Source organism: Elaeis guineensis, chromosome 4 (genome assembly GCF_000442705.2).
Source record: "Elaeis guineensis isolate ETL-2024a chromosome 4, EG11, whole genome shotgun sequence".
In the NCBI taxonomy this organism is placed as follows: domain Eukaryota; kingdom Viridiplantae; phylum Streptophyta; class Magnoliopsida; order Arecales; family Arecaceae; genus Elaeis; species Elaeis guineensis.
The window spans coordinates 134,322,561-134,394,649 of NC_025996.2; the positions used below are offsets into that span (position 1 = coordinate 134,322,561).

The following is a 72,089-nucleotide window of genomic DNA, read 5'->3' on the forward strand; positions in this document are numbered from 1 at the left end:
GGGAAGGAAGATAAGGTGTACAGGCTTAAGAAGATGCTTTATGGCCTCAAGCAAGTACCACGGGCTTGGTATAGCCAGATCAATGCTCATTTTTTGCAAAACAGTTTTAGCCGAAGTGAAAGTGAACCCACGCTTTATGTGAAAACCCAAGGTACAAAAATTTTGATTGTATATCTTTATGTGGATGATTTAATATATGTTGGTAACTCTCAGAAGCTGATTAATGAGTTTAAAAGTCATATGGTGCAAGAGTTTGAAATGACTGACTTGGGCTTGATGAATTATTTTTTGGGGTTTGAAGTAACACAAGATGAAAAAGGAATTTTTGCATCGCAAAAAAAATACATATCTAATTTGCTTGACAGATTTGGACAGAAGGATTATAATCTAATGGCAAATCTTATGGGAATCAATGTGAAGTTTTCAGTTAAAGATGGTGAAGAAAAGTCGATACTAATGTGTATAGGAGTTTGATTGGGAGCTTACTATATGTGGTTCACATCAGACCAGACATTATGTTTGCAAACAAGCCTACTTTCACGATTTATGCAATATCCTAGCAAGATTCATATGGGTGCAGCAAACCGGATATTGAGATATTTGAACGGAACTAATGGCCATGGATTATAGCTCACTTACACTAACAATTTTCCTTAATTTAGTTTTTCTAGTAGCGATTGGGCAGGTTCCATTGACGACTGTAGAAGCACAAGCGGGTTCGTGTTCAAGTTCGGTTTGAGTACGGTTTGTTAGATCTCAAAGAAACAACACATAATGGCATTGTCATCTTCCGAGGTTGAGTATGTTGCAGTCATCGGGGCAACATGTCAAGCAGTTTGGTTGCGGTGGATTTTACGTGACTTGCATCAGAAGCAGACGGACCCGACAATTATCTATTGTGACAAACAGTTGATGATTGCTATGGCAAAAAATCCGGTGCATCACAGTCATACCAAGCACATTGCGATCCGTCACCACTTCATTCGAGACCAAGTCGCAAATGGTAATATTGAGTTGGTTCACATTTCTACTCAAAACTAGCTTGTAGATATTTTTACCAAGCCACTATCTCTGGAGAATTTCATTTAGTGTTGTAAAAGACTTGGCATCATAGAATTTGGTCTTACGGGCGTGTTAAAGATAAGACCAAATTAATTGTGAAGTATTCTAGAATTAGTTAAATTTATTTCTTTGCTATAGAAGATAGAGTTGAAATATGTTATTCAGTTTGGAGTTGGTTGTCTTCATAATTATCCACATATACGTGTCGTGCACTGTAAACGGCCGTGGCTATGAAGAGAAATTTGGTGTGAAAAACTTTGGTTAATTATTCTCTACCTTAGTTAATTTTCTTCTCTTTTCATTTATTTTACATTATGTTGTTGCTTTCTTGAATGTATAGTAATATTATTGTAAAATAATAGAAAATCCTATATTACAGTATTTGATATATAATTTAGATTATATAGAATATAAGCTAATTTTTTCAAAATATCCCCATCGATGTTTATTGATTATTATCTATTTTCTACTGGAACAACTTAATTTTTAGATCCCATCATTTTCAATGACATCATCAGTCGAAACCATCCATTATATTTTTTTTTTATTTTCGCCAACTGAAACTACCTATAATTTATTTAATATATATTTTAATTTATTTTAGTGGGAGTATTTTGGTCTTAAAGTTATCTTGTTGTAAGGTTGTAGGATTGCAAAATTACATGTAATCACATAGCCACCTCTCCTTAGATACAGTATTACGACGAAACAAACAGTATAATCTGATTATCTATTATAAAATTACATATAATCCTGTTAGGATTATATGCTACCAAATACCCCTAGTTTCTGGAAAATGACATGCGAAAGGATCCCAATTTATTTTGGTATCTGTTGGTAGTTTTTATTTTTGTACCCTTAGCATGTCTTATGAAGTATTACTGCAATATAGAAAATCTATGATTTTACTGAAATTAATTACTTCAGGGCATTGGAGGCTTGGGTTGCCTACTTTCTAATCCATTGGTTCATTTTTTGTTCAAATCAAGCCCCATTCTTCATGTCCTCGGACATCTTAGCATCTTCCGTCACCTTCACTCCTATTCTGTAATATGGAGAAAGACTAATTGGCAGGCTTGGATGAAAAGAAAAATTTGGAAGCACCATATATAAGAGATGCAATTAATTAATATCCAATAACAAATTGTGTCCTATGGCAATTTGGTCCACACCTGATCAAATCTAATGCATGTCAAGTTGGGAATGAGTCTTAACATCCTCAAATCAGACTCGCTGGACTCCAAACAGCAACCTGATGTCCAACAACCATTTGCTTGTGGGAGAGATATTTGGTATGGTGCAAATGCTATGATTAATGCACCTTGTCTCTTGGTCGCCAAAGTAGAGCGTGCAGCTACATATATCTATGAAACAAGAGCATTCATTTGGTGGTACTTTAGGAAATTAGGATTCTTTAATTTTGCATTAGAGATCTTGCATATTAGTTGCTTATGTATCTTATAGCGATTATTATTATTACACAATTGGTTGTATTCCTTGGTTAATATATATTTAGAAAGTTAATGTAAAATTGAATCTAGTCTAATATATAACCAGCTATTTTATTTTCTGAAAAGTTAATGTGATTGCAATCCACTACCTTCTATTCACATTCTATTCTGATTCTGATTCTTTTTCTTTTTTGGGAACTAAATATAGTGTTATTTTTTTCTTCTCCTGCTAATAACCTTGAATTATGACGACCACATGATTCCAGATTTTCATAACCATAGGATATCCAGTCTAATCAACATTCTATTGAAATATGTTATCACCTTCCTGAACTTTGACAACTGTGCACCCTTGATGCTAGAGGTAGCCTATTGAGCCTGTAACTTGTTTGGGCCACTTGATGAGATATGCTGCCTACTATATTTGCAGTAGTGATGTTTCTTTTCTTAAATAGCACAATGACTTGTGATGCTTTTAGACTACTCTTAATCCATAGTTGTTGATATATTTTTATTATAGTAAAGATTCTTTCAATAGTATAATGACTTATGATAGTAGCCGTATCAACATTGGTATACCTATACTTCTTTGGTTCATAATTTTCCTTTTTCCTATAGGCCTCCCAATAGTAAAATCTTGGATCCCCAATAGTAAAATCTTGGATCCACCTCTGTTTGTCATTTTGCCACTATACTTGTTGATTTTACTCACAAAATAGCACCCTACCTTTAAATAGAGTTAGAGGCCACCAAACATCATAAATCCAAAAAAAATAAGACATGTAATGGAGACATCTCTTCAACTTTTCATGATCTGTAATTACTCTCCAAAAGTTCTAACCTAGACTCTAAAACTTAGGTTTTTATTGCAATGTGGTCTAGCAGTCTAGCTCCATCAGGAGCATGAAGATACAATAGTCATATGAGATTACTCTAAATAGAAAATACTAACAATTCCCTTGTTGGCAAGAAATATAAAAATACCCTTGTTTTGGTGGGAATGGAAGGAGATCATGTGGTGATCATATGACCCTTCCATCCCACTTTCTTTCTTACTGAACAAAGGCTTCCTAATTCGGTTTCAATCCACTTAATAGAGAGAAAAGCAGAGAACAAAGGAAGACAAGACTGTTGAGAGAGCGATAGGAGAAGGGAGGAGGAGAGAATCGAGGGAAAAAAAAGAGGAACTTTTAATTTCCATGGCTTCAAATATGAACCCTCCCCAAAGCTCTTTCTAAAGCTTCAATCAAAGCTCTCATCTACTTCTTTCCATTTTCTACAACTATGGGTTGAGGCCTCCATTGAAGGCCTCATGGACCACAGCAAATTTCGGATGTTGGTTCTATGAATGCTCCATATATGATGCAAGAAAAAGATATTAATTTTAACTATTATTCTTTTTTCAAGCAAGATCTTTGCAAAACTCTTGAATATAGTTACAGAAGATTTATTGGCACTGAAATGAAGCACTAAGAAATAGGATAGAATGATTTATATGAAGAATTTCACCCCATAAGTAGTTGTAGATATAGCAGTCAAGGAAGAGGCCAAGTATAACTTTTTGAAATTTTAGGATGTATATGAAAATTGCAAATGTTGAAGGGATGTCTTTGTAATTTTTTGACAATCTTTTCCTATTTTAAGATAAGAAGGTAAATTAGTAATTTGACAATCACTATTAATGATGTTAGACCTTTGTTGGATAGCTGGATCATATTGCAACAACAACCTAAGTTTTGGGATCTAATTAAAAAATTAGAACTTGTAGGGTGTAAGTACAAATCATAAAAAATTGAAGGAGGTATCACTATAATTTATCCAAAAAATTATCATCACCATGGATATGTAAATATATGTGTATGTAAAATCTATGTTGCTTTTGAGAACATTTATTAGTTTGAAATGCTTCAAACAGGAAAAAACCAATGAAATACTTTCAAAATGATGATACTTACTGTTGATGATGATGTGATCCACAACTCTTTGCTTTCTAAAGTGGATTTATAATGATTTTAAAGAAATCAATAATTAGCATGTTTAAATGGCTAAAAGTAGTTGTTTAGATGCAAGCTAATCAAGTAGACCATAGCTCATTGGTCCCAATATGCATTTTAAGCAGGCAAAGCCAATGTATGTTTGGGACCCAAAAATTTCAAGCTTGGCTTAAATTTAGGACATGTTTGGTTCATGGAAAGAGTTTTATTTTACTAAAATATTTTTTCAGAAAAGTTGATATCTGAATGTATGATACTTGGAAAGTAATTTTTGCATATTTATTTAACCAGGAAAGTGGCATACGAAATACACTTTCTAGATGACTTATGTTTAATTGAGCATCTATTTTTTTAAAAAATTATATAAAATACTTATTATATCATTAATAACTATTTTATTTTTTTTAATCTAAAAATATTTAAAATATTTTTAAATATTTAAAAGTAACTATTAGATTTATTTATTAGGTTCAGTTTTTAGAGTTAAACTATCTTAATAGTTAGACAACTTCTTTATATTGTGATAATTTAAATATACTAATAACTACTAAAGATTGCCACAATCTTTTTTTATTGTAGTAATTTTTAATAGTATATATTTTAATAGTTTAAGACAAACTATCATTAAAACTAGCTACTAAAAAGATTATGAAATGTGGCTTAAAGATACCCATGGAAAAGTGGCTTTTTTATGTCTTATATGATTTTTTTTCCTATGAAACGTAGGAAAGTTGTGATAACCCAGCCCAATTGGGCCGGATTATCACATTCTACCCCCTTTAAAAAAAATTTCATCCTCAAAATTTAACATACCTTCATTTTTAAATAAGTGTGGATATCTTATCTTCATATCATCTTCAAGCTCCTATGTAGCCTCTCTCTCTTCATGATTACTCCAGTGAATCTTCACATACAGAATGATGCGCCGTCTTAGAACTTGCTCTTTTCGATCAAATAATTCAGAATGTGATAACCCGACCCAATTGGGCCTAAAACCAGTCCACAAAGCCCAAACGAAAAAAAAAAGGAGAACAGAGGAGAAGACTCCCAAAAGGAGTCTTCTTCCTCCTCTCACCGGCTCCCAATCGAAATCGAAAAGAACCCCCTCCGGCTCTATTTAAGGAGGAGAACCCTACTCTCTCCCTCTCACTAAAGACCCGAGACTCAGTCGGCGGCAATCGTCGGAAAATCACCGTGGAGATCCGACCTGTACCCATCCAATTTCTCGTCGGAAAGCCTCATCGGTGTCGAAGGTGAGTCTTCTCCTCCTTCCTCTCTTCTCCCATTTTCTTCCCATACCGGTGTGCACGTTCGCCGGCGATCGGAGTCGCCAGATTTTGTTGCGGAAGAAACCTCTATTTTTGCCTTTTTTTTCAATTTTCTGATGCCGATGGTCACCACCGACCATTGGTTTGGTCCCTCCGGGCCATGGGATCGTCGGCCCTTGTCGCCGGCCACCGCCATGATGGATGTGGCCTTTGGTCGGCCGAGCAAAGGAGGGGACCACATGGTCCCCTGTTTCAGCCCAAGACAACCGTGGGAAGAAGAAAAGAAAAAGAAAAAGAAGGAAAAAGAAAAAGAAAAGAAAAAGAAAAGAAGAAGGAAAAGAAAAGAAAAAAAGGAAAAGAAAAAGAAGAAGAAAAAAATAAAAATAAAAAAATAAAAAAATTATTATATAAAATAATAGAACTCTCTCTCTTCTCTCTATATTCTCTCTCTATTTTCTCTCTCTAGATTATCTCTTTATTTTCTCTCTCTAGACCTTTTTATCTCTTTTTATGGATTTTATCTCTCTAGGATCATTCTTTCTCTCTGATTGCATCACAGACCCTAGGATAAACTTGAGATAAAAATATGATGATCTGAGACTGCTCTGAAATTCGTGCAGTAGATTGGATCCCGATCCGATCCTTATTCGAAATTGATAACATCAATCATGGTTAATTCATATTAAATCATCCTGATATGACCTCTGATGATCTCAATCATGATTGTCACTTTTGAAGGATACGAAGATTCTCTCTCCACTTTCTCTCTCTACTTTCTCTCTCATGATTGACTTTCTCTCTTTAAGAAGGTCTATGAATCCTGTGTCGAGTCATGCCTTCATCTTTTAGGGGCTCATATTGACTCTAACAAGATGATCCAAAGTTGCTTTGATATCCGTGCTGTATGTCAACCTCATTTGATCATATCAAGGATCTTTCAAATTCATTATTAATGAACTCTATTGGTTGATCTTGATATAATTTGTGCTTCATAACTTCTTGATCAAGTCACTTAAATCTGACTCTCAGATCAGAGATTCTGAATTGTCCTGGTATCTGGATGGTCCGACACATCCGATCAACAGTCCTTTTTCCTTATGATTTAATCTTGTTATATTTATGGAATAGAATTTGATAATGATTTGATATTTTAAATAGGATTAGCTGATTCTAATGAAGTCTGAAGATCTAAGATGAACGAGGTAAGTAGATCTTATGCTCCTTATTTATTTTTAAATGATCATATTTTTATGCAAAGAATTGCTATTGATGAAATCATAATTTTTCATAAAATAAGGATCGGCATATTTGATATGAAAAAGCATGTTTTATTATAAGCATTGATTTCATGAATATGTCTTATGAAAATAGCATGATTATGAAGCATGAATTTTATTGTTTTTCATCTATGTATATGTATGCTTTAAGAAAAAAGATATAATGATTTCAAAGGCTCTCAGATGGCTATGAATGAATCCCTTCGGGAAGGTCGACATCCGGAGCTAGCATCCACACGAAACATGACCCTGCCAGTGGGTATAAAGTTGGCACATGAATTAAAAACTCTGTCGATTAAGAAACATGGCCCTGTCATGGGTATAATAGTGATCTTAGCACGAATATCTGTGAGCAATATTTTGAAACATGACGTGAATACATAATGAAAATGATTTACGATTCATGATTGTGAAATATACATGATTTATGTATGCATGATGAATTTATAACTTATTTTGTTATATGCTCTATGAAATACTTTATTTTGTATTACCTGTTATTTTCTAAATATTACATTATCATGAAAAAATTTATGTTTGATCCGATAAGGAAGCGCAAGTTCTACTTACTGGGCTAGTGTAGCTCATATTCTTTGTTTTCTTTTTATTTGAACAGAGAAATAAGATTAAGATCGGCAAAAAGAATCCAGGCTTGAAGATCTGCATAGCAAGCTTGAAAATTTGGTAGCAGAAGTTTAGTTATTTTATAATCACGGATTTATAGTTATTTATAAATATTAAGATTCGGATTGGTACTTGCTTTTGGATTTAGATACTCTGAACCAATATTGGTTCGATTATTTGATGAATAATGAAATTGAATCTTTTTATTTGATGGATTTTAGATGATTACGATGGATTGGCTTCGTGTTATCGTGGGCTTCATCTCTCGGTAGCCTGACCGTGTTATGTCCCAGATTTGAGACGTGACAAAAGTTGTTTCCCATGGATTTATATCTCCTTTGAAACCTCCAAACAAACATAAGGTATTTTTCTTTTTTTCTTTTTAGTGACCATATATACTCTCCACCATCTTTTTCATGCAAACCAAATATCCTTAAAATAAGCATGAGAAAGCAGCTTGTCACATGCATGACGACCCTAAGCTAACATAAATTATTTTATAACAGTGTGTGTGTGTGTCTGTGTGTGTGTGTGTGTGTGTGTATATATATATATATATATATATATATATATATATATATATATATATATATATATATGTTAAGCATCTACGTCACACAAATAATATGGATGTGTCATGCACTACGTAGATTCTCTTGCATAACCAGATTATAGTTAGCCATAATTTTGAAGTTTATCATGTTCTCTTTCTGAGAAGAAGATGGTCAAGCGCCATCAAAACTCACTGAGACCATTACTTGTGGCGAAGTAGGTTTCAGATCCAAGGGAGTCATACATGATCCCTAGTTACTTTACCAAATGAACCGATGGATGCTGTTGGAGTTTTAGGTTTAATCACCCCTTGAGTTTGGTTTCAGATAATATTCATGATGTGTATATTTTCTTGTATTGTCTAATTGAGGTTAAAAGGATCATCTCTTTGACAAGTAATGTTAGAGACACCCATTTCATGCACATCAAAAGTTTCTCCTCTCACATGGAACAAAAATGTTTGGTGTGACTCTACAAGAACTAAGTAGATGCATATGTGTTGAACACACAGTTGCTGAGTTGACATTAAATGAATACACCAACAAGTTTCTCAGACTCAGTATTTTTGTCTTTTTGACTACGAAGATTTTTATCACTCATCGATTGTCTAAGAACTCCACCATTTGACATCCATGACTAAATACATATTATCATGTCTCCTTGGACATAAACCATATATCTAGTATTTTCATAATGCTATTAAATGATGGTTTAGATCCTCCCTGCCAATCTAGCAGACAAAATGCGTTTCAGATAAAAAGAAATCTGAGAGAGCAATGCTATATGGTAACTTAAAAATCTCAATGCATGCAAAAAAAATACCCGCATGGGGTTTGATTTGGTGTCAGTTTGAAAAAGTTTTGAACCAAAAAAAAATTGGTTAGTTTTGGCTTTTCAGAAAATCAATTATAATTGATCCTCTTTTCTCTCTCTCTCTCTCTCTCTCTCTCTCTCTATATATATATATATATATATATATAAATTGATCCAAAACTTGATCCATATTTGTATGTGTTGCTGTGAGTCTTCGGACTAATGTCGGTCGCCCATCGGCATAGTATTCGGATTTGGCTTGAGGGCACCATCTTTTTTAAGAACCCGCAATGAAAATCCACACTTGCTGGTAATGATTCAATGGGGGACTCGTCAATACTTAAGTTAATCGGAGTGGACAGTGAAAGACTACAGGCACTGTTTTACTTTTGCTTATCTTATGATCTTTTTGTTATCTTCTTTTATAGAGATGAAACTGTATACTGTTACGTCTAAATCTAATAGGTCAAAATAGAGGAATGAATTACGGAGGCCGAGGACGATATAGTCCACGAGCATCGGAAGCCAGGGGTGACGCCAGATCCGAATGGAGCAAATCAAACCAACAAAGGAAGATGGTGTTACCAGTCCTGGCCAGCCAATCAGCAACACAGTTACCCTCCCTTAAAGTGTGCTAGATAGAGAAGCAAGAGAAAATGGTAATAATCCGAGCAATCTCACGAACAAGCGGGCAGTTAGATAAGGAGATGTGTCTGGGATCAAGCCATTGAATGACGATTAGAGAGACCCCTTCAAGGATGATATTCGGCATCACAAACCTGTTTTGAACCACCTTCAGTGCCTCCCAAGCAGCACGGAGTTCGATGAGAGGAACAGAGGGCGAATGGAAAGCTCGAGCTCCAGCATACAATAATCTCCTAAGGTGGTTCCGAATCATAAATCCACTACAGACAATATCCTTCCTCACAGAGCCATCAAAGTTAACCTTCAACCAACTATGGGGAGGAGGCATCCAACACACCAAAGTGGATAGCTAAGCAGGGGGCTACTAGAGCCTCGAATGTCTCAGGATATGTCGACATTAGTAAATTCACTGGCCAAACGAAGAGAAATAAAAATAATTTTTTTGATATCTAATATTTGCTGCTGATGAGCAACAGAATTGCGAGCAGATGTTAGGTCCTCGTCTATTAGACTTTTAGATCTTAATATGATAAGCTATCAGAATAGAAAATCTGTCCGCTAATCTATGGTATTTTGAGCTGATACGCAATCGATTCCTCCAGCATCCTTTGAGGGAAAGGCAGGTGCGCGCTAAAGCCGAGGGGTCGTCGTGTTTCTAGTCTTCCTCTCGGAATGTCCCGAGCGTGTGCTCAATCTCCTAGATCTTCCACTCGAGATCGTCCTCGCGTCAGGATCCTTTGGGGCGTGAGGGATACCCCAGCATCGATCCTCCTCCTAGATCCACTCTCCTGAGGCTTCGCTGAGGCGAGAGGGACCGGCGAATGGCTAACTCAGCGTGGTAAAAATGCCCCAGGATCTCTAAGCTTCTGGGATGGGGAACGGTGGCAATGCTACGACGAGCAGCCTGGTGAGCCTAACTCCCACCTATTTTACTTTTGTCGGTTGCCTATTGGAGCTGCTGGACGGCAGTAGTTAGCGCCTAGATCTCCTGGACCAGGACATTGAGCTGTCATGGATCCGCAGCTGTGGGTGGCAGGTAGAGTTGGACCTGGAGTTTTTTTCTTAAGTAATATTAAAAATATATATATATTTATATAAAATAATTTAAATTTTAATTTATTTATTAATTTGATACAAAAATGATAAAACGTCATTTTGAACAAAGACCACGTCACCCCCATTTTTCATGTAGACATCGTTCAAAAAAAAAAATTAGAAAACATCATTTTAAATAATATTTTTAAAAATATCATTTTAAATGGTACTTTTAAAAACATTATTTTAAATGACGTTTTCTATTTTTTTCTCAAAAAAAATGAAAAAAAATAAAATTTATAATTTCAAATTTATAAATAAAAATTTATAAATAAATAAAAATTTTAATTTTGAATAAATTTTAAAATACAAAAATTTAAATTTTTAATTCAAATGAAAAAGATAATTTTAAATTATTTTCTTCTTTTCAAATTAATTTTTTTAAAAAAATATTCAAACAAAAATCTTAAAAATTTAAAAAATTAAAAATATAATAGAAAAAACAATGAGAAAGAAATATGAAAAAAATAAAAATTATAATTTTGAATTTAAAATAAAATTTAATTTTAATTAAAATAAAAAACATCATTTCAAATTCTTCCCCATTTCAAATTAATTTTTAAAAAAGAAGATGTTCAAAAAAATAAAAAGTGCCATAAAAAAGTTAAAAATTTAAAAAAATTGAAAAAAAATTAAAATTAAAATTTAAAATTTAAAATAAATAAATTTTTTAATTTTAATTAAAATAAAAAATATCATTACAAATTACTTTCTCCATTTCAAATTAATTTATTTAAAAAATATTTCAAATAAATAAAAAATACCCTAAAAAATTTCATAAAAACAAAAAAATGAAAAAAATAGAAAAATTTTATAATTATAATTTTAAATTAAAAAAATAAATTTTTAATTTGAATTCAATTTTGATAAAAAAAATGCCATAAAAATGTGAAAAAAAAGGAAAAATGTGAAAAAAATTATAAATTAAAAATTTTAAAAAAAATTTAAATTTAATTTAAATAAAAAATATCATTTCAAATTACTTTCTCTATTTCAAATTATTTTTTAAAAAAATATCTAAAGAAAAGAAAAAAATTGGTGTAAAAAATTAAAAAACACCATAAAAAAAAGAAAAAAGGGAAAAGAATAGAATTGAAAAAAAATAAGAATTGTAATTCTAATTCAAAAACAAATTTTATAATTTTGAATTTTAAGAAATAAAAATTTTAATTATAATTCAAATAAAAAAACATCATTTCAATTAACTAAATTAATTTAAATTTAATTTTTTATAAAGTATTCTAAATAAAAGAAAAAAATACCTAAAAAATGCCAAAAAGATAAAAATGGGAGAAAATTATAATTATAATTTGAAAATATAAAAATTTTAATTTGAATTTCAAAAAAAATGCCATAAAAGAAGTGAATAAAAGAGAAAAAATGGTAAAAAATAAAAATTATAATTATAAATTTAAAAAATTAATTTTAATTCAAATAAAAAATTATCATTCAAATTACTATCCCTATTTTTAATTAATTTTATTTATTAAAAAATCACATAAAAATAACTAAAGAAATTAAAAAATATATAAAAATACTATTAAAAAAAGGAAAAGAGAAAAAAAAAAGGAGAAAATGCCAAAGGAAATGATATTTTCTCCCTCTTCTCTCTCTTTTCCCTTCTTCATCTTCTCCCTCTTCTCCGGCAATCTCCGACGTTTTCTCCTCTCCGGCGGTACTGCGGTGAGCTCCTGGCAGCGGCGAGCTGCCTCCTCTCTCTTTTCTCTTCCTCTCTCTCTCCCTCTTCCTCTCTCTCCCTCTTCTCTCCCTCTTCCTCTCTCTCTCTCTCTTTTTCGTTGGCCATCGACGTCAGAGGGCCGGCGGCGGGCCGCGCGCCCCGGTGGCGGGCCCCGACCCTCCCCTTCCCTTGGCCGGCCTCCTCTCCCTCTTCCTCTCTCTCTTTCTCTTCCTCTCTCTCTCCCTCTTTTTCCTTGGCCACCGGTGACAGACGGCCGACGGTGGCCCATGCGTCTCGGCATCGGCCCCCCGCTGCGGGCCCCGACGGTCCCCTTCCCTTGGCCGGCCCCTCCTCTCCCTCTTCCTCTCTCTCTCTCTTCCTCTCTCTCCCCCTCTTTTTCCTTGGCCACCGGCGTCAGAGGGCCGGCGGCGGGCCGTGCGCCTCGGCGGCCGGCCGCGGACCCCGACAGCGGGCCCCGACCCTCCCCTTCCCTTGGCCGACCCCCTCCTCTCCCTCTTCCTCTCTCTCTTCCTCTCTCTCTCCCTCTTTTTCCTTCATCGCCGGCGACAGACGGCCGGAGGCAGCCCACGCGCCCCAGCGGTAGCTCCGACGGTGGCCCCCCACGGCGGGCCCCGACGGTCCCCTTTCCTTGGCCAGCCCCTCCTCTCCCTCTTCCTCTCTCTCTCTTCCTCTCTCTCCCCCTCTTTTTCCTTGGCCGCCAGCGACAGACGGCCGATGGTGGCCCATGCGCCCCGACAGCGACGGCGGTGGGCCCCGGCGGCCCTCTAACGGTGGGCCCGTGCGGCCCTGTGGCGCCCTTCTCTTTCGATCTGCGGCGGCGGGCCCCGGCGGCCCTCCAACGGTGGGTCCGTGCGGCCCTGCGGCACCCTTCTCTTTCGATCCGCGGCAGCGGGCCCCGATGGCCCTCCGACGGCGGGTCCGTGCGGCCCTGCGGCACCCTTCTATTTCAGTCTTTTTAATTTTTATTTCTATCTCATTATTTTTTATTTTTTTATTTTTATCTCATTAGATTAAGATTTATTTTAAAATTCGATTCGATCATAATTTAAAAATTTTAAGCATTTCATGAAAACGTAGACCTATCAGTTGAGCAATGTAGGATATTCTACGATATCCGTATAAAATATATATTTGATTATATATTTTTGTACGGATATCGTAAAATATATACATTGGTCAATTGATTGTCCAGTTTGGACAGTTTGGGAATTGCATTTAATTCTATAGGTAATTACATTATTCGAATGATATGCGAAGGATTCGAGAGAAATTTTGGAAAGTATTTTTCTTTAGTTCTCCTCACACATTTTCAGTCGTGTGGGGAGAACTAAGAGAAAATGCTGCCAAAATTTTTTTTGGTCCCTTTTGCGTATCATTTGATTAATGTAGTTAATCTATAGAATTAATGTAATTCCTGAATGGGATAGAATCTATCTGTACCTATTTGTTGATGATATGATGTATTTATCATGTAAATCTTTTGAAATGATAAAATAATTAGTAATACTAAATATGTATTTTCTACTTCAAGATACTTCAACACACTTCAACTTCAAGCAGTGGAAGAAATTAAAGGCTCCAAAGATGTATTTTCGTCATTATTTTATGTATTTCTGTGAGATGAATTGAATTTTGTGTTTAAGTTGTATTGTGTGATAATATTGTATTTAAAATATATTTCTCATAAAATGAATGGCTATCATATTATATTTCTTATTTTTTAATACACTTGTGATAATATCATTATTTTAGATTCATTAGCGTATTATGGCTTACGATCTGCGATATCTCGATCCTCGAGACAGTAATATTCTTACATTGCAGGAGCACCATCGATCACAGACTATTTTAGATGGCGGCGTAAGCATTCAAATCCTATTTACTATTTAAATTTTTTTAAAAAAATCATATACATTATCTAATTATTATATTTTATTGCAGGAGTCCAGACACCTTCGTCTACGACGATCCGATGCTGACTTCTAGAGGACAGAGGACATCCCACATAGAGTGCTGGATTATTTACGATATCTTGAATTCTATGGAGTATATCGGATCGGTCGTATACAGATGGACGTTGGTCTTATTACTGCTTTGCTTGAGAGATGGCATCCAGAGACACATACATTTCATCTTTCATTTGGTGAGGCGACTATCACTTTACAGGATGTCAGCATCCTTACTGGACTATTGGTTGATAGCGATCCAATTACCGGAGTTGATCCCACGCTTACCATTCCGGAGTGGCAGGCTTTGTGCTTGCGATTGCTAGGGTTTGAGCATGACGCATATTTTTTCGGTCATTCACGACTCAAGATTGAGTGTTTGGATGATCGTTATCGACATTTTCATATTGTGGATGATGCACCAGAGGAGATGGTACAGCAGTATATTAGGGGTCAGGTGCTGTGGTTGTTAGGTGGTGTCCTGTTATCTGATACTTCATCGAATAAGATGAAGTTGATGTTTTTGTCATTATTAGAGGATTTAGACTTCACTCGTAGACTCAGTTGGGGCAGTGCAGTACTAGCTTGCCTATACAGAGCTATGTGTCGGGATTCTTATGCTGATCAGAGCGAGATTGGTGGTTATCTTGTATTATTACAGGTATGTGAATTATAAATTTTTATTTTTAATATTCATATTTCACATTGGGTATATCATGTATGATTTTTTTTGAAATTTACAGATTTGAGTATGGGAGCGTATGCCGACTATCAGTCCATTACGACGCCAGTTGCTCGAGATGCCATCAGAGCAGCATGATCCTGATGTTCCATTCAGACTAGACGGACTATTGGGATATAGGTATAAAAATATTATTTTTATTATTTGAAACTTATTGTTTTAAATTCGATAAAATTTATTTAACATGAGTAAATTGTGAAATAGATGGAACGTTGCATTCAACGTTCATCACGTATCGACGAGAGTGGCACGGGTTTATAGGTGCCAGTTGGATACATTAGTTGATACATATAGACGAGTAAATTTCAAATTTTTTACAAATATCATTTTACAGTTGTCATAATCTATTAAAATTTTAGGTTACTAATTTTTTTTATTTTAACTCTATCAATTTTTATAGGAGCCATATACAGATGAGATATTGGCTATATTACCGCAAATGTGTACAGTTGGACATGATATATGGACTGCTAGGGTGCCACTTATTTATTTTGATGTGGTAGAGTGGCATCTTTCCGATCGTGTCCTGCGGCAATTTGGTCAGATTCAGAGCATCCCAGAGCAGTTTGATACCATCCAAGAACTTCATCGTATTGATCGACGAGGTAGAGCTCGTATTGACTGACGTATCAGACATGCAGCATATATCGATATTTGGGATGCACGTCGAGATCACATTGTTCATGGTGATCCCATTTTGAGAGGCTGTTCATATACCGATAACTACATGGCTTGGTTTTTTAGTATTACAGTGCGAGTCATTGGACAGTCTCGGTATGCAGTTTTCGGATACGAGAGCGAGAGTTCTGCTGTGCGTCTTTTGGTAAGATTATAAAAATTAGTTTATGTCGTTTGTGTTCTATTTTTGTTTTATATTTTACAGTATATTGACTATTGTATTTTTATTTTGTAGACTGATTCTATGTTGGATCTTGTGTTGGATGCTCGTCGTGCTTTATCTACGACTGATGAGGACGAACGGATTCGGATACTACATGAGATAGAGAGAACAAGTTCTGAAATATTGGTGGCGATTGGTATTGATCCATATACTTGTGTACCTTGGTATAGAGCAGCCGATGCACCAGATATGAGATATATGCCGTCACCATATGTTCCACATATGCCATCACCGCATATTCCGCAGATGTCATCATTAGATGCTGCACAGATGCAACCGCCTTTTGATCCACAGATGGCAGCGCCTTCTTCTTCCTACATCCCCCAGATGATATCATCCGGTATCAGTTGGCCATATGAGTATGATACTTTCTTTTCAAGCCCATCCGTGTATCCAGATGAGAAGGTTGAGCGGGTCGTTCAATCCGTAGATGATCCGACAGCATCAGTTATTTCTGAGCAGCATGACCAGCAGACCTCCTCCACTGATATAAGGGAAGAGCCGTCACAGTAGGAGCAGCAGACGAGGACCTTCGTGAGAAGGTCCAAGCGACCACAGATACCACGACGTCCTTGTGGGACTTAATCTTTTTTAGATTTGTACTTAATATTTTTATAATATTTATTGTACTATTTTTGTACGTTTGATATTTTTATTCTATTTAATATGATTAAATATTAATTTTATTTTATATTATTTAATTTCAAGTGATCGGATATTATACTTTGTGGATATGGATACACATACTCGAATGTGTCTCAGAATATTAAGAGAGAAAAAGTTACGCTAAAAAGGCTATAGAAATTATAATGTAAAGTTACGCTAAAGTTATTTCAAGTGAGGAACATTTTCTTTTTTTTCTCATTTTTTACTTCTTTATTTGAAATATTTTTTAAAAAAAATAATTTGAAATAGAAAAAGTAATTTGAAAAGATATTTTTTATTTCAAATAAAATTAAAAATTTTATTTTTTTAAATTAAAATTTTTTATTTTTATTTTTTTCTATTTTTTAAAATATTTTATATTTTTATGCTATTTTTTTAATTTTTTATTTTTTTACATATTTTTTAAAAAAAATTAATTTGAAATGGGGAAATTAATTTGAAATGATGGTTTTTATTTGAATTAAAATTAAAATTTTTATTTCTTTATATTTAAAATTATAATTTTTATTTTTTTCATTTTTTTATTTTTTTATGGTATTCTTTATTTTTTAAATTTTTTAAGATTTTTTTAGATATTTTTTTAAAAAAATTAATTTTGAATGAAGAAAATAATTTAAAATTATTTTTTTATTTTAATTAAAATTTGAAATTTTATTTTTTAAAATACATTCAAAATTGATATTTTTATTTTTTATTTTTTTCTAATTTTTTTCTTTTTTTATGATATTTTTTAAAAAAATTAATTTGAAAAGAAGATTGTAGTTTGAAATGATGATTTTTATTTGAATTAAAATTAAAATTTTTATTTTCTTAAAATTTTGAATTATTATTTTTATTTCTTTTTAATTTTTTTATGATATTTTTAATTTTTTTACAATAATTTTTTTCATATATTTTTTAAAAAGATAATTTGAAATAAAAAATTAATTTTTATTTTTATTAAAATCATAATTTTTATTTTTTAAAAAATTTAAAATTAAAAATTTTTTTGACCATTTTTTTCTTTTTTTTTGGAAAAATTTAAAAGCGCCAAATAATATGGCATTTTTAAAAACGTCAATTGGAATGGCGTTTTTAAAAATACCATATCGAATGGCGTTTTTAAATTTTTTTTTTTCACGTGGTCTACGTGAAAAATGGGGGTGGGTGACGTGGATGATAAAACGCCATTCAAAATGATATTTTATCATTTTTGTATCAAATCGATAAATAAGTTAAAACTTACATTATTTATGTAAATAATTTTTTTTATATTATTTTGGAAAAGCACTCGTTGGACCTGCCACCAAAGGCTTCGAGTTCTATTGGGTCCGTCGGGATGACTGGTGGCGAGAGGCGGTGGAGATATCCTGCATCTGAGTTCTTCAAAAATTAAGCAACAGGTGCCCTTTCTCCAGGGCGAGGCGGGAGTAGAAGTGGTGGTACATGGAGCAGGTGGGGTGGCTGATGCAGAAGCCCCAGCCGTGGAAGTGGAGGAGAAGGGGCAGGCGACGGCCGTCGCCGGCGTTGGTGCCGGATGGGAGGTAGTGGTGGAGGGCGGGATCGGTGGGGAGGTCGAGGATGGAGACGCCGTCGTAGAAGGAGTCAGCATTATGTGGGAACTCACAACTTCCATAACTTCACGACAAGAATCAAGGCTGAAAACCCCTCTGCTCCGAGGTATATCATTTCTTCGGCCCGTTCTTTTGCAGGTAAAAAATTTGTCTGGGAATCCATACTTTTTTGGATAAATATTTTCTAAACAATATTTAGATAGGAAAATAAGTTACCTATATTCTTTTACACATAGAAAAGTGGTTTCGGAATTTGTTACCTATGTTTTTTTACATTGCTACTTTTCTAGATAAGTTGATAAAATTTATCCATATTTTTCATGATATCCTTTATGCTTTTTAAATTTGAGTAAGTTATAAGCATTGAATGATGAAGACATTAGATATGAGGATGGACATTTTAGGTACAGCATTAAATGCCTATTTTACTGACTGATGAAAAAATGATTTAGCCATTTTCTGGATGGATAAATTTTTTTTTTTATTTTATGAGTCAATATTGTTCATGGTAAAGTAACTTACCCATCTTGAAAAGTGTAAGAACATAGGTAAGTTGGTCAATGAAAAAATTGATCAACTTTTTCATGATATTTACCTACAAAAGAATAGGACCTCAGTGTTGACCGTGTTGTTAGTATTGAGGAGATTTTGTCAAGTGTGAGGTCATTGGCCAGAGCTTCATGCTCCATCAAATCTGCAAGATGATTGGTCTTGCTGTGGCGGTGATGAGGAACTGTGCTCCGGAGTCATTGATGGATATAGCATTGAGAAAGTATGAGTTTTCTCAACTGCATTGCTTATCATTGCTTTAGTATTCTGAATTTTGGGTGATTGAATGTGCCTTTTTCAGGGATGTAAACATTAATGTGCCAACTGCGCCTGAGGTTGGGTTGTACCTGGATGAATGCCTTTTCACATCTTATAACCAGAAGTGAAAGGATTCGCATGAGTTGTTATCCATGGCAGCTTATGCTGAAGAGTCTGAGGAATTCAAGATGAAGCACATATACTCTCACATTGCATGTATGGAGTGCAAAGAAGGAGCTGTGGCACTGTGGCTTCACTCCTTGAACCACAGTAATTACCCTGATTTCCGTTTTGTGGAGACAAAACAGGAGCATGTTTATGCAGGACAAACTGAAGTTAGTCAAGCGGATAACTTGGGTGAGTTGATTGGTTTTGGAGAAAAATAGCTATTATCTATCTTTTCTGCATCCATAAAGGAGGAAGTTTTATACTGTATTCAGCCATAAGCTTTGATCTTTCTGCATCCATCTTGATAATTTTATTTGACAAATAATTTGGATCTATTGAATGGATTGGTCTTACATGCGTATGAAATTAGTTTCACTCTTAGTTTCTGGTGGTCTTTTCTGTTTTATACTTGTAGCATGGTCAGAAATTGTGAAAAACATCACTGAAACTTCTGTTACTTGTTTTCAGGAACATTATATCCAACATAAAAGTTCATCAGTCATACATAGTTGTGTTTGTAGGCATGCTTTTCACTGTATCATTATGCTGCAAGCAGTTGTCATTCAGATAAATTCATAGTTGAGTATTTGGTTGTATATTTGTGTATTACTGAGATGCACTCTTAGTATGAAGCTACCCTTCTGAAAGAAGATTATGAATTGGAAATTTTGATGAAGTAGGTTAAGGAGGCTAGGGTTTAGAAATAGGAAAAAGGATGGGATTTACACGAGTCAATATTACCGGGACATATGACATGAGTTTTGAGGGTCCAGATGCCGAGAAGATTTTCGTTGCAACGGTGATACCATGTCAAACTTGTAATAATCCAATCAAAACTCAGGAATCGGTGGGATAGTGTGGGATATCATTACGGGAATCGATGAAATACATGGCAATCGATGAAATAAAAGTATTTTTATTGGGTTGTGATAAATTTGACGTAGTATCACCGTTGCAACAAAGTTTTTTCTCCGGATGGCTGGAAGAGCTGGCAGGTGATTTTTTTTTAAATTTTTTTTTGGGGGGGGGGAAGAGATATGGGGCCCACCCATTTTGTAACGATATGTTTACAAATATGTAACATATGTATGTATATTAATGAAAAGTGTTAGAGCAATTTCATTGTGATTGGATGAAATTTACAAAAGCTGGATATAATCATGATGTTCAAGTGTCCTGTCAAAACTAACACTAATTAAACAAGTTCTATTATGCACAGAAGTTTAGGGGAACATTCAAAGGTTTTCTTGGGTGTTATGTGGAACCCATATACTCGTAACTTTGTAACAGAAATTGAAGGCTGGCTTGCAATTATTTTCGGTAGCAGTTTTGTATGTAATAACCCTGAAGGATTTTGTTGTGGGGCAAGTTGATCACCTGTTATAGGATCCTTCGTATTTTCAGTGCAGTCGTATGGCCAACATAGAGGGAGATGGGGAAAACAAAAGAAAAGGTTTTAGGAGTAGAAGTTGTCTTGTGCAATGTTGTGGACCAAGTATACTCAACAGGATGACAAGATTTGGAAAATCATTCACCTAAGCTTGTGATCTTAGTAACTTTATCTAGAGTGCTCATAAATGTAATCGTTCATCTAAGCTTCTGATTGTTAGTAACTTTATCTATAGTTCTCATAAATATAATCTTAAGATATTTTGGGTTCTTATATTTGTCAGGCACCTCTTTGCCCCCTGCCCCCGCCTCTCTCTCTCGCTCTGGCTCGCTCTCTGTGTGTGTGCGTCTGTCTGTTTTGGAACTGGATATTTTGCTGTGAGCATGGATTCATAACGCCGTGCCCAGTAGCCATATCTACAGTTTAAGAATTCAGAAGTAACTAAGCTGATCAGCATGCCAAAGACCTGGAGATGAGACATTTGTGCTCTTTCTTTTGTGTGCATGGAGCAGAACAAGCAAATGGTGGTCAGCAGTTGCTCTCTCTCTAAACCACCTGCAGGAACTCTGACTTTCATGTATAGAAACGTTAAGAGGAGTGTACTTATGAGAAACACGAACATATTTAAGCATGTTTCAGAAAAATGGTCATGATTACCATTTTTCTTTTTCTTTTTCCTTCTTTTTTTTTTTTTGACCTGGAGCTTCAGTTGCAATTTTTGGAGAGTGATGTAGTACGTCTTTGTGCAGAACTTGTTAATGTGGACGCCATGGCAAGCTAATTACAACTGTGTCGCAGGCCAAACTGGTTATGTGCTGTTTCTGATCTTCATCAATGAGGCGGAGAGGTTTGTAGACAGTTGTTGGTGGCTTGATGCGGTGTTCTTGTACTAAAATTTGAGATGCAATCCTCTGAAGTTTTCGTATATGACAGACACAACCTATCTACATCAACTACCGATGGTTCTGGTGGTGTTGATATTAGGAAGATGGCGATACCTGTAATATATTTGTCAGTGGTATTGCTAGTATTCTTCTACAATGTTATTGTGGTTGATGATTTTAGGGAGGTTTTGACGTAGCTTTTGAAGGCACTTCTTAACCGCTTACTGTATCTTGCACTGACTTCTTGCTTGTAGCGTTAACTGAGAGATGCTAGACTACCAAGCAGCCCTGAAGAAAGTGCAATTTCTATCTACAGGGGCATCTGCCACTACGTATAACATCTGAATGCAATTAGTCATGTGTTAAGCTTGTTTCTTCAGGGTTATCTGTGAATTCTTTGTAAAATTGTGGGCTTCTTGGATTTGAAACCAAACTGGTTACCCTTCAGCTGCATAGAGATATGAGGATTTGTTGCTTTTGATGGTTGTCGAGGTTTGAAGTTATTCTCTATTTTCTCTACATTGGAATGGGAATCCTCTTTGATTATGCAGCATCACTAAATTGCGCATCATTTTAGATAACTAATAAAATGTTCATTACTTTTTAACTAAGATTGGGAAGCTTCCTTCATGCCTTTGATGCAGGGATGTTAATTTGAAGTCATTATTTTGGATGATGGAAGTCTAGATGAAACTAAAGATGTCATCGAACTATTGCAGCAATTATATGGGGATAATCTCATGCAAGTATTTAGTTGCAACTTTCCCACTTACAGCCTGTTTGGATATTCCTTCAGGAATCAGTCTTGCTTGCCTGCTCAGCTAGTATCTTCTAAGGGCCTCTCCAAGTTCCAGTCTAATAAATCGCAACCTGTAGACCTGTTGGTTTGTAGGAAGAGAAAAAGACCTGTGGAGATCTGGGCTGGGAGGTGTTGGGTTGATAATGAGGCATGTTTAAGTGGGCAGCCCAATCCACAAATCCAGCATCAAATTCAGCTCAATCCTGTTGGATTAACTAAACAGGCCCTTGATAAGATTTGATCCTAAGGTATGATTTAGTTTAAAATTTTGGCTGGTTTTAATTTGGCTTCCCGTGCTGACCCATATCATTTTTCCCAAATGCCGCAGAAATGCCAGCTTTTAAGAGCAAGATCAAAAAAGCTCGGTTTAGGTAACATGTTGATCTTCTGTTTTACCAAGAACTTCAGAATTTAATCCGTCATTTATTGTACTGCTCAGGAACCGCTTACTGTCATGGGCTGAAGCATGCATTTGGGAACTTTGTTATGGTCATGGATGCCCATCCTTCCCACCATGTATGAGTTCTTTTTCTGACTGGTTCAGATATTGAGAATAGCTGGTATACTGAGTGAGCTAGCAGCTTATCCTCTTAGTTTATTTTCTCCTAACTGTTCTGTTCCTTTTGTTTTGAGAGCCAAAATATTTAGCAAGCTTCATCAGGTAAATCTTCAACCAAGACACTTTATGATTAGCAGAGCATGCAACTGTCTTCACCCAAGCAGTTCTCCTTTGTAAAGATTAACGATCTTTAATATGACTTACTCCTCTGATGCTTGTTTTGTGACAAGTTGTCATGCCCTGATCCTGAGACCCAAGCTGGGTGCACGACAAATAGCCATATGTCGTTAGAGTTTGATCCTACAGGATATGCAAGATTTATCTAATCATTTAAAAATATCGTATCAATCCATACTCAGATAGTGGTAATAAAAATAAATTTTTAATTTATGAATTCAAATAAAAATATTCATTAATAACTAAAAAGATCACTTAACATAAATCCAAATCAATATTATTCAAAATAAAACTAAGCAAATGTCCTTTAAGGTGCTCTTCATTACTTGGCTCCAAGCTCCATATACTCTTCAAGATCTGAAGAGAAAATAAAAAAATAGAAATGAGCTTTACAGCTCAGTAAGTTATGAGAATCTCTAGTTTAATTAAATATTTTGTACAAAAAAATAAATTTTCAGATTGTATGATTTTTTCATGAAAAAATTATACTCTAATGAGTATAGAAATAAATCAAATTAATTAACATAGAATCAAAATATGCTTTTGATCGAAATAATTTTTCAAATAATTAAGGGTCGACCGTCCCCTCTTTTTGTCCTAGTTCTTCTAACTATGGCCACGATCGACCCATGACTAGTCTCGAAAGTGACTAGATCCTAACTGTAACATGTCATCCATTGGTCATGCACCAAAGATCGCGCCACTAGAAGCCTAGAAGGAAAACTAGTTTTAATATCATGCAGTGAAGCATGCTCTCAACAATATATAGCAGTGATCAACCCCATCTAGTTAAGTCCAAAAGAAAAACTAGCTCTTGACTACAATACACCATTAGTCGGTGTGCACTAGTGATCGCGCTATTAGAGGCTTGAAAGGAGATTATATCTTGAATTCTGTAATCTTAATCAAATTAGAGAGTAGCAGAACCGACACAAAATACATACAATACAATTCATATCCAAATACTTCAAGTAAATTTGATACGACAGTTTGCAAGCATTCTGATGCAGAGCATATGAGATAATTTAAAAAAAATTATCATAGCATTAGATAAATTTAGAAATCGAATCACATGCATGAAAACATATATCAGAGGTAGAGATAACTTACTATTTTCATCCTAGAACTTTATAAAACTTCATCAAACAGAAAATTAAAATTGACTAAATCTTGTATGAAAAACGATTCGATTACAATCACATCTTCTCACTATTCGAACCTCGGTTTCCATCCAATGAAATTTCAAACCCTGGATTAGGTCTAATTCACAAATTAAAGACAAATTAGGCTTTGATTTGGGTCAATCAATAGAGAAGAGAGAGAAAGAGAGAGGGAGAGAGATTTTATTGGGTTCATTCAAAGTTGAGGTTTGATCCATCAGTGATTACTATATCTGGTCTATGAGTCAACAAAGAAAGAATAACAAGAAATTATAAGAAATGATAAATAAAGTGACTAGGAAGAAAATTAGAAGAAGAAATTAAGAAGAAAAGAATGAAAGCAGGAAGAGGAAGAAAGGGAAGAGGAGAAAAGAGAGAGAAGGGGGAAACCTTGGTGGTCATCTTGCCATGGAGGCGGTATAGGTCACCGACTAGCCAAGGCAGCTAGTGGTGGCAATGGCCAACAAGAATGGCCGAACCCAAAAGAAAACATCCTACAATCAAGTAATTGATCGACTGGAATTTGAGGGATCGAGCTCCATTCAAGGAGAAATAGAGGAGGGTGCGGGAAGAAGATTCATCAGTGATCAACGAAGATGGCAGATCTTATCCCTTAAGTAATATATAATTCAAGATCCTATCTCTCGATCAAAATCAATATGATAACTAGATTTGAATCAATTATTAAAAGCTTTCGATCGTATTTAAGATTAAGAGATAGACTAACAAGATTAGCACTAATTAAGTGATCAAGACTCTGAGATTGAGAACATCATCTTGATATGAATGTATATTCATTTAAGATTGAGTTGGAATCAATTGGATATAAAAACCTTCCAATAAGATCGATTATTAAAATTAACTGAATTTAGAATTATGCTTGAAATGGATTCGGCACAAATAATATAGTAGAGTTTTGATCCCATAAAAGATAATAACCAATCTTGATTAAATCATTTGATGGCAAAGAAGGTGATCGTGATTACAATGATGGCTTAGATAATAAAATTCCATCATAAAGTATGAAAATGATCAACATTAAATTATAAAAATAAGTTAAAAAAAATAAGGTAGTGATAGCATGATTTCTATGTTGAGGTTGAGATCGTAAGGAGGGAGCAAAAAGCACATGATTGATTCGAATACTTAACAAATTAGACCAAATTGAATCAGTTATCACGTAACCCTTGATATAAGATGCTCAAAGTTTTTCTTAGTACCATCCATATCATTGAACCTATTCAAGAGAATAACATAGCCACATCACAATTAGCCTAAGAATCAAACTCTCTTTTATCAAAAAATAAAATCTTCCATGATAACACATTTCAAACCACAATAAATATTTTTGATTAGTTTTCAAATGATCCAATCCATCACACTTCTGCTGCACAACTCGGATCAATATTCTTCAAAATTTTTTAATGATCCTAGATCAAAATTTTTACAAAATCTAAACAAAGATTTTTGTCCTTACTTTCGAGTATATTAAACCTTGATTACCCTCGAGATAATTGCTATAAATGTTATTATATTTTAGATCTGATTGGAGCTAAATCAATTTTGGATTACCTCAACAATTCAATCAGACAATTCAAAATTGATCTCTCTCTTTCAAGAATGTTAATTCTATACTCCAATTATAAGATCCCAAATTAACTTCCTTACAAGCATAATCGATGCACTAGAATCTTCTCTTCCAGGTTAAACTTATTTGAGCTTCTCATTTTTTTCTAGTAATCTAGAATAGCTTTCAACAAAAGTGAAATTGCTAACACCTTCCATAATCATATTAAGAGTTCCAAAACAAATTAAATGCTAACATAACATAATTCATCTATATTACTCAAAGCATACCTCTATATATCAATTCTATAGCCTAGATGACTTTTTTTTTTTTTGAAAATAGGGTTAGTGTATGTAACTAAAATTCTAATAATGTCAATCTTTACTACGCTTATCCTAGGCAAAGTCCTGTGGACCTCAATTTATATCCATAAAATATAGATATTATGAAATAATTCATTAGATTGCTAGCACCAATAATTATTTTGAGATATCCAATCAAAATTCTAAGTTCTATTCCACTCTTACTAATATATGCTCCAATAACCTTGAACCTAAGCTTTGATACCATTTCATTTGTCATGCCCCGATCCTGAGGCCCAAGCTGGGCACACGACAAATAGCTACACATCCTATAGGATATACAAAGTCTGCCTTCTCATTCAACAATACCATATAAATCCATATTCAGGTAGTGGTAGTAAAAGCAAACTTCTAGTTTATTGACTCAGATAAAAATAGTTCATCAATGACTAATAAGATCGCTTAACATAAATCCAAATCAATATTTATTCAAAATAAAACTAAATAAATATCCTTTAAGGACCTATGCTTGTCACTGCTCAACCCCAAGCCCCATATACTCTCCAAAATTTGAAAAGAAAATAGAAAATGAGAGTGAGCTTTACACTCAGTAAGCTATCAGAACCTCTAGTTCAATTAAATATCTCATACAAAAAATTAAATTTTCAAATTGCATGATTTTTTATAAAAAAATATACTCCAATGAGTATAGAAATAAATCAAATTCATCTACATAGAATTAAAATATACTTTTGACCAAAATAATTTTTAAATAATTAAGGATCGACTATCCATCTCCTAGTTCTTCTAATTATGACCACAATTGACCGGTGGCTAGCTATGAAGGAGATTAGATACTGATCATAACATGCTATCCATCGATCATGCATCAGTGATCACCCACTAAAGGCCTAGAAGAAAAACTAGCTCCAATATCACATAGAGAAACATACTTCCAATAGCATATACCAGCAATCAGCCCTATCTGGTTAGATCCAAAAGGAAAACTAGCTCTTAATTATAATATGATGTCAGTCAATGTGTGCCAGTGATCGCTCCACTAGAGGAATGAAAGGAGACTAGATTATGAATCTATATGATCATAGTTGAACTAAAAAGCAGCGGAACTAACACATAACACAACATATAATTCATATCTCATATATATCAATTAAATTCAATCTGATAATTTGCAAGCATTTCATGTAGAGCATATCAGATACTTAATTTAAATAAATTATCATAGCATTAGATAAATTTAGAAATCAAATTACATGTATAAAAACACATAATAGGGGCAGAGCTAACTTACTCTTTCCATCCTAGAATTTCATGAAACTTCATCAATTCAAAAAAATTGACTAAATCCTGTATGAAAAAGAGTTAGTTGCAATCTCACCTTCCCTCTATCTGGATCCCGATTTCCATCTGATTAAATTCCAAACCCTAGATTAGATCTAATTCACAAATTAAAGGCAAATTAGGCTTTGATTTGGGTCAATCAATGGAAGAGAGAGGGGGAGAGAGAGATCCAACCGGTTCCTTCAAAGCCAAGGTTTGACCCATCTATGATCACTATATCTAATGCATGAGTTAAAGGAGAAAGAATCATAAGAAGTCATAGAAAATAATAAATAAAGTAAATAGGAAGATATAGAAAAAAATTAGGAGAATAAATTAAGGAGAAAAGAATGGAAGTAGGTGGAGGAAGAATGGGAAGAGGAGAGAAGAGGGGGAAAGGTGAAACACTTGGTGATCATCCTGCCATCAGGGTAGGTCATCGGCCAACCAAGACAGGTGGCGGTGGTGGCGGCCAACAAGAATGGCCGAATCCAAAAGAAAAATATACTATAACTAGATGTTTGATCAGCTGGAATTGGAGGGATCAGGCTCTATTCAAGAGGAAATAGAGAAGGGTGAGAAAGAAGACTCATCGGCAATCAATGAAGATAGTGGTTCTTAGTCGACGATGGTGATTTTACGATGGTCCAAAAGCCCAAAATCAAACTAAAAACTGGACAAGGGTGGGGATGAAGAGAGAAGGGGGGTTTTGGATGGCTGATCCTTAGGTTATGTGAGCTCATCGATCGGCTGCCAAAGAGGAGGGAGGGAAGGGCTTGTTGATGCTAAATGCAGGGGATGTAGGGTTTCAAATAGATGATGGCTGCAGAAGGATAATACCGGCCATCCGTTGGTTGCACCAGCCTCTAATGGCCATCGACCATTCGCATCGGCCCAAAGAATCTACATCGGCCACTATTTGGTGACCCTATCACCCAACAGCAAAGATCGGGTAGGGGATCACGATTTCCCTTATTTCGATCTAATTTTTTTAAAAAAATTTTGAATTTAAGTTGGCAGAGCTTGCCAACCTCAGTCCATAATTGGCCCAGGTGGGCCAAGCTTCACACAAGTAATGCAAACGCTCCCATGGTTCCCAAGATCTTTTCATAGACTTGTCTATGATAATTTGCAATGATTTTTTGTTACCCTATTTGTCTGATGTATTAGGTATTGAAACTCCACCATGATTCTATTTCTTTTGTTTATTTCGAAATTGCCAAGTTAGGTTAATACCAAGAACACAAACCCTTCACCTCATACTTTTGAGAACTTTATTAACATAGTAAAAATATTGTTAACTAGATGATGAAAAATTATCCTAATTAAATCCTAACCATCTCATTGTTTTGAAGGCTACCAACGTTGTTTTTCTTGCGAGAAACCAAGAATAACTATCTGGCCTTGGTTCCTTGTGTCACGAAAAGATGCAAAATTCTAATGATATGACTAGGTGAACTTGCTTTCTATGACCGCGACAGTCTGCCCAACATCCTATACTTCACAGGAAGCAAAACGAAACAGGTGCACCTATCGTTACTTGGACCCATTATTTAAAAATGGTGGTGTACATGGATAGAACCTTACGCCCTAACTGACAAGCAGAGGAGCAAAGGTACTTGCGCATACACTTTTATTTCCTGGCGCATCAGATCTTATGAACCTTTGAGGTACTTATTTTCAGCTATGCAAATTCTTTGTGCATCGTGGGTGGGGTAGAAAATCCAACATGAAGCGTATCATTTTATCCGATTGGTCTACATAATCATCATTTTTCAATGCACATTTAATGTCCGTAGATCGATTTTTTCGTTCAAAAATTGTATGATAAAAATATCCTTATTCTTTGATAAAATTATGATATTCTACATCTATATTATAATATCCTACATCCAGAATATCATAATTTTTGTCCACAGGATATCATAATATAATGCATATCATAATATGTACAGGATATCATAATTTTTTTAAAAAAATAAAAATATTTTTATCATTCAAAATTTTTAAATGAAAAAATCGATCTGCAGACATTAAATGCGTATTAAAAAATAATTAGACAAAAATACCTTTTATTATAATATTCTGAGCTATATTATGATATCCTATGCTATAATACGTCATAGGATGTCATAATTTTTTTCAAAAGATAGAAATATTTTCATCATACAAAATTTTTAATCAAAAAAACTGACATAAAGACATTAAATACGTGTTGGAAAGCAATGACTATGTAGACTAATCGGATAAAATGATATGCTCCATATCAGATTTTTTACACCGCCTGTAGTGCACAAAGAATTTCTCTTTTTAGCTAATATGTTGTGTGTCCTCTCATAGGCTTTCGCCTTTCAACTAGAAGGAATATATCATATCTTCATGTCTTAATAAAGGTTGTCTTGTACCAACTATTATTGATTGGAGTAAGTATATTGAAAAAGACGAAGTGAGATGAGAATATAATGGAATATTGTAGTCAAGGGCTTACGGCTTTGACAGATCAATCTCCATACACATCTAATATTGTGATCAAGAGCTCATGGTTCGAACAGATTGATTTTTGCTCATGTGTATGTAAAATATTATCCATTTCAATCTCTAACCACTATGAAATAGAGCCACACAGTTTTACCCTTCAAAAAATACCTCACGAAAAAGTAAGGCTCAATCTTATCATTGCATATAAATCAGAATTATCGCATATAAATCAGAATCAAAATAAAAAAATTAAAAAATTTTAAAAATTTTTAATTTTAAAAATTTTTAATTTAAAAATCGAATGAAAAAGAATGAAAGATTTGAAAATTTTGAAAAATTTTAATCCAAATCTAAACTCCTATAAATCATTCTGAATTCAAATCCTATATTTGTATTCTAAAATTCAAATTAACTCTAAAATCTCTACGGATCGGATCAAATCGAATCTAAATTTAAAAAATTTAAATTTAATTTAAAAAAATAAATTTAATTTTTAAATCTGATATAATTTTATAAATTTTTAAAATAAATCTATATCGAATCTAACTAGATCGGATCGACCGGATCCATTTACGGTCTTAATCGCAGATGTCCAGATTCAACGACCACGCAAAGCATGGGAAAACAGATATCACCTGTCACGTCAAACACCCTGTAGCCTTATCATGCACCTGACACGGTTTTTTTTTTAATCTCATAGCATTCTTTCCCGTGGACAATCACCGAACTTATCCAAAAATTATACCCCACATCCAACCCAAAAAAAAAAAAAAAACAGAAACAACCGCCCAACTCAAGATGGCCCACACGTCATTATCTCATTTATAAGTACTGAAACTAGTATTTAATATTTACACAAAATTACAGCCAGAAAACTGTAAACATCTCCAGAATCTTTCTGGCACTGCTGCTACGTCTCTCTCTCTATCTATTGATTCCATCGTAGAAACGTAGGGGAGGGGAATGGAATGAAAGAGGACCATGGTAGGGTGGTTATATTGTTTCAGGAGATGCAGCGGAGCGAATACATGGAGGCTGCCGAGTCCATCGCGGGTGCATCGAAGGCACGGCGATGATGATCGCTCTCCAGGCCGTAGTCCATCAAGGGACGGTGTTCCAGCTCCTCATCATGGTCGTGCACGAATTCCGGGATCTCGATCTCGCCCTTCCTCATGTGCTCCCACAGGAATTCCAGCCTGCTCACGTACCGCAGTTTCCCGTACAACCTGTTTACCAACATATAAAATTAAAGCCCATTGTGGAAGAAATTAATTCATGTTAAATAATAATATTAATATTAATTACTCGATCAAGTTAAGCGCTGACTGCGCTAAAGTGCGCACCCGAGGAGTGCAAATGCTATAATGCGCTGGAAGGCAATAAGTTCTCTTGTACGGTTCTAATAATGAGCGCTAGGATGGTACCATACCAAACGCGCGCCGGACAGGGCCCCCTCACGTTACAAAACGTCCGGTAGCGGAAGAGTAACGTGCGCCGGAAAACAAGGACAAAATGGGCTACAAATTTAATTAATGCGGCAAAATTTTTCGAATGACGACGAGCCCCAGGAACAGAAGGCAAGGACAAACGCCTTCCCGCTCACGTTAGATTTTCTGCGTACAACGGGCTAGCGTGCACCTCGTGTTCACGAAAATTGAGCTGTAGGACAAAACCTCCGCACAAACGAACTAGCGTGCGCCTTACGGCAATTTTCCTCGACGCACCATCCAAATCGTCGAATACGCTAAGATGCCCGGAAGGCACGGTTCGTGATATATATTCCCGGTAGAGGTGCACTAACGTGCGCCGGGGGGGGGGGGAGAGAGAGAGAGAACAAGGGCTGTGCCTTACCCGGCGCTGAAGAGGAACCGGCCGAAGGTAGCGAAGAAGAGGCGAGCCTGGAGGCCCGGGTGCACGAAATAGACCGCCTGGAGCCCCTCCCTCACCACCGCCGGCAAAGCCTCGTACACCGACCGCAGCGCCGCCACGCCGGGAAAATTATCCGACCTCTGAACATAAGTATGGATATAAACCACGCAGAACGGCCTCCCCCCGAGCTCCGGAAATATCCTCCTCTCCAGATACCCCTTCAATGCCTCCTCTCCCACCGCCCCGCTCAACTCCCTCGCTGCAACAAATCAACAGCCAAGAAATCATACATTAATCTCCCGAACCAAACCTCCTTCCATGAAAACAGATCGAAAACACGATCAAGAAATCAGGATGGGGTTGGAACCTGGGAAGAACTTGCCGACGATGCGGAGGATCCGGCGGCCGCGCTTGTCGCGGCCCTGGAGCTTGAAGACCTGGAGATTCTCCAGGAGCTGTTCTTGATCCATGAGCGGAGACGTGGTGGTGGAGCTATTCATAGTACCCTGGGAAGCGCTCATCGAGGCCAATGCTATTTCTTGATCTAAACAGAACGAGAAACTAAAAAAAAAAGAAAAGATAGAGACCCCAACGAAGAGATATTGGAAAAGAAGAAAGCTGGGGATGAGACTTGAGAGCGAGAGAGCGGATGGGAAGGGGGGTGTTATATAAGGGGACGAGAGGGATTTATGACTCCCTCCAGACCCCTTCTTATCCCATAGCGAGAATATACCCGAATCAGTGCGAACCGGGGGTTTTTTGTTGACCGATATGGAAAGTTCTACGGCTTAGATAAGTGGTGGGTATGTGGTGGGGGACGCAGAGGAGGAGGGGTGGGGAAGGGATATATTTGGATGGTGGGAACGGAGGAAAAGAGGGGATCCGATAAGGGAATATTCCCGGGCATCTTCCCTTTTGTACCGGAGCGGGCTGGCCCGGTGGGACTCAGGACGCGGTCCACGTGGCGGAGCTGGAATCGAGAAGCCACGTGCTGGGTTGAGATCGGGTGTTTGGTGCGGGTCAGGAGATACAGCGTTTCTATGGATTTGAAATCGAAGGCATCGGTGGACGCGTTTTATCGGTTCGTGGGGCCTTGCTTTTGTCAGACGGCGGTTTCGCGGTAATTTCGATGGGGGTGACCGCATATCATAACAAAAAAACAATCAACATCAACGATGAAGTATCTAATATCTAGGTACCAGTGGAAGTGGGTACACGTGGCACTTTTTTTTTTTTTTGGGGTGGTGGGGTGGAGGGGTGGGGGGTGGGTATGGTTTTGGGGTGGCGGGGGGGTGGGGAAGTGCTGAGGTTTAAAGTCCTCTTGATCTTTTTTTTTTTTTTTTTCTTTCTTTTTAAAAGAAAAGAGTTATTTAATAAATATATAATTTATATTATGACATAAATGTAGAGATATAATCTGAAGAGAGAAATAAATAAACTATATTAATACAAAACTCGCAGGTCCTCTCTCTCTCTCTCACTTTCTGCTTCTAAAGGAGGAGAGGGGAAGGAGGCACATGAAACATTGTCCTCTTTGCTACGAGGACACCACAAGAAGACTCGGGTCCAAGACTCAACCAAGAACCGTCTTTTCCTGGTCCAACTGAGGCTTCTCTTCTCAATGAACGCTTCCTATGAAGACTGTTTGGATGCTGAATAGTTAGTGATCCATATGATAACTTTAGCTATTAGTATCCACACCTTAACTAGCTAATACTTTACCCAAAAAAAAAAACTAGCTAATACTGGATAAAGTTATTCACTGTTTGGTTATTACTCAATAACCACCACCGATGCTATCTTGCAAAAAGTGAGGGTTTGGTTGAAGTTATCACGCCTTTTTATATGGTGTTTGACTAGTTAAACGGATGACCTTGTATTATCCACCCTCTAACCAGTATCCAAACAGCTTAACAAAGCCGGACAATCAAGGACTCTTACTTGCCATCAAATTGATTTTATCTTACATGGACTAACCATATTAATTACTAGAAGCCAATTCTAATTCCACGCTTGCCACGAAAGACTTACGCCTATTCCAAATGGAACAAATATAATTTTGAAATATATCACGCCTCCGACCCGAGATCGCAAGCAGGAAGTCGCGGCAATCGCAGTATACTTATGAAGAACTCTCTCCATAAACATGCAAGACATCTCATCACGATATCAATGCATCACAGTGGAATAAATTCAAATAATTATTATTCAACTTTAATTTAAGTAATTAAATCAAATATCTTACATCTAATAAAATTTTACTAAAAAATAAAATAATAGATTTAAATTCAATGAAGTTGACAATACTAAATCTCGCCTCTAAAAGCACTGTCTCAATATTTCTTCCCACGCTCGTAATTAATTATCTGAATCTGAAAAATAGAAAGAAAGGTAATGAGCTAGACAGCCCAGTAAGTAACAAATATCTCAACTAGATATTTTAAATATTATATAATTTTCAAGAACAATACTACAAATAAACATAAAAGTATATTTCATGCTGATTTTATACAAATTCAATCTTTTCAAATATTCACATATAATATAATCATAAATCTGATTCGATTCAAAATACTCGTAACTCAACAGTCTCGACTATGACCAACGTTTAACCCCCATTGGCGGAGTCCACTGAATACCAGCGCACAACCCCCACTAGCAGGGTCCACAAACACCCCCACAGGCAGGGTCCACTAAATACCAGCGCACAACCCCCATTGGCAGGATCCACTGAGTACCAACGTATAATCCCCATTGGTGGGGCCCATTAAAATATAGTTAGGCTGAGAGCATAAATCCGATCTGTATCAAAATACTTTTGTATCATAATATATCATAATTTTTCACTGAACATGTGCATAATCGACGTACCATAATATTTTAAAAGTACTTTTCTTTCAAAACATAATTTCATAAATCATGTATAATTTCAGAGAATAATTATTTATTTTCAGAATAAATATGAAATATCTTGAGAGGATGATTCATTACTTACCTTTCATAGAGCACTGAATGAATAGATCGACTAACTTTTAGAAGATTCTTCAGTACCTATTATCCAAAATTATATTTTTACATTAATTTTAATTCAAAATTAAATCTAAACAAATCCCAAATCAAAACCTCATTTAGAATCAGACTCTTCCCTAAACTCGATCAAAATCATCAAAATAAAGTCTTTCACTACGCTAATCTTAGAAGGATAACTTTAGAGAGAGAGAAATCTATCAAGAGAGAGAAACAATCTAGAGAGAAAATTTTAGAGAGAGAAAGTAGAGAGAGAAAGTTCAATTCTAGAGAGAGAAAATAAGGGTTCAGACTGAAAGAAGAGAGAGAAGAAAGAAACTCTCTCTCATTTTTATTTTATTATTTATTTATTTATTTATTTATTTTCTTCTTTTCTTTTCCTTTTTCTTTTCTTTTTTTTTTCTTTTTTTTTCCTTTTTCCTTTTCTTTTTCTTTTTTTTCTTCCTTCTTCTACTTCTTCCTGTGGCCTCTCTAGGTGAAAAAAAAAATGAAACAGGGGACCGAATGGTCCCCTCATACGGTTGGCCGACCGACGGTTGGCCGGCACAGGAATGGCCGGTAGCCGAAGGAGAGCGCACCGCCATCCCAAGGGTCCCAAATCGATGGCCGGCGACGACCACCAGTGTCCAAAAACTAAAAAAAATCGAAACCTCTCCCACGACAAAATCCGACGACTCCGATCACCGGCGAGCATGCACATGTTGGAAATAGTGTCCCAAAGTCAATCATCAGCCTGTTGACGGTTGTGCTCCTTTTGTATTAGTACATGAATTATAAATAAATAAAAGTTACTTTGACATTTTTTCATCATAAATATTTCATCTTCTAATGAACTCCTGTGTTGTGGTGAAGTCCTTAGGACTATTTAGACTCGACAAAGGAGGATTTGTCGCTTAGTCCTTAAATCTGTTCATGACCAAATGATATGTTGTTACCAAGGACGACAATGTTTATCGAGCATAGGTCGTTGTGTGCCATATGGGTTGGTTGTCCTCATAACCAAGGAGTGTGGAGACACTGGTATAACATACAGGTGAGATGTAATGGTACATCTGCATTGAACGTGACCGACTCCGGAGCTATTTCTGCTGTCAAGATTTGCTTCGATGGGATATGGGTATAAATGTCCCTCCGACCTGAGACCGCCACGGTGACTTGCAAGCAACTCACTGCACTTAGGCACTGGACTACCTGAATTTCTAATTCAGTGAGGAAGGCTGCTGGGTGTAGTCAAGTACTTGACTTGTCGGTGCGTGTGTCAAGATGGGATTGACCACTCCAGTTTAGGAGCTGTGTACAGTCGTGTTTCAATTTAGCAAAACCTTAGTCAGGGTAGTCCTAGTGAGGAGTCACAGGACTAATTGAGTTGAGCATGACTCGGATGATCTAATCAGAGTTGACAGTTTAACCCTGAGTCATCCTAAACACAGGGATCAAAAGGGATGAATTATACGGTAACCATATTCACGTAGGTTCTGAATGTTGCGATTGCGACTATTCGACCTATCCGATCGTCGGGTACCATTGCTAGATGGTCACTTCGATTAGTACAGGAATTGGTTTCTGTGCTACCGGCATAGGTTCGAACCTGCGGGGTCACACACATTAGAGGTTCCTTTCTGATCTGATGGCTGATTATGAGTCTTATGTGTCTGAGACTCTATGATTGAGAATTAAGATTCTTTGATCATGAGTTCCACACATTTTGGGTACCGGGGTCAAAATTTTAAATTTTAAATTTTGAATTTAAAATTTGAACTCTTTGATCAGGGTTTCATATCGATGGTCTCTGATGCCTAATTGCCCATCGAATTTGGACTCAATAATTATGAGAGATTTTATTAGTGATTTGATCGCTAATTAACTCAATTTGATTGAGTAATTATTTTTGGATCAAGTCCAATTGAATTGGATTCAGTTGGGTTTGACCCGATTAGGTTAAGAGTTGACCTAATCGTCGAGATGGTTTGGTCCCTGATTTGATCAGAGGTTGGGCTTAGTCAATTTCTGATTTGATTAAGATTTTATTGAGCCTAATTAAGCCTAATTAAGTTAGGTTTAATTTAGTCTAATTGTGCTTAACCTATTTTGATTAGGTTAGTTCAATTAAGATCAAACCACCATTTAAATTTGAATCCCTGCACCACCTTAAATCTTTGCGCCCATTTGAATTCACGAGAAGAAACTTCTCGTGAATTTTTTCTCATGCAAAGCCCATCTCACGTCCACTCTTGTGCGCCAATATTTGGATAAAGATGATTAGTTAACCATTCAAATTCAAAGCGTGTTTGAATTTGAATGGATAACTTATCTCTTGCGCATACATGACATTATCCACTTTAGCACCCCACATCTCACACGAGAAAGAGTTTCTCGTGAAACCTTTCCACACACAAAGCAGACTCGCACCTTCTCTTCTCATGCCCAAGTGGATAGGGATGAGTTGGTTTTAGTTTGAATTCAAATTTGATTTGAATTCAAATGTGTAACTACTTGTCTTTATCCTCTCACGTGGATAAGACACGTTTTGAACTGTTTTAAAAGAGATAGGGAGCTGGGGCATGCGTAGAAAAATTTTGAGAAAGAAAGTGGGGCGTGAGGAAGCCTTGTGCGTGAGGTGAAGGTCCAAAACCTTTCAAGAGAAAAAGAAAAAAAATTGGGCACAGGGTTTTTGGTGTATACCCTAGGGTTTCTACCTAGGGTTCGGGAAGTGAGATTGGTGTGCCACGAGTGTCGTGAGTCCATCAAATTTTAGGAAGAGATCCATCAGCCTCTCAACCAATCGTGCAGATGATCCGGAGCATCCGAGGAGTCGGCACATATCGATCGAAGGAGTTCGATCAACATCAGCCATCAAAAGGGTGAAATCACGAACTAGCATTCATGAGGAGCCGATCAGACGGGAGCTTCGTGTGGACGATCCGCAGAGGTCAGACACTAGTGTGGCTGCGATGTGACGATCAGAGCACTCCGACAGTGATCAGATTGTGGTGATTGACTATCCGCAAAAGGTGATGTGTTCTGAACACAGTACAATAAAAAGTTTACTGTTTCAAATTTGAATTTCAAATTTAAATGCATGCTGTTGTATCATATTTAGATCCTAGTGTAGGGTTAATTAATATTAATTAATGAGATTAATTAATAATTTTACTGTAAAATAGTAATTTTAAAAAAGTTTTAAAATTACCATTTTGCCCCTGCACTGAATTTTCGCTTCAAATGGTATCAGAGCATGGTTCTAGAATATGATATACATATGCATGCGTAGATTAAGGTGTAATCTATAAGTTCAAATTTGAAATTCAAAATTCAAAATTTAAATTTTAAAATTTGAATTTTAAAATTTGAAATTTGAAATTTGAAATTTGTTTGAAATTTTAAATTTAAAATTTGCAATTCAAAATTTGAAATTCAAAATTCAAAATTTAAAATTCAAAGATTGGAAATTCAAAATTTGAAATTTGGTTAAAATCTCAAATTTGAAATTTGAAATTTAAAATTTGAAATTTGAAATTCAAAATTCAAAATATAAAATTCAAAGATTGAAAATTCGAAATTTAAAATTTGGTTGAAATCTCAAATTTGAAATTTAAAATTTAAAATTCAAAATTTAAATTTTAAAATTGGTATATTTAGATATACTTGATCCAAGTAGCAAGTAATCTAATTGGGTTGGTTGCCATGGTCGTCCGATCATAGGAGAAAAGTAAGATTTAAAGGCCCTCTCTTCTCATTCGATGGGGTCTCCTATGGTGGTAGGGGTGCCGATGCAATTATATCCCATGCCGATGAAGCAGCAAAAGGATTTAATTATAAAATTTATCATGAATGTGTTAGATTAGATCTAAAAAAAAATTCATGATTTATTTTGAGTTATTTTCTATTATGAAATGAGCAATAGGATTACTGTTTATGAAATGTGCTGACCTGTTTATAAAATGAGTCAACACATTTGGTGAACAGAAAATAAAATCTTTCAAAATTTAAAAATTATTTTTAAAATACCAAACTCTGACCCATCAGCCCAAGTACTTAATTAAAAGAATTAAGTGTTGTCTAGTAGGTCTAGAATTATGAATTAAGACCTAAGACAATTGCATAAACTTGTGGGTCAATGGGTTAGATGAATTAGGTCCATAATTGGGTTAGACCTAAGGTTAGCTTAAAAATGGACAAAATGGAGTAATTGATCAAATCTAATCAAAAGTTGAATTAGATTAGGTCAAGGATACTCTAGACTCAACTTCAATAGTTGTAGTTGAATGGGTCCATGTCTTTAACTAGACCAAGATGGACTTAATTCATGGCTACGCGGTGGAGCCCTATTTACTAAGTTGATCAAAATTAAAACTAATGAACTGGTTGGTGTCTAAGGTAAGTTCGGCAGTTTTGACCAGTGGTTCTTAAGCGGGAGCTACTCGCATTGATTCGATCATTGACGAGTTAATGGCAAATCCCCACCACTGATCTCACTTACCTGGCCAATCTGGTAAGTTAGATTTTGATTAGATCACTTGGTGATTAGAGCTCACCCATGTCATTAGGTAAATCAGTGTGACTGATTTAGGTGCTTCTAATGCCAGCTTTAATTAAATCTTTTTTAATCTGACTTGGTGAAGTCAGTGGGAGGATTGAAATTGGCTGGATGATTTCTTCTCTATTATACTTTAATAAAATCTTCAAAAATTATTAGGTCCCTAAAATGATTAAGTTATAATGATAACTAAGTCAATGCCTCCTATTAAGTGAGTGATAATGAGTCCATTAGTTCAATGATCATTGGAGGCCCAAAGGCCTGGTGCTCATTGGCTAATGAAATTATCATTCATAATATGATAATTTGGTTGAGTTTTTCTGATGGTGGTTAGGTTGGCCGGTCAAAGTCGGGCCTGATCATTTATTGGTCTGATTCACCAAATTAAGTCATGTTAATGGTTGGACCTAACCAGATTTTTTCAGTGGAGGCCAAAGCCTACTGATTAGGTTCTGGGGCAAAATCAATTACTAGAAGTTGTTTAGAGAAACAACTGGTTAAGAACCTACCCATAGATGTACATGGGTTGACCAACCAAAGTTGAGCTCGTGTGTAGTCTGTGTGGATTCTAGTACCCATTAAGGAATTAAAGTAATTCCTCGAATTGGAGGTTGAGACTACCAGTTCGTAAAAATATTGAAAAAAACTTTAGACTAAAGTCCAAGTCTTTAGTATTAATTTATGTACTAATAGAGGTCTGATTTTTCTTTATACAGCTATGGCCACTACCCTGTCGCTCCGGTCATTATTAGATAATGACAAGCTCATAGGACCTAATTTCGATAGCTGGTATCGAAAATTGAAAATCATCCTTGAGCATGAGCGGATCCTTTATGTAGTAATGGATCCAGCACCTGAGGAGCCAGCTCCGAATGCTAGTAAGGCGATCAGAGACACTTACCAGAAGTGGCACAATGACCGCACTACCGTCCGATGTATTATGTTGGCAGCAATGAATGACGAGTTCAGCCGCAGGTTTGAGAACGCCCAGCCACAGGAGATGCTTCAAATATTGAACGACTCCTTTGGCATGCCTAACGACGTTGAAAGGCACAAAACTAGTTGTGCCATTTTCAATGCTCGGATGAGGGATGGGGCCTCAGTCACTGATCATGTACTGTACATGATCGAGATGATTAAGCTTCTGAGCAAATTGGGTTTTTCTCTGCACAAGTAGCTCGGTAAGGATGCGATCCTTAATTCTTTGCCCAAGTCCTTCCTCCCATTCCTTACTCATTTTCGAATGACAAAGCCTGCAGTAAACTACCACGGGTTGTTGGGGTTGCTGCAGAACTTTGAGAAGGATCACCAGCTCCATAAGGAGTCGGTGAATGTAGTAGGAGGGTCTTCTTTTCGTCGTCGACCCTTTGAGAAAGGGAAGAAGAACAAGAAGGTGCAGCCTCATGCTGGGATGGTTGCACAGGGTCAGACCAAGAAGCGCAAGCCCGACCAGAGCCAGGCGGAGTGCTTCTTTTGCAAGAAGCAGGGGCATTGGAAGAGGAACTGTCCTCAATACATTGCCTCCCTGGACCCGAACAGGCCGAAGAAGAAGCAAGGTAATTATATGATAACTTTTTGCAACTTTTTCATTTGTGATACTACTGCCTGGGTATTGGATACCGGAAGCCCTTATCATATTTGTAATTCGACGCATGGTCTGCAGATCAGTAGGAGATTTGATGAAGGCGAGAGGTTCCTGAATGTTGAAGATGGAAGCAAAGTTTCAGTTCTAGCTTTAGGAATCATGAGCCTTGTAATCAATTCTCATAATGTAATTCTGAGTGAATGTCACTATTGTCCAAGCTTTTTATTAAATATTATTTCTGTAGGCCTTTTGGCCATGTACGGTTATGATTTTTTAATAAAAAAAAATATTTACAATATCATTTTGAATGGTGTTACAATGTTTGTTGGATAATTAAAAATAGAATTTACTTACTATCACAGCCTGTTAATGTGGTTCAAAACTTCGGTAAACGTCCTAGAATAGATAATGTGTCAGAAGTCTATCTTTGGTACTGTAGGCTAGGTCATATTAATAAGAACAGGATAAACAGGTTGGCTCAAGAAGAAATTCTTGAACTTGATGATTGTGAATCACTTCCAACCTGTGGGTCTTGTCTTCTTGGAAAGATGACCAAGTCACCTTTTACTGGAAAAGGTGAGCGAGCCAGTGAACTCTTGGGTCTGGTACATTCTGATGTATGTGGACCTATGAGCTCAAGTGCAAGAGGTGGATATTTCTACTTCATAACCTTCACAGACGACCTATTGAGGTATGAGTATGTCTACTTAATGAAGCATAAGTCGGAGTCGTTTGAAATGTTCAAACTATTCCGAAATGAGGTAGAAAAACAAACTGAAAAGTGTATTAAAATTCTTCGATCTGATCGAGGAGGTGAATACCTTTCCAATGAGTTTCTGACGTATCTAGGAGAGAATGGGATTCTCTCTCAGTGGACTCCTCCTAGAACACCACAGCATAATGGTGTGTCTGAAAAGAGAAATCGGACCTTATTGGACATGGTTAGATTCATGATGGGGTTTGCTGGTCTGTCGATCTCCCTCTGGGGATATGCGCTCGAATCGGCTTGTTACCTTCTAAATAGAGTTTCGAGTAAGTCTGTAGCCAAAACGCCACATGAGATATGGATAGAACGTAAGCCAGTACTCTCGCACCTTAGGGTTTGGGGGTGTCCGGCTTATGTTAAATGTTTAATTACAGACAAGCTTGGACCTAGGTCTGACAAGTGTAATTTTATAGGGTACCCAAAAGAGACCAAAGGGTATTATTTCTACCTTGCTGATGAGCAAAAGGTGTTTGTCAGCCTTAAGGCAATCTTTTTAGAAAAAAAGTTTCTTAGTGAAGGAACTGTTGCCTCTAAGGTCGAACTTGATGAAGTTCGACAGGTAAAAAATCCGACACATGTTACTGAACCTGAACCGGATTTGATTAGATCAGATCCAGAGCCCATTGATTATGCACCCTTAAGGCGGTCTGGTAGAGTACCACATCAACCGGACAGATACTATGGTTTCTTGATCCGAAATGGCGATCCTGTCGAACTTGATGAAAATGATGAGAATCCGATCATCTACATGGATGCAATGCAGAGACCTGACTCTGAGAATTGGCTAGAGGCCATGAAATCCGAAATGGAGTCCATGAAGGTCAATGATGTGTGGACATTGGTTGACTCAGCCGAAGGAGTGAAACCCATAGGGTGTAAGTGGGTCTTGAAGAGGAAGAGGGGTGCAGACGGAAAGGTGGAGACCTATAAAGTCCGTCTGGTTGCCAAGGGATATCGTCAATGTTATGGTATAGACTATGACGAGACGTTTTCTCCTGTGGCAATGCTCAAATCCATTCGGATTATGCTTGCGATAGCTGCCTATCTAGACTATGAAATCTGACAGATGGATGTGAAAACAGCTTTCCTAAACGGAGAGCTGGACGAAGAGGTATATATGATACAACCTGAAGGATTCACATCCACAGATGAGTCTAAGGTATGCAAGCTACAAAGGTCCATTTATGGACTTAAGCAGGCATCTCGGAGTTGGAACATACGTTTTGATAGGACGATCAAAACGTATAGCTTCGTTAAGAACAGAGAAGAGCCCTGCATTTATAAGTGGGCTAATAATCCAGTAGTAGTATTTCTTGTATTGTATGTGGATGACATTCTCTTAATCGGGAATGATGTCCCTGCATTACAGGGAATAAAGATTTGGCTATCGTCACAGTTCTCCATGAAGGATCTGGGAGAAGCTTCCTACATCCTAGAGATGAGGATCTATAGGGATAGATCCAAAAGGTTGTTTGGCTTATCCCAGTCCACGTACATTGATACTGTGCTGAAAAGGTTCAGCATGGAGAATTCCAAGAAAGGCTATCTATCGATAGGCCATGGAATTTCTCTCTCGAAAAGGGATTGTTCGACAACACCTCAAGAGAGAGAGCATATGGGTAGGATTCCATATGCTTCGGCAGTGGGATCTATCATGTACGCCATGACATGTACACGATCAGATGTGGCATACTCACTAGGGGTAGTGAATAGATACCAATCTGATCCAGGGGAGAATCACTGGAAGGTTGTTAAAACCATCCTGAAGTATTTAAGAAATACTAAGGACCAGTGGCTTGTATATGGTGAATCGGACTTGAGACTTATAGGGTTTACAGGCTCTAGTTTCCAGTCTGATCGTGATGACAGCAAGACTGTGTCAGGATTTATTTTTACCCTTAATGGTGGGGCTGTCTGCTGGAAGAATTTCAAGCACTACACTGTGGCTGATTCAGTATGTGAGGCAGAGTATATTGCTGCATCAGATGCTGTCAAAGAAGCGGTGTGGCTGAGAAAATTCATCACCAAGCTCGGAGTAGCACCCTCCCTTGTTGGTCCAGTTTTGCTCTACTGTGACAGCTCTGGAGTCATTGCTCAAGCGAAGGAACCGAAGGCACACCAGCGGACGAAGCATATTCTGCGTCGCTACCATCTCATCCGGGAGATCGTGGATCGAGGTGACGACGACCTTCAGAAGATCGACGGGAAAGAGAACCTGGCCGATCCATTCACTAAAACCATTGCGGTGAAAGAGTTCAACGACTACAAGTCGAAGATGGGTATTAGATACTGCACCGATTGGCTTTAGGCCAAGTGGAAGATTGTTGGGAATAGTGTCCCAAAGTCAATCGTCAGCCTGTTGATGGTTGTGCTCCTTTTGTATTAGTACATGAATTATAAATAAATAAAAGTTATTTTGATATTTTTTCATCACAAATGATTCATCTTCTAATGAACTCCTGTGTTGTGGTGAAGTCCTTAAGACTATTTAGACTCGACAAAGGAGGATTTGTCGCTTAGTCCTTAAACCTGTTCGCGATCAAATGATACGTTGTTACCAAGGACGACAACATTTATCGAGCATAGATCGTTGTGTGCCATATGGGTTGGTTGTCCTCATAACCAAGGAGTGTGGAGATACTGGTATGGCATACAGGTGAGATATAATGGTACATCTGCACTGAACATGACCGACTTCGGAGCTATTTCTGCTGTCAAGATTTGCTCCGATGGGATATGGGTATAAATGTCCCTCCGACCTGAGACCGCCACGGTGACTTGCAAGCAACTCACTGCACTTAGGCACTGGACTACCTGAATTTCTAATTCAGTGACGGAAGGCTGCTGGGTGTAGTCAAGTACTTGACTTGTCGGTGCGTGTGTCAAGATGGGATTGACCACCAACTTATCCCTATCCTTTTGGGATTGACTTTGGGACACTATTCCCAACAATCTTCCACTTGGCCTAAAGCCAATCGGTGCAGTATCTAATACCCATCTTCGACTTGTAGTCGTTGAACTCTTTCACCGCAATGGCTTTAGTGAATGGGTCGGCCAGGTTCTCTTTCCCGTCGATCTTCTGAAGGTCGACGTCACCTCGATCCACGATCTCTCGAATGAGATGGTAGCAGCACAGAATATGCTTCGTCCGCTGGTGTGCCTTTGGTTCCTTCGCCTGAGCAATGGCTCCAAAGCTGTCGCAGTAGAGCAGAACTGGACCAACAAGGGAGGGTGCTACTCCGAGCTCGGTGATGAATTTCCTCAGCCACACCGCTTCTTTGGCAGCATCTGATGCAGCAATATACTCCACCTCGCATACTGAATCAGCCACAATGTGCTGCTTGAAACTCTTTCAGCAGACAGCCCCACCATAAAGAGTAAAAATAAATCCTGACACACTCTTGCTATCATCGCAATCAGACTGGAAACTAGAGTCTGTAAACCCTATAAGTCTCAAGTCCGATTCACCATATATAAGCCACTGGTCCTTAGTATTTCTTAAATACTTCAGGATGGTTTTAACAACCTTCCAGTGATTCTCTCCTGGATCAGATTGGTATCTACTCACTACCCCTAGTGAGTATGCCACATCTGGTCGTGTACATGTCATGGCGTACATGATAGATCCTACTGTCGAAGCATATGGAACCCTACCCATACACTCTCTCTCTTGAGGTGTTGTCGGACAATCCCTCTTCGAGAGAGAAATTTCATGGCCTATCGGTAGATAGCCTTTCTTGGAATTCTCCATGCTGAATCTTTTCAGCATAGTATCAATGTACGTGGACTGGGATAAGCCAAGCAACTTTTTGGATCTATCCCTATAGATCCTCATCCCTAGGATGTAGGAAGCTTCTCCCAGATCCTTCATGGAGAACTGTGACGATAGCCAAATCTTTATTCCCTGTAATGCAGGGACATCATTCTCGATTAAGAGAATATCATCCACATACAATACAAGAAATACTACTACTGGACCATTAGCCCACTTATAAATGCAGGGCTCTTCTCCGTTCTTAACGAAGCCATACGTTTTGATCGTCCTATCAAAACGTATGTTCCAACTCCGAGATACCTGCTTAAGTCCATAAATGGACCTCTGTAGCTTGCACACCTTAGACTCATCTGTGGATGTGAACCCTTCAGGTTGTATCATATACACCTCTTCGTCCAGCTCTCCGTTTAGGAAAGCTGTCTTCACATCCATCTGCCAGATTTCATAGTCCAGATGGGCAGCTATCGCAAGCATAATCCGAATGGATTTGAGCATTGCCACAGGAGAAAATATCTCGTCATAGTCTATACCATAACGTTGACGATATCCCTTGGCAACCAGACGGGCTTTATAGGTCTCCACCTTTCCGTCTGCGCCCCTCTTCCTTTTGAAGACCCACTTACACCCTATGGGTTTTACTCCTTCGGGTGGGTCAACCAATGTCCACACATCGTTGACCTTCATGGACTCCATTTCGGATTTCATGACCTCTAGCCATTTCTCAGAGTCAGGTCTCTGCATTGCATCCATGTAGGTGATCGGATCCTCATCATTTTTATCAAGTTCGACAGGATCACCATCCCGGACCAAGAAACCATAGTATCTGTCCGATTGATGTGGTACTCTACCAGACCACCTTAAGGGTGCATAATCAATGGGCTCTGGATCTGATCTAATCAAATCCGATTCAGGTTCAGTAACATGTGTCGGTTTTTTCACCTGTCGAACTTCATCAAGTTCGACTTTAGAGGCAACAGTTCCTTCACTAAGGAACTCCTTTTCTAAAAAGATTGCCTTAAGGCTGACAAACACCTTTTGCTCATCAGCAAGATAGAAATAATATCCTTTGGTCTCTTTTGGGTACTCTATAAAATTACACTTGTCAGACCTAGGTTCAAGCTTGTCTGTAATTAAACGTTTAACATAAGCCGGACACCCCCAAACCCTAAGGTGCGAGAGTACTGACTTACGTCCTATCCATATCTCATATGGCGTTTTGGCTACAGACTTACTCGGAACTCTATTTAGAAGGTAACAAGCCGATTCGAGCGCATATCCCCAGAGAGAGATCGGCAGACCAGCAAACCCCATCATGGATCGAATCATGTCTAATAGGGTCCGATTCCTCCTTTCAGACACACCATTATGCTGTGGTGTTCCAAGAGGAGTCCACTGAGAGAGAATCTCATTCTCCCCTAGATACGTCAGAAACTCATTGAAAAGGTATTCACCTCCTCGATCAGATCGAAGAGTTTTAATACACTTCCCAGTTTGTTTTTCTACCTCATTTCGGAATAGTTTGAACATTTCAAATGATTTCGACTTATGCTTCATTAAATAGACATACCCATACCTAGATAGGTCGTCTGTGAAGGTTATGAAGTAGAAAAATCCACCTCTTGCACTTGAGCTCATGGGTCCACATACATCAGAATGTCCCAGACCTAAGAGTTCACTGGCTCGCTCACCTTTTTCAGTAAAAGGTGACTTGATCATCTTCCCAAGAAGATAGGACTCACAGGTTGGAAGTGATTCACAATCACTAACTTCAAGAATTCCTTCTTGAGCCAACCTATTTATCCTGTTCTTATTGATATGACCTAGCCTACAGTGCCAAAGGTAGACTTCTGACACATTATCTATTCTAGAGCGTTTACCGAATTTTTGAACCACATTAACAGGCTGTGATAGTAAGTAAATTTCATTATTTAATTGTCCAACAAATATTGTAACACCATTCAAAATGATATTGTAAATATTTTCTTTTATTAAAAAATCATAACCGTACATGGCCAAAAGGCCTACAAAAATAATATTTAATAAAAAACTTGGACAATAGTGACATTCACTCAGAATTACATTACGAGAATTGATTACAAGACTCATGATTCCTAAAGCTAGAACTGGAACTTTGCTTCCATCTCCAACATTCAGGAACCTCTCACCTTCATCAAATCTCCTACTAACCTGTAGACCCTGCATCGAATTACAAATATGATAAGGGCTTCCGGTATCCAATACCCAGGCAGTAGTATCACAAATCGAAAAGTTGCAAGGAGTTATCATATAATTACCTTGCTTCTTCTTTGGCCTGTTCGGGTCCAGGGAGGCAATGTATTGAGGACAGTTCCTCTTCCAATGCCCGTGCTTCTTGCAAAAGAAGCACTCCGCCTGGCTCTGGTCGTGCTTGCGCTTCTTGGTCTGACCCCATGCTACTGTCCCAGCATGAGATTGCACCTTCTTATTTTTCTTCTTCTTGTTCTTCTTCCCCTCCCAAAGGGTTAACGATGAGAAGAAGACCCTCCCACTACATTCACCGACTCCTTATGGAGTTGGTGGTCCTTCTCAAAGTTCTGCAGCAACCCCAACAATCCGTGGTAGTTTACTGCAGGCTTTGTCATTCGAAAATGAGTAAGGAATGGGAGAAAGGATTTGGGCAAAAAATTAAGGATCGCATCCTTACCGAGCTGCTCGTGCAGAGGAAAGCCAAATTTGCTTGGGCGCTCAATCATCTCGATCATGTACAGTACATGATCAGTGACTGAGGCCCCATCCCTCATTCGAGCATTGAAAATGGCACAACTAGTTTTGTGCCTTTCAACGTCGTCAGGCGTGCCAAAGGAGTCATTCAATATTTGAAGCATCTCCTGTGGCTGGGCGTTCTCAAACCTTCGGCTGAACTTGTCATTCATTGCTGCCAGCATAATACATCGAACGGTGGTGCGGTCATTGAGCCACTTCAAGTAAGTGTCTCGGATCGCCTTACTAGCGTTCGGAGCTGGCTCCTCAGGTGCTGGATCCGTTACTACATAAAGGATCCGCTCATGCTCAAGGACGATTTTCAATTTTCGATACCAGCTATCGAAATTGGATCCCATGAGCTTGTCATTATCTAATAATGACCGGAGCGACAGGGTAGTGGCCATAGCTGCTTAAAGAAAAATGAGACCTCTATTAGTACATAAATTAATACTAAAGACTTGGATTTCAATCTAAAATTTTTCTCAATATTTTTACGAACTGGTAGCCTCATCCTCCAATTCAAGGAATTACTTTAATTCCTTAATGGGTACTAGAATCCACACAGACTACATACGAGCCCAACTTTGGTTGGTCAACCCATGTGCATCTATGGGTAGGTTCTTAACCAGTTGTTTCTCTAAACAACTTCTAGTAATTGATTTTGCCCCAGAACCTAATCAGTAGGCTTTGGCCTCCACTGAAAAGATCTGGTTAGGTCCAACCATTAACATGACTTAATTTGGTGAATCAAACCAATAAATGATCAAGCCCGACTTTGGCCGGCCAACCTAACCACCATCAGAAAGACTCAATCAAATTATCATATTATGAATAATAATTCCATTAGTCAATGAGCACCAGGCCTTTGGGCCTCCAATGATCATTGAACTAATGGACTCATTATCACTCACTTAATGGGAGGCTATGACTTAGTTATCATTATAACTTAATCATTTTAGGGACCTAATAATTTTGAGGATTTTATTAAAGAACAGTAGAGAAAAAATCATCCAGCCAATTTCAATCCTCTCACTGACTTCACCAAGTCAGATTAAAAAAAAAGATTTAATTAAAGCTGGCATTAGGAGCACCTAAATCAGTCACACTGATTTACCTAATGACATGGGTGAGCTCTAATCACCAAGTGATCTAATCAAAATCTAACTTACCAGATTGGCCAGGTAAGTGAGATCAGTGGTGGGGATTTGTCATTAACTCATCAATGATCGAATCAATGCGAGTAGCTCCCGCTTAAGAACCACTGGTCAAAACTGCCGAACCTACCTTAGACACCAACCGGTTCATTAGTTTTAATTTTGATCAACTTAGTAAATAGGGCTCCACCGCGTAGCCATGAATTAAGTCCATCTTGGTCTAGTTAAAGACATGGACCCATTCAACTACAACTATTGAAGTTGAGTCTAGAGTATTCTTGACCTAATCTAATTCAACTTTTGATTAGATTTGACCAATTACTCCATTTAGTCCATTTTTTAAACTAACCTTAGGTCTAACCCAATTATGGACCTAATTCATCTAACCCATTGACCCACAAGTTTATGCAATTGTCTTAGGTCTTAATTCATAATTCTAGACCTACTAGACAACACTTAATTCTTTTAATTAAGTACTTGGGCTGATGGGTCAGGGTTTGGCATTTCGAAAATAATTTTCAAATTTGAAACATTTTATTTTTTATTCACCAAATGTGTTAACTCATTTCACAAACGGGTCAGCACATTTCATAAACAGCAATTCTATTGCTCATTTCATAACAGAAAATAACTCAAAATAAATCATAAATTTTCTTTTAGATCTAATCTAACACATTCATGATAAATTTCTTAATTAAGTCCTTTCGCTGCTTCATCGATATGGGATATAATTGCATCGGCACCCCTACCGCCATAGGAGACCCCATCGAATGGGAAGAGAGGGCCTTTAAACCTTACTTTTCTCCTATGATCGGACGGCCATGGCAACCAACCCAATTAGATTACTTGCTACTTGGATCAAGTATATCTAAATATACCAATTTCAAAATTTAAATTTTAAATTTCAAATTTCAAATTTTAAATTTCAAATTTGAGATTTCAACCAAATTTCAAATTTTAAATTTTCAATCTTTGAATTTTAAATTTTGAATTTTGAATTTCAAATTTTAAATTTCAAATTTCAAATCTCAAATTTCAAATTTGAGATTTCAACCAAATTTTAAATTTCAAATTTTGAATTTTGAATTTCAAATTTCAAATTTGAGATTTCAACCAAATTTCAAATTTTAAATTTTGAATTTCAAATTTGAAACTTCTAACAAATTTCAATTTTCAATTTTTAAATTTTAAATTTCAAATTTTAAATTTCGAATTTTAAATTTCAAATTTGAGATTTCAACCAAATTTCAAATTTTGAATTTCAAATTTGCAACTTCTAACAAATTTTAAATTTCAAATTTGAAATTTCAAATCTTTTTGAATTTTAAATTTTGAATTTTAAATTTTAAATTTAAACTTATAGATTACACATTAATCTACGCATGCATATGTATATCATATTCTAGAACCATGCTCTGATACCATTTGTAGCGAAAATTTAGTGCAGGGGCAAAATGGTAATTTTAAAACTTTTTCAAAATTACTATTTTACAGTGAAATTATTAATTAATCTCATTAATTAATACTAATTAACCCTACACTAGGATCTAAATATGATACAACAGCATGCATTTAAATTTGAAATTCAAATTTGAATCAGTAAACGTTTTACAGTACTGTGTTCAGAACACATCACCTTTTGCGGGTAGTCGATCACCGCAATCTGATCACCGTCGGGGGGCTCTGATCATCATGTCACAGCCACACAAATATCTGACCTCTGCCGATCGTCCACACGAAGCTCCCGTCTGATCAGCTCCTCACGAATGCTAGTTCGTGATTTCACCCTTTTGATGGCAGATGTCGATCGAACTCCTTCGATCGATGTGTGCCGACTTCTCGGATGTTTCGGATCATTTGCATAGTTGCTTGAGAGGCTGATGGATCTCTTCTTGAAATTTGGTAGACTCACGACACTCGTGGCACACCAATCTCACTTCCTGAACCCTAGGTAGAAACCCTAGGGTACACACCAAAAATCCTACGCCCAATTTTCTCTCTTTTTTTTCTTTTTCTCTCGAAAGGTTTTGGACCTTCACCTTGCGCAGAAGCCTTCCTCACGCCCCAAAGTTTTTCTCCTAAAATTTTTATGCACGTCCCACCTTTCTCCTCTTTTTAAAATAACGTCGAACGTGTCTTATCCGCGTGAGAGGATAAAGACAAGAGGTTACACATTTGAATTCAAATCAAATTTGAATTCAAACAAAAATTAACTTATCCCTATCCTTTTGGGCGTGAGAAGAGAAGGGGCGTGGCTCTTTGTACATGGAAAATGTTTCACGAGAAACCTTTTCTCGTGTAAGTAATGTGGCGCACAAAATGGATAAGGATGAAGGGGCAAGTGATAAGTTATCCATTCAAATTCAAACATGCTTTGAATTTGAATGGCTAACTAATTATTTTATCCATCCATATGGCGCACAAATGAGGGCGTGGGGAAGGGTTTTGCATGAGAAAAATTTCACGAGAAGTTTCTTCTCGTGAATTCAAATGGGTGCAAGGAAGTTGGGTGTCACAGGAAATTTAAAACAAAGTGGTTTGATTCAAATTGAGCCAACCTAGTTTAAAATAGGTTAAGCACAATTAGACCAGATTAAACCCAATATAATTAGGCTTAATTAGGCTCAATAAAATCCTAATCAAATTAGAAATTAACTAAACCTAACCCCTGATCAAATCAGGGACTAAACCACCTTAGCGATTAGGTCAACATTTAACCTAATCGGGTCAATCCAAACTAAATCCAATTCAATTGGACTTGATCCAAAAATAATTACTCAATCAAATTGAGTTAATTAGTGATTAAATCACTAATTAAACCTCTCATAAATATTGAGTCCAAATCCGATGGGCAATCAGGCATCAGAGACCATCGATATGAAACCCTGATCAAAGAGTTCAAATTTCAAATTCAAAATTTGAAATTCAAAATTTTGACCCCGGTACCCAAAATGTGTGGAACTCATGATTAGAGAATTCTAATTCTCAATCATAGAGTCCCAGATAGATAAGACTCATAATCAGCCATCAGATCAGAAAGGAACCTCTAATGTGTGTGACCCCGCAGGTTCGAACCTAAACCGGTAGCACAGGAACCAATTCCTGTACTAATCGAAGTGACCATCTAGCAATGGTACCCGACGATCGGATAGGTCGAATAATCGCAATCGCAACATTCAGAACCTACGTGAATATGGTTACCGTATAATTCATCCCTTTTGATCCCTGTGTTTAGGATGACTCAAGGTTAAACTGTCAACCCTGATGATATCATCCGAATCGTGCTCAACTCAATTAGTCCTGTGACTCCTCACTAGGACTACCCTGGCCAAGATTTTGCTAAATTGAAACACGACTGTACACAGCTCCTAAACTGGAGTGGTCAATCTCATCTTGATACACGCACCGACAAGTCAAGTACTTGACTACACCCAGCAACCTTCCGTCACTGAATTAGAAATTCAGGTAGTCCAGTGCCCAAGTGCAGTGAGTTGCTTGCAAGTCACCGTGGCGGTCTCAGGTCGAAGGGATATTTATACCCATATCCCATCGGAGCAAATCTTGACAGCAGAAATAGCTTCGGAGTTGGTCACGTTCAGTGCAGATGTACCATTACATCTCACCTGTATGCCATACCAGTGTCTCCACATTCTTTGGTTATGAGGACAACCAACCCATATGGCACACAACGATCTATGCTCGATAAACGTTGTCGTCCTTGGTAACAACGTATCATTTGGTCGCGAACATGTTTAAGGACTAAGCGACAAATCCTCCTTTGTCGAGTCTAAATAGTCCTAAGGACTTCACCACAACACAGGAGTTCATTAGAAGATGAAACATTTGTGATGAAAAAGTATCAAAATAACTTTTATTTATTTATAATTCATGTACTAATACAAAAAAGAGCACAACCGTCAACAGGCTGACGATTGGCTTTGGGACACTATTCCCAACAGAAACTTCTCGTGAATTTTTTCTCACGCAAAGCCCTTCTCACGCCCACTCTTGTGCGCCAATATTTGGATAAAGATGATTAGTTAACCATTCAAATTCAAAGCGTGTTTGAATTTGAATGGATAACTTATCTCTTGCGCATACATGACATTATCCACTTTAGCACCCCACATCTCACACGAGAAAGAGTTTCTCGTGAAACCTTTCCACGCACAAAGCAGACTCGCACCTTCTCTTCTCACGCCCTAGTGGATAGGGATGAGTTGATTTTAGTTTGAATTCAAATGTGTAACCACTTGTCTTTATTCTCTCACGCGGATAAGACACGTTTTGAACTATTTTAAAAGAGATAGGGAGCTGGGGCATGCGTAGAAAAATTCTGAGAAAGAAAGTGGGCCATGAGGAAGCCTTGTGCATGAGGTGAAGGTCCAAAACCTTCCGAGAGAAAAAGAAAAAAAAGAAAGAAAATTGGGCACAGGGTTTTTGGTATGTACCCTAGGGTTTCTACCTAGGGTTCGGGAAGTGAGATTGGTGTGCCACGAGTGTCGTGAGTCCATCAAATTTCAGGAGGAGATCCATCAGTCTCTCAACCAATCATGCAGATGATCCAGAGCATCCGAGGAGTCGGCACATATCGATCGAAGGAGTTCGATCATCATCAGCCATCAAAAGGGTGAAATCACGAACTAGCATTTGTGAGGAGCCGATCAGACGGGAGCTTCGTGTGGACGATCCACAGAGGCCAGACACTAGTGTGGCTATGACGTGATGATCAGAGCCTCCCGACGGTGATCAGATTACGGTGATCGACTACCCGCAAAAGGTGATGTATTCTGAACACTGTACAGTAAAAAGTTTACTGTTTCAAATTTGAATTTCAAATTTAAATGCATGCTGTTGTATCATATTTAGATCATAGTGTAGGGTTAATTAATATTAATTAATGAGATTAATTAATAATTTTACTGTAAAATAGTAATTTTGAAAAAGTTTTAAAATTATCATTTTGCCCTTGCACTGAATTTTTGCTTCAGCACACTGGCACGGGAAGGAAGGGAGAGAAAAGAGGAAGAGAACCACATGCTTACCTCGAGCTCCGATGAGGAATTGCGGTGGGCACAGTGACGATTTCTGTGAGCGATTTTCGACGATCTTCGCCGTTTCGCTCCAGAATTTTTGATAGGAAGAAGGGAGAAGGGTCTCCCCTTTAAATAGAACCGGAGGAGAGGAGTTTGACTCCTCTCCGATGAGATTTTCGACTCCGATTAGGAGCCGGTCGGGAGAAGAAGACTCCCTGCGGGAGTCTTTTTCATTTTTTTTTTTTTTGGGCTGGGTTTAAGGCCCAATGGGCCGGATGTTACATTCTTTCCTCCTAAAAATAAATTTCGTCCTCGAAATGTTTTTTACCTGTCACCATTGTATTGGAAGCCTGTGCATTCTATTGAGTAAGCGCATAAACTCTTCCCAGGATTTTACAAATCTGTCCACCACCCTTATGTTGTCCTTCATAAGTTCTTTGGCCAACTTGATTTTCAGTATTTAGCGGACAGCTAGCAATTTTATGATCCATCTGACCACATTTGAAACAAGTACCTGTATTCCAATAGCAATCTTTGTCTGCATGATTTTTGCTACATCTGGAGCACTGCTCACCATCAATCTATTGAGTCTTATTATCTATTGCTCCCTTAGCTGAACTTTTGATGTTTTTATTATTCTGCCCTTGTGTATCATTTGATTTTGCTCTCTTTTTTTGCTTTCTTTCCCTTTCCATGCATTCTTCATTGACTTCTCTGTCAATTATCAGTGCTTTGTTTACCACATCTGCACAAGTTGTCAATTCATATGGAACCACTTGTTTTCGAATCTCAGTTCTCATTCCCATCTCAAACTTGTGAACACGTTCTTGCTCACCATCCACTAATCTCGGAGCAAATTTTACTAACTCTGTAAATTTTGCTTCATATTCAGTCACACTCATACTCTTTTGCTTCAAATAAATAAACTCTTGCTCTTTCTGGATCCTTATACTCCGAGAAAAATACTGATCGTAGAATGCAATCCGAAATTTTTTTCAGGTAAGTATTTCGACGTCTTGTTCATTCTTGCGCTGTAGTCGCTGACACCAGTTGTATGCTTCTCCTTGTAGTAAATAAGCCGCATATCGAATCTTTTCTTCATCAAGATACTCTTGGACAGCGAAGGCCTTCTCCATCTCCATTATCCAGTTATCAGCCTCCAAAGGTTTAGTAGTCCCCTTGAAAGCTGGAGGAGCAAGCTTTTTAAATTCTGAAATGTTGTTCCGTTGTACTGGTTGCTCTCCATGTTGTGGTGGTGGATGCTGATGTTATTGTGTATCTCGTTGTATCTGCTGTTGTTCAAGCATTTGCTGCTGTATTTGTTGTTGCACTTGTACCATCCTGATTAGGGTCTGCATTAACTGAGCCATATCTGGTTCCTGACGTGCTCTCGAAGTACTCCCATTAGGATCTACGACTCCCTCCTCCTGAGGGGTGCCAGTGGTCAGATGGGGAGTGCTACCATCCCGTGGTTGTGATGTCTCTCTTGTAATTTCTTGAGTAGTTCTTGTCATTCTACGGGGAGGCATGATAACCTTGTAGCAGTAAAATTTTATTAGATTCATTTATCTATTTATTAGGATGGGTTTATTATGATGCTCATACTTTAACGTCCCAATATTTCTAATGTTTACCCATCTACACTCATACTATGTCTAATTCTGTGTCATAATTTATCCACTTATGCTCTGATACCATATTAATTGTCACGCCCCCGGCCCGAGATTGTGAGCAGGAGGTCGCGGCAACCACCGCATACTTATGAAGAACTCTCTCCATAAGCATGTAAGGCATCTCATCACGATATCAATGCATCACAGCGGAATAAATTCAAATAATTATTATTCAACTTTAATTCAAATAATTAAATCAAATATCTTACATCCAATAAAATTTTACTAAAAATAAAATAATAGATCTAAGTTCAATGAAGTTGACAATGCTAAATCTCGCCTCTAAAAGCTCTGTCCCAATATTTCTTCCCACGCTCGTAATTAATTATCTGAATCTAAAAAATAAAAAAAAAGGTAATGAGCTAGACAGCCCAGTAAGTAATAAATATCTCAACTAGATATTTCAGATATTATATAATTTTCAAGAACAATGCTGCCAATAAACATAAAGTATATTTCATACTGATTTTATACAAATCCAATCTTTTCAAATATTCACATATAATATAATCATAAATCCGATTCGATTCAAAACACTCGTAACTCAACAGCCTCGACTATGACCATCATTTAACCCCCATTGGTAGGGTCCACTGAATACCAGCGCACAACCCCCACTGGCAGGGTCCACAAACACCAGTGCACAACCCCCACTGGCAGGGTCCACTAAATACCAGCACACAACCCCCACTGGCAGGGTCCACCGAGTATCAATGTATAATTTTCATTGGCGGAGCCTACTAAAATATAGTTAGGCTGAGAGCATAAATCCGATCTGTATCAAAATACTTTTGTATCATAATATATCATAATTTTTCATTGAATATGTGCATAATCGACGTACCATAATATTTCAAAAGTACTTTTCTTTCAAAACATAATTTCATAAATCACGCATAATTTCAGAGAAAATTATTTATTTTTAGAATAAATATGAAATATCTCGAGAAGATGATTCATTACTTACCTTTCACAAAGCACTGAATGAATAGATCGACTAACTTCTAAGAGATTCTTCAGTGCCTATTATTCAAAATTATATTTTTACATTAATTTTAATTCAAAATTAAATCTAAACAAATCTCAAATCAAAACTTCACTTAGAATCAGACTCTTCCCTAAACTCGATCAAAATCATCAAAATGAAGCCTTTCACTACGCTAATCTTAGAAGGATAACTTTAGAGAGAGAAATCTATCAAGAGAGAGAAACAATCTAAAGAAAAAAAATTTAGAGAGAGAAAGTTTAATTCTAGAGAGAGAAAATAAGGGTTCAGACTGAAAGAAGAGAGAAAAGAAAGAGAAACTCTCTCTCATTTTTATTTTATTATTTATTTATTTTCTTTTCTTTTCTTTTCTTTTCCTTTTTCTTTTTTTTTTTCTTTTTTTTTCTTTTCTTTTTCCTTTTTCCTTTTCTTTTTCTTTTTTTTCTTCCTTCTGCTACTTCTTCCCGTGGCCTCCCTAGGTGAAAAAAAAAATAAAACAGGGCACCGAATGGTCCCCTCATACGGTTGGCCGACCGACGATCGACCGGCACTGGAATGGTCGGTAGCCGGAGGAGAGCGCACCGCCATCCCAAGGGTCCCAAATCGGTGGCCGGCGATGACCACCGGCATCCGAAAACTAAAAAAAATTGAAACCTCTCCCACAACAAAATCTGGCGACTCCGATCACCGGCGAGCATGCACACTGGCACGGGAAGGAAGGGAGAGAAAAGAGGAAGAGAACCACATGCTTACCTCGAGCTCCGACGACCTCTCTGGCGAGGAATTGCAGCGGGCACAGTGACGGTTTCTGCGAGCGATTTCTGGCGATCTTCGTCGTTTCGCTTCAGAATTCTTTGGTAGCAAGAAGGGAGAAGGGTCTCCCCTTTAAATAGAACTGGAGGAGAGGAGTTTAACTCCTCTCCGATGAGGTTTCCGACTCCGATTAGGAGCCGGTCGGGAGAAGAAGACTCCCTGCGGGAGTCTTCTTCATTTTTTTTTTTTTTGGCTGGGTTTAAGGCCCAATGGGCCGGATGTTACAGAATAACTATTAAAAATATAATCTTAGTTATAATAGGCTCACACTGATGTTCGGCACTCCCTCGTTGTGAAGTCTATGTTGATAGCTTTACCATGCAAGCAACTCCTCACCAGCTCATCTCCTCTAGTTTATGTGATGTTGCAGTCAAACTCATGGCTCGACATGTGAGGTATTATCCACTTTGGTCTATAACCCGCTTTGGCTTACAACCCATAGCCTAGAGACTGTATGAGCTATTTTGGGTCTCATGATTTTGTTCCTTAAAAAATACCTCACATGAGAAAGATGGTCTTTTCCTCTATAAGTCAGAGTCTTCTTTGACTCCAACCAATGTGGGACTAATGATGTTCTTCCTTCTACACTATAACATAATCTCTCTGTAAAGAAGGAATCTAGCTTATATAAGAAAGGACCATCCTTTCCATGTGAGGCACTTTTTAAGGAGCAAAATCCTAAGGCCCAAAAACCATCTATGTAGCCCTCGAGCTATGAGCCGTAGGTCAAAGTGGACAATATCTTACATGCTGAGCCATGAGCCTTTGATCGTAATATTGACGCTAGAAAGAGGGCATCACCCTTCATGAACTGTGAGACTCCTCCCATCTAAACACTACTCTGTAGGAGTACAAAGGCACGATCTATGGAATACAAAGATTCATTCTTAACTGAGAGGGCTATATTATGGTATAGAAGGAAAGACATCATTAGTCCCATATTGGTTGGAGTCAAGGGAAACTCTAGCTTATATAAGAAGAGATCATTCTTTCCACATGAGGTGCTTTTTAAAGAGCAAAACCGTGAAGCCCAAAACGGCCCATATAGCCCCCGAACTATAGGATATAGGCCAAAATGGACAATACTTCACGTATCGAGATTATTGATGGCAATAGCTCAGCCAACCTTATCGTGGATAATCAAATCATTCTAAAAGAAATTTTCATGTCCGACATAATTTATGGACAGGCCTCATCTACATGCTCTGGCTTCCTAATCACAATCTCTTTAAGACTTCATGTAATATCCACATGATTAGACTTCATTTGCCCTAGATTTTTTTTTTTCTTTTTGGAACTTGATTGCTTCTAGTTGAGCAATCTTATCATGGTCTCAACATTCATTTGAAATTGATCTAACCTCTCATTGATCAAGTTCTCTCTTTTGTTTTCAAATCTATCTTGCATTTTGTTCAGGTCTTCCAGGAAGCCTGGCACTAAAATTTACTCATAATGCAAGCTTTTTTTGAGAACATTTTGATACCTGACCCCGCTAGATCTTAAGTAAATAACTGTAAGAATTTCCACGCTTTCTTTAGCTTTGCATCATGAATGTAAAGATAATTTTCTCTATATAGTGAATCCATATCACCTTTTAAGATTTCAAAATCCAACTTCTCTCATGTCCACATTATCTAGAGTGTCTATATGCATCATTATTAACTCTTCCAAGATATCCAACAAATCTTACACCATCAAATATGGTTTAATCTAAGACTTTCAACATAAATAACTATTGTTGTTCTAGTTAAGAAGCAGGCAAGTGATGACACAAATAGCTATGTTGATGTTGGTGAGATCGACCATCATGATCCTACCATCGAACTACAAAATAGAGTCCTCATGCTTGCACATAGGCACAACAAATTATTGGAAACTTTTGAAGCATGCCAAACCACAAACTTCAGTTACCTTACAACAACCAAGTTCTACTTTGAAAATTACACTTAAACAAATCTAATCGGAGTTGCACATCGCTTAGCAATTCCAAATTGGCCTCGTCCCGATACTATAAAATAACATGATCCAATGCAGGAGTCCGTTCACCATCCAGGATTGAAGAGCAAACACCAGGACAAGTGAGAAGGACAAACATTGAAGAAACAAATTATGTTAGCAAACAAAGTTACAGATATAATGAGCCATCTCTCTTCGCTTCTAAAACCAAGGACCATGGAGTGAGGCACATGCAACAAGGATGCTTCATGTCCTCTCCACTACGAGGATGCCACGTGGGACCTGGCGCCACGCTCTGACGGCTTTATTCTGGCCTTAATGTTAAATAAATCAAATCCTAATTTGACAAGAATCATGTTTTCCTAATCAAACAATGACTCACCTCTCACTGTACTACTACTGTATATCATCTTAAAAATTTTTCCCAAAAGTCCAGTATTACCTGAGGATGACAATTTGATTCGACTCACCGAATATCTGATCCAATCTAATTCGAATGAAATAGATTTTACCCAATGCGGTTAAAAATCAAGATGGGTATGAATTTAAAAAAAAAAATCTGAAGCTAGCACAGATCAAATACAGATAATAATATGCCCTACTTCGATATATATATATATATATATATATATATATATATATATATATATATATATATATATATATATATATATATATATATATATATATATATATATATATATATATCCAACACAAATTTTTAGTTGTTTTAGCTTTCCGTATTCAGCCACTCCACTCCCCTAAGCTCCTAAAGATGGAAAAAATAGGAAAAAATTAGAGGAAAAGACTTCTTTAAGCTTTCTTATTTGGCCCCTCCAAACCTCCCATTCGAGTGGGATTTCTAAAGATGAAAAAATTAAAAAAAAAATTGAAAAAAATGATGAAAAATCTAAAAAAAATAAAAATAAAATGGAAAAAAAAATTGAGAGGTCGGACTTTTTCCCACGTAGATTACTGGTTTTTTTCCTTTCATTTTTTTTTCTTTTCATTTCTTTTTTTTTTTTTTTGGAGATCGATAGGAAAGAGAGGACTTGTGGGAGATCAAAAGGGTTTCTTTAAGTTTTGATAGAATTTTTTTCCTATTCGGCTACTCCAACCCTCTCACCCAATTGGGATTCTTGAGGATGAAAAAAATAAAAAAAAAATAAAAAAAATAAAAAAAATTAAGGAAAACAAAAAAATTTGAAAAAAATTGAAAAGTAAGACCTTTACTGGCATTGATTGTCAATTTTTTTTTTTGTTTCTTTTTTTCTTTTCATTTTATTCTTTTTTTTTTGGAGATCTGTGGGAGATCAGAGAGACCGGAGGGGTTTCTTAAGTTGTGATGTAATTTTTTAATGGGTGATTTGGATCCTTGAGGTTTTGAGAGCTTCATCTTAGAAAAAGCATAATAGTTTGTAGGGTTTAGAGATTTTGAGGTCCGATCTGATGCAATCAAATCCGATCCAACCCAATCTAAGGTAAGATAGATATATTTAATCCAATCTGATTTAATCTCCATCTTTTATTTTATTCGATCCGAATCGATCCGAAATAAGTATGAGACAAATAGAGGTATAGATTTTTCTATGGCGAGACAGGTACAAGCATTGATCAACCCGACCCAAATTTGATCCATTGCCATCCTTAGTATTGTCCAGACTCAAATTAAAATTTCAATGATTATGTTGAAAAGATATTTTTTGCTTTTATGTAAATAGAATAATATATTATGACTAAAATATTAATAATATAATTTTTTTAATTTTTGTATCAATGACGTAACCAACCAATATAGTTATTTGATAGTAATAAGCAATATTTTCTTTTATAGCATTTCATATATCTTATTTTAATATTATATATATATATATATATATATATATATTTATTTTTTATTTTTATTTTATTTTTTTTTTTTTTTTTGGGACTTTGGCGTGTTCAAAACCGTGGTATTAACAGCAACGATCCTCTAATATGTACCGCAGGTGGACTAGAAGTGACGATAGGATGGAAAAGCGGGAGAAGACGAATCCTACCGTTCTTTATATAGCACGTATATTAATCGACATATTCTCACATATATATTAATAGACACATTCTCACATATGAGTGGCTGCAAGGCTCTGGTATATATATATATATATATATGGTCGAGAGGCCTTATGGCATGAAGCCTACCATCAAGTCTCGCTCCATCTATTACTCCAAAGGTTGCGGGTTCAAATCCCATTTGCTATGGATTAGATTATTTAATATTTAAATCTCATTTGCTATAGGGAGAAATTATTGGTTGGACTTGATCCACAATAAAACATAGATTATTTAATCTTTTGTTTTTTATTTTCCGTATATTTAATATTTTTTCCTTCTTAACAACACATGTCAACATGTTTTTAATCCCGTTTCCCTCGTTCTAAATATCAAATTATCTATAATCCACTTTGGACCAGGTCCTACGAATAATTTCTCTAGGATAGAAGTTGTGTATCATTTGTGTGAAAGAAAAATTCACCTTCCTTTACACGCACCCATTATTGGATCATAGATTTATATGAATAGATTAATAAAAAATTTAAAGTACTTTGAGAATTATACAGAATATAATCTAATAATAAATATCGTGAAAAAAAGATCAATCATTCATTCTTTCACATGAAAGAAACCCCTCGAACCTTTGTTATGTTTGCTGACCAGTGCATGTATTGACGTGTTTGCACTGCACGTGAACAGGATGTTAGGTTCTCCTATATATTGTTAATATAAATTTTGGGGTCTAGTGGTAATTTAGCGGATGAAACAAAGTCTCCAGTGTATCATCTATTGTGCATCACTGTGGCCCGATGTGATGAGTTCAAGCTTTACAAAAATTGGTCATGTGGGGTTCAATTTACCCTTACAGTAGTAGCTTGATAGACTTTAGATATTTTTTATACATTCATAATTGTTGCCGATTAGAATGTTGGGTGGGCTGATCCAATAAAGGGAGTCAGAAGAATAGCTAAATAGATTAGAGAGATCAATCAGAAATCACTATGTGACTCTAAAGAAGACATGCCATAGTCATCGGGGATTGGGTGGCTGCAATATGGAACACTCCCGAGCTAAGGTTAAGGGAAGGAGGCTATGCTCTAACCTTCGCAACAACATAACATAAATAATAAGAAATTCTTTTGCTAGAGAATGAATATTCAACGATCCTCCAATGCCTAAATTAAATAAATTTTTAAAAAATAATAGAGATATTATGAGAGTTTGAAAAATACTTGCAACACCGCCGACTACTTAGCTAGATGTACCTATAAAATTTGATAGCTTTCTAGAGAGCCCAAGGAGAGCTCCACCTCCTCTACAGCCATGGCAATATTGATATTTGTTGCTGAGCGGTTTCAACTATTTGTGCAATAGGTTTAGACACTGACTATGATTATCCAAAATTTGCAGCAGACAACTACCAATTAGGGCTGAGCATGGATCGAATCCAATCGGGTTGAAAAAAAATTTTCACTCAATCGAACCAATGGATTGAAAAAAATTCAACCCGCTGCTGACTATTTATTATGTATAAACCATTTGAAATCGAAGTGAACGGTTTGTAGCGGATTCAGATGGAATGTATCGATTTGGACTTCACTGTTAACCCAATATTGATTTTAAGTCTAATGAAGACCCACTTAATCTTTTATTTTAATCAATTTAATGTAAAAAAAGTCTAAACCTTAATTTTAAATTTATTTTTAAATTTATACAAAACAAAACAGAAAAAGAAATGATTTATCCATCTGAAAGTAACTGCATCTGAAAGCTTGCACTTTAGAATTATCTTAAATTGATGTGATTTCATCAATAATTTAATATTAATATTCTTATGAATTCAAATAGATGACGAAATATTTTTTAGAATGAAGTATTGAAGCCTAAACGACGCCATCGTAAATTGAAAGTGAGTTTGTGAAATACTACATCGATTGAAATCGGTTTCATACAGATTAAAAGTGTAGGAACTGAATCCGACAGTAAATAATCGATTTTATACAAATTTTAATCTGATTTTATTTAATTTATATTTTTTAATCAATTAAAATTAATATTTATTATGTCGAATTGAAAAGAATTCTATAGATTTCGGTTATTTGCTCAGTCCAACCGCCTACCAGCAACAACGGCAACAAATTAATATCAGAGGAAGAGTCCTGAACCCACTACTAAATATTCTGTCAGATAAAATCTTGAAAGGTACAGATAGCACCCTTGATTATCCAGTTAGATGTGCCTATAGAGTCCGACGGCTCTCTACAGAGCCCACGGATAAATCCACCTTCCTACAGTCATTGCAAAATAGTCCCAGCTACTTGTATGGTAAATCCAAGTACTGACTACGGTCATTCAAAATCTGTAATAAGCAATAGCCAACCACCAACAATAGCAGTAGCAATAATAGTATTCTTCTTTTGCTAGAAGTAGCAATAATAGTATTTAATAATAAATTCTATGCACATATATGGCATCCAAGATCAACCTCCTCAGATGCTAGCACAGAAAAGCCTGCTTGGCTTTAAGAAAGCAGAATTCAGCGTCCAAATATCATCTACCCCTTGTTTCTATCAATACCGCCGGTTCACTTTATTGAAAAGGCAGCATGTGGCTTTGCAAACCCAGCCGCCGAGGATGGGGGCAAAAAAAAAAAAAAAAAAGAAGGATGCTCTTACTCCACATAGTCCAAACGTTCTCCCCCTCTTTGGCTCATCACTTTCTATGCAGTTATAGATTGCTTCTAGGAATTAATATTTCAAAACTCTGCATTCTATCTTCATCAGCACTTCCACCAATAGAGAATGATCTATTGGGCCAGTAGGTGGCCAGTAACTTCGTGGCAACTGCTCTCTCGTCATCCTTTTTTGGCCGCACCATTTTGTCCTTGGTGTTTGGATAATGGCATATCCAACTCTAAGAATCACCGTAGATACTGGTCGGTGGAAATGAGCTTTTACCTCTGACTCATTCTTTTGGTTCTTTATTAGATGAGCCATGTCACAGGTTTCAAGCTGTACCAATGAATGGTCTGGTTCATTAGAATTATGAGCTAGAGCTTGAACCAATGGTCATACGTATCTTCGTAATAATTTCATTTTGGATTCTAGCACACTTGGATAGTAATAGCTTAGATAAATCTCCTCACTTTCTCCCAGAAGGCGCAAAAGGATAATGTAAACTTTTGGTTAAGTAGTTGTGACAAACTGAGCAACTCTAGATTGTCATCAATCCAAAAAAAGTTACCTTAAGAATCTGGATTAGTGGTCCAAAAATTCTGCAAAAAGGACCTACCACATCCTGTCAAGTGCCAATGCTGATTTTTAGGATTATTTATCTGAATCTATGTTCTCTTTTAGCACTGGGTCAGGTGGACTAGATCGAAAACCGGAGTGGGGCAAGATCAAGCCCAGATTTCTTGTATCAACATAAAAGCCTTTACCAACCTGATCTTGATTGCCTCATTTGTTTAGGTTTAAGAATGTTTTTTTTTTTTTGGTCTATAAGAACATGCATGTACTTTAAAAATGGCTAAATCAATTCAATTGCGCGTAGGTTTGCTTGCAGAAGCGTGTGGGAAGTGACAATATCCAGAAAGTTGTTTGGTTGGTAGTAATTGAAGATGCCAAGTGTTGCGGCCAATCTCCCCATCGTCTGGTCGTCGGGATCGCGCACCTGCAAGAAAAGTCCTCACTGATCGGAGATACCTCCGGTGGGGACCCTCCGACGATCAAGTCAGAGAGGAGACTAGGCAACAATGGAAAATCAGAGACTCAGCGGGGGAGAGAGAGAGAGCTAGAGAGCTCAAGAGTTTAAAGGTACTTCAGAGAGCTTACCAAAACTGTTGTCTTATCCCATTTTATAGTAGAATGCGGTATGGTCCCGCCATTAATGGTGCAGACAACTGAGGAGTTGTCAAATCGTCGGAGACTGTCAAATCACCGTGAGTTGTCAAGTCACTGGAATTAATCCATGTCCTTGGTAGGACAATACCCCAGAACGACCATACCGCATGTCCTTGACAGGACAATAGCCAATAGCGGTTGTACGGCGTTTGGGCGGGCTGGCCGACTATACGTCGATATTCGGCTGCCGAGAAGTCGGGTGATGACTCGAGAACACCATCAGCTGATTTGGTGCCTTGTGGAAGTCGGACGTCGGCTGCCACCTCCGACAGTGAGTTGGTGATGTGGGTTCGGCCGGTTGGAAGCAGTATTGATCTGTTTGGCCGGCATACCTTCTGTCGGATATTGTCAGCAACCATTGTCGGCAGTCATTGTTGGAGTTGTTGTTGGACTCGTCCGTCGATCCGGTGGGTAGAGTCGGACATCGGTCGGACTGATCCGAGGGTAAATCAGCGTACAAGGATCAGTCGGTATATCCCAACATCAAGTAACTAGGTTTGTGAAGATGGAATCACAGCATCTCCAATTGCAAATTTCTCCTTTCATTAGATATGGTTTTTCTTAATTCTTTCCACTGCCCTTCCCTACCGCAACTCGAGGTTACTTTTGTTTTGGACAGAATTGGATTGCAACAAGTGATAGCTCTCCCTGATTGCAGTCATTTATTTGTGATCTTAGGGAATATTAATTAACACAACAGACAATGGAAAAGAGAGAGATCATAGCAATAATTGGAGATGCAAAGGCCCACCTTCATGTGACCAAATAATTCTGGGGTGGAAAGGAAGAAGTGCTGCAGGTCAGTTTGAGATGACAGTGGACAAGGTATGCCTACCAACTAAGGCTACTTGATGTGCCAGTGCCAAGTTCATGAACAACTGCTTGCTAAAGGTGGCTTGTTCAACATTGGTTCAGCTAGAGAAGGAGCCAAGCTCGAGCACTTTGAGTTCACAGAAGTAAATGGAAGGTTGGTTTGGCTCGATAAGAAATATATTGGAATTAGGGTTGTGTTTGGCTCGCAATTAAAATCAAAATCAGAATTGAAATAGATTAGAATGGGAATTAGAATGATGATTTCTCAGAACGTTTGATTCGTGATCATAATCGGAATTGAATTTTTGAATACTAGTTAGGAGGGAATAGGGATTGAATTTTGGAAAATTGGGATATTCTCGTTCCTCCCTGGAAAGTTTGAACACTTCATAAGCTCTACTGGGCTTGGTCATGCTTGATTATCTTTTTCTTATATAATTAATCAAGCTTCGGCGATGTATCATTGTTATAGCCTAAAACCCAGCCCAACCAAGCCCAATCCAGCAGACCCAAGCCCAAAAAAAAAAAAAAATAGAGGATTCAAATCGAGAAGAAGACTCCCGATAGGAGTCTTCTTCTCCGGCGAGACCAGGCAAATCGAGAATCCTAGGACCTCTCGGAGTCCTAGGGTCCTCTATAAGAAGGCCTCCCCTTTCCCTTGGAGCCGATCATCGGCCCTTTTCTCCTCTTTTCCTCTCCGATTTTTTCGAAGTAGAGCTGCGGATCCTTGCCTTGTTCTCGCCGTGACTGCTCATCGACGAGGTCATCGGAGGTCGAGGTGAGTCTTCCTCTTCTTCCCCTCTTCCTTCTCCTTCCTCCCATGCCCTTGTGCGCAGCTGCCGGCGACGAGAGTCGTCGATTTTCGATCGAAAATAGGGACCTCTGTTTTGGTCTCTTTTCTCGTGAATTTTTCGGCACCGACGATCGCAATCGATCGTCGGTCATACTCCTCCGTGACCGGGGGAGTGGCCCCCCTCTACCGCCGACCTCCACCGCGGCGGCCGTGGCCTGAACGGTCCGGCACAAGGAGGGGACCGCCGGTCCCCTGTTCGGCCTGGAAGAAGCCCAAGAAGGAAAAAAAAAAAAGAAAAGAGAAAGAAGAAGAAAAAGAGAAAAAGAAAAAGAAGAAAAAGAGAAAAAGAAAAGGAAAGAAAAAAGAAGAAAAAGAAGAAAAAGAAAAGAAAAAAAAGAAAAGAAAAAAATAAATAAAAATAAAAATAAATAAATATATATATATAAATAAATAAGAAAATAATAATTAAAAAATGATGAGAGAGAGTTTCTCTGTCTTTTCTCTCTTCTTTCAGTCTGAACCCTGACTTTCTCTCTCTGGAATTGGACTTTCTCTCTCTACTTTCTCTCTCTAAAATTTTCTCTTTCTAGATTATTTCTCTCTCTTGATGGATTTCTCTCTCTCTAAAGTTATTCCTCTAGGATTAGCGTAGTGGAAGGCTTCATCTGATGATTTTGATCGAGTTTAGGGAAGAGTCTGATTTTAAGTGAGGTTTTGATTTGGGATCTGTTTAGATTGAATTTTGAATTAAAATTAATGTAAAAATATAATTTTGAGTAATAGGCACGGAAGAATCTCCTAGAAGTTAGTCGATCTGTTCATTCAGTGCTCCGTGAAAGGTAAGTAATGAATCATCTTCTCGAGATATTCCATATTTATTCTGAAAATAAAAAATTATTCTCTGAAATTATGCATGATTTATGAAATTATGTTTTGAAAGAAAAGTGCTTTTGAAATATTATGGTACGTCGATTTATGCACATGTTCAGTGAAAAAAATTATGATATATTATGGTACAAAGTATTTTGATACAGATCGAATTTATGCTCTCAGCCTAACTATGTTTCAGTGGGCCCCGCCAATGGGGATTATACGTTGGTACTCAGTGGACCCTGCCAGTGGGGGTTATGCGCTGGTGTTTGTGGATCCTGCCAGTGGGGGTTGTGCGCTGGTATTTGTGGACCCTGCCAGTGGAGGTTGTGCGCTGGTATTCTGTGGACCCCACCAATGGGGGTTAAACGTTGGTCATAGTCAAGGCTGTTGAGTTACGAGTGTTTTGAATCGAATCGGATTTATGATTATATTATATATGAATATTTGAAAATATTTAATTTGTATTAAATCAGCATGAAATATATTCTTATGTTTATTTGCAACATTATTCTTGAAAATTATATAATATCTAAATTATCTAGTTGAGATATTTATTATTTACTGGGCTGTCTAGCTCATTACCTTTCTTTCTATTTTTCAGATTCGGATAATTAATTTCGAGAGTGGGACGAAAAATTGGGACAGAGCTTTTAGAAGCGAGATTAGCATTGTCAACTTCATTGAACCTAGACCTATTGTTTTATTTTTAGCAAAAATTTTATTGGATGTAAGACATTTGATTTAATTACTTGAATTACAGTTGAATAGTAATTATTTGAATTTATTCCGCTGTGATGCATTGATATCGTGATGAGATACCTTGCATGCTTATGGAGAGAGTTCTTCATAAGTATGCGGTGGTTGCCATGACCCTCGATTCACAATCTCGGATCGGGGGCGTGATAATTAATATGGTATCAGAGCATAAGTGGATAAATTATGACACATAGAATTTGACATAGTATGAGTTTAGGTGGGTAAATATTAAGAATATTGGGACGTTAAAGTATGAGCATCATAATAAATCTATCCTAACAAATAGATAAATGAATCTAATAAGGTTTTACTACTACAAGGTTATCATGCCTCCCCGTAGAATGATAAGAACTACTCAAGGAATTGCAAGAGAGACATCACAACCACGGGATGGTAGCACTCCCCATCTGACCAGTGGCACCCCTCAGGAGGAGGGAGTCGTAGATCCTAATGGGAGTACTTCGAGAGCACGTCAAGGACCAGATATGGCTCAGTTAATGCAGACCCTAATCAGGATGGTACAAGTGCAACAACAAATACAGCAGCAAATATTTAAACAACAGCAGATACGACGAGATACACAACAACAACAGCATCCACCACCACAACATGGGGAGCAACCAGTACAACGGAACAACATTTCAGAATTTAAAAAGCTTGCTCCTCCAGCTTTCAAGGGGACTACTGAACCTTTGGAGGCTGATAACTGGATAATGGAGATGGAGAAGGCCTTCACTGTCCAAGAGTGTCTTGATGAAGAAAAGATTCGATATGCGGCTTATTTACTACAAGAAGAAGCATACAACTGGTGTCAGCGACTACAGCGCAAGCATGAACAAGACGGCGAAATACGTACCTGGAAAAGATTTTGGATTGCATTCTATGATCAGTATTGTCCTCGGAGTATAAGGATCCAGAAAAAGCAAGAGTTTATTTATTTGAAGCAAAAGAGTATGAGTGTGATTGAATATGAAGCAAAATTTACAGAGTTAGCAAAATTTGCTCCGAGATTAGTGGATGGTGAGCAAGAACGTGTTCACAAGTTTGAGATGGGACTGAGAACTGAGATTCGAAAACAAGTGGTTCCATATGAATTGACAACTTATGCCGATGTAGTAAACAAAGCACTGATAATTGAAAGAGAAGTCAATGAAGAACGCATGGAAAGGGAAAGAAAGCAAAGAAAGAGAGCAAAATCAAATGATACACAAGGGCAGAATAATAAAAACATCAAAAGATCAGCTAAGGGAGCAATAGATAATAAGACTCAACAAATTGATGGTGAGCCGTGCTCTAGATGTGGCAAAAATCATGCAGACAAGGATTGCTATTGGAATACAGGTGCTTGTTTCAAATGTGGTCAGATGGATCATAAAATTGCTAGCTGCCCGCTAAATACTGAAAATCAAGTTGGCCAAAGAACTTATGAAGGACAACATAAGGGTGGTGGACAGATTCCAAAAAACCAGGGAAGAATGAATGTGCTTACTCAACAAAATGCACAGGCTTCCAATACAATGGTGACAGGTATGAAAAATTTTGAGGACGAAATTTTTTTTAGGGGTGAAGAATGTTATAGCCCAAAACCCAGCCCAACCAAGCCTAATCCAGTAGACCCAAGCCCAAAAAAAAAAAAAAACAGAGGATTCAAATCGGGAAGAAGACTCCCGATAGGAGTCTTCTTCTCCGACGAGACCAGGCAAATCGGAAATTCTAGGACCTCTTGGAGTCCTAGGGTCCTCTATAAGAAGGCCTCCCCTTTCCCTTGGAGCCGATCATCGGCCCTTTTCTCCTCTTTTCCTCTCCGATTTTTTCGAAGTAGAGCCGCGGATCCTTGCCTTATTCTCGCCGTGACTGCTCACTGACGAGGTTACCGGAGGCCGAGGTGAGTCTTCCTCTTCTTCCCCTCTTCCTTCTCCTTCCTCCCATGCCCTTGTGCGCGGCTGCCGGCGACGAGAGTCGTCGATTTTCGGTCGGAAAAAGGGATCTCTATTTTGGTCTCTTTCCTCGTGAACTTTTCGGCGCCGGCGATCGCAATCGATCGCCGGCCATGCTCCTCCGTGACCGGGGGAGTTGCCCCCCTCTGCCATCGGCCTCCGCCGCGGCGGTCGTGGCCTGAACGGCCCGGCATAAGGAGGGGACCGCCGGTCCCCTGTTCGGCCTGGAAGAAGCCCAAGAAGAAAAAAAAAGAAAAAAAAGAAAAGAGAAAGAAGAAGAAAAAGAGAAAAAGAAAAGAAAAGAAAAAGAAGAAAAAGAGAAAAAGAAAAGGAAAGAAAAAAGAAGAAAAAGAAAAGAAAAAATAAATAAAAATAAAAATAAATAACTATATATATAAATAAATAAGAAAATAATAATAAAAAAATGATGAGAGAGAGAGTTTCTCTCTCTTCTCTCTCTTCTTTCAGTCTGAACCCTGACTTTCTCTCTCTGAAATTGAACTTTCTCTCTCTACTTTCACTTTCTAGAATTTTTTCTCTCTAGATTGTTTCTCTCTCTTGATGGATTTCTCTCTCTCTAAAGTTATTCCTCTAGGATTAGCGTAGTGGAAGACTTCATCTGATGATTTTGATCGAGTTTAGGGAAGAGTCTGATTTTAAGTGAGATTTTGATTTGGGATCTGTTTAGATTGAATTTTGAATTAAAATTAATGTAAAAATATAATTTTGAATAATAGGCACGGAAGAATCTCCTAGAAGTTAGTCGATCTGTTCATTCAGTGCTCTGTGAAAGGTAAGTAATGAATCATCTTCTCGAGATATTCCATATTTATTCTGAAAATAAAAATTATTCTCTGAAATTATGCATGATTTATGAAATTATGTTTTGAAAGAAAAGTGCTTTTGAAATATTATGGTACGTCGATTTATGCACATGTTCAGTGAAAAAAATTATGATATATTATGGTACAAAGTGTTTTGATACAGATCGGATTTATGCTCTCAGCCTAACTATGTTTCAGTGGGCCCCACCAATGGGGATTATACGTTGGTACTCAGTGGATCCTGCCAGTGGGGGTTGTGGACCCTGCCAGTGGGGGTTGTGCGCTGGTATTTGTGGACCCTGCCAGTGGAGGTTGTGCG

General features: G+C 37.3%; 1 protein-coding gene and 1 pseudogene across 1 annotated transcript; one reads left to right on the forward strand and one right to left on the reverse strand.

The window, feature by feature from the left end:
- The first annotated feature begins 18,251 nt into the window (after positions 1-18,251).
- LOC109505737 (tRNA pseudouridine synthase 1-like) lies at positions 18,252-21,734 on the forward strand (annotated as a pseudogene).
- An 8,987-nt stretch (positions 21,735-30,721) lies between these two features.
- Positions 30,722-32,424, reverse strand: LOC105042583 (uncharacterized). Its single transcript, XM_010919868.4, has 3 exons — positions 32,157-32,424; positions 31,772-32,048; positions 30,722-31,146 (listed from the first exon to the last, which is right to left on the reverse strand). Exons 1-3 carry the CDS (start codon positions 32,308-32,310, stop codon positions 30,924-30,926), a joined length of 654 nt encoding a protein of 217 aa, XP_010918170.1. The 5' UTR covers positions 32,311-32,424; the 3' UTR covers positions 30,722-30,923.
- Positions 32,425-72,089: the final 39,665 nt, after the last annotated feature.

Coding starts and splice junctions, on each gene's coding strand:
- LOC105042583 (XM_010919868.4), bottom strand. CDS start 32,310: ATGAGCGCTTCCCAGGGTACTATGAATAGCTCCACCACCACGTCTCCG. Junction 32,049..32,156: donor CGTCGGCAAGTTCTTCCCAG/GTTCCAACCCCA, acceptor GATTTGTTGCAG/CGAGGGAGTTGAGCGGGGCG. Junction 31,147..31,771: donor CGGTTCCTCTTCAGCGCCGG/GTAAGGCACAGC, acceptor GTTGGTAAACAG/GTTGTACGGGAAACTGCGGT.